General features: G+C 49.6%; 3 protein-coding genes across 3 annotated transcripts; 1 reads left to right on the forward strand and 2 right to left on the reverse strand.

Annotated features, from left to right (window-relative positions):
* Nucleotides 1-13,046: 13,046 nt before the first annotated feature.
* NEUROG3 (neurogenin 3) lies at nucleotides 13,047-13,598 on the reverse strand. The gene has a single exon (XM_074875707.1). It carries the CDS (start codon nucleotides 13,596-13,598, stop codon nucleotides 13,047-13,049), a length of 552 nt encoding a protein of 183 aa, XP_074731808.1.
* A 13,679-nt stretch (nucleotides 13,599-27,277) lies between these two features.
* TSPAN15 (tetraspanin 15) lies at nucleotides 27,278-45,741 on the reverse strand. The gene is made up of 8 exons (XM_074874245.1): nucleotides 45,646-45,741; nucleotides 40,096-40,281; nucleotides 37,859-37,933; nucleotides 35,382-35,477; nucleotides 33,727-33,843; nucleotides 30,189-30,236; nucleotides 28,690-28,806; nucleotides 27,278-28,209 (listed from the first exon to the last, which is right to left on the reverse strand). Exons 1-8 carry the CDS (start codon nucleotides 45,739-45,741, stop codon nucleotides 28,057-28,059), a joined length of 888 nt encoding a protein of 295 aa, XP_074730346.1. The 3' UTR covers nucleotides 27,278-28,056.
* Nucleotides 45,742-51,849: 6,108 nt separating this feature from the next.
* TACR2 (tachykinin receptor 2) lies at nucleotides 51,850-60,131 on the forward strand. Its single transcript, XM_074875708.1, has 4 exons — nucleotides 51,850-52,262; nucleotides 55,757-55,951; nucleotides 59,146-59,302; nucleotides 59,931-60,131. Exons 1-4 carry the CDS (start codon nucleotides 51,859-51,861, stop codon nucleotides 60,129-60,131), a joined length of 957 nt encoding a protein of 318 aa, XP_074731809.1. The 5' UTR covers nucleotides 51,850-51,858.
* The last annotated feature ends 1,380 nt before the right edge of the window (nucleotides 60,132-61,511 follow it).

The raw sequence follows: 61,511 nt of genomic DNA on the forward strand, positions 1-61,511 counted from the left end.
AGGAACAGAGGGATAAGCTGCTGAAAACCTCTCCTGGGTGTTTATGCAGATGGCAAAAAACACAAAAGGAAACCTGGAAGTCACTAGCCAAGCGGTGCCTTGGCAATACTGCTTCCCAGGGGGAACACCTGGGGTCCTACCCACTCTCCAGGAGAGCTTCCCCATCTCCACTGACCATGGTGGAAATGCAGTCGTACAGCAAGTCAGGTTGGAAAAGGGCTGCCCAGCCTGGGCGCCTGGCTCTTCGCCCCACAGAAGGCTCCCCAGGAACCTTCATCCATTTCAGGCTCAAGTTGCCGCAGCCAAACACACAACCTACACATGTTCCTTTGGGTGCAAGGGGCAGGTAGGCCCTTTGCCAAGCAGAGAGGAGGGACTCAAACCAGGGCTGGGGAGGAAATGGAAAAATGAGCATTTCCCCCCTCCCCACACTACATCCTTACTTGAGCAGGGCCAGCAGAGGCAAAGCCATCCTGCTTCAAGCCCAGACCTCACATCCTCACCCCAGAGGCTTGCCTGCACAGCCACAGTCAGGAGTAGGAAGAGGAAGAGCCAGCCAAAGCATCCCACCTGCCTGCTCCCCCACACCACAGGCCTCACATCAGGCATGGCTTGCTATTCCCAAAAATGCACTTGCTGGATGAAACCCTCTCCTCCACTGATCCACAATAGCTTTTCCCCACCCAGCCTCTTCCCACCAAAAAGCTGCTCCTCTATTAGGTGGCTGACAAGGACCTAGGAAGGGGCTTTAACCTTCAAAACAGCTGGGTTGTAGGAGACAGAGGGACCTCATGGAACAGTCCTTCAGCATGGCAGCTGACCTACCTCCATGGAGCAAGAGTGAGGGACTGCTCAGTTCTCTCCCCAAACTCACCTCCACACCAAGCCAGAGGCAGAAAAAGGGTAATAACCCCAGGCTAGGCTTAAATAGAGCCAGCCCAAGGGTGTGGTGAGGCTAATTAGTGCCCTCGGAGCTCAGCACAAGCAGATGCAACTAATAACTGATCTAGGGGTCTTGTCCCTGCTGGAGTTTGCCTTCAGGGGGCTCACAGTGCTGTCTGCCCCTGTACTGTGCATATTCATGGCACTATATGTCACTGTGCCCTGGTTAACCCTGCATCCAGCCCCACCAGGCAATTAAAACCAGTGCAGGATTGACGCACACAGCTTTTCTCTGCCTGTCCTCAAAACACAGACCAAAACTTATCTTTGCACCGCAGAGTATTCACTGGCAGGTTGAGTCTGTTGCGGTAACTGTAGGGCAGGGACTCAGGGTAAAAAGCCTCTTTATTTGCCCTGTCAGGCAAATAAAGCTCAGCTCGGGTACAAGCCGAGTCCTGAAGCGCAGGGAAAGCGGCTGCTCTGGCCGCTCTTCCTGCCACAGGAAGCCCTGGCACCACTGCGGGACCGTCGGCTCTTCCCTCGGCTGCTGCCAATTCAGCAGATCCAAAGCCTGGTCCCAGCCAGGTCCAGCACATCCCAGCATCACCAAAGCTGCCTCTCCACCCAGCCTGGGCTGCGGCACCTCCAACAAAGCCCAGCCTGTTCCTCGCCTTTCCACCAGTGCCGCATATATCACTGGGTTCCCCTCTCGGCTTTTCCGTAGAAGATGGCCCCGCGATGAATGGGTCCCTGTTTCGCCCTCGTTGTAGGACTAGCGGGAGGGTTTCAGTCTCCGTGGCACTTCGTAACTCGGGATTTTATTAGCCCCTAGCCACTCCGATTCCGAGAAGCTCTAAAAAGAAACTTTGATTTCCAGGGTCTGTTTTTTTCTTTGAGAATTAAAATACCTTTCATCATCACAAACAGCATGGCAGAGTTACAGAAAAAGGGTGGGGAGGGAAATTAAAGTAATTGGGGGGAATTACTGGAACGCATGGGGCCTCTCTGGGTGCATCCCCCCCACAGGAAAGGACATTCCATCCCATCTCAGCAGGGCAGAAAAAGTCTCTGTCTGGACGATAAGCATTTCTTGGCCTCTGGGGACATGACGAAACCCCTCTGCACGTACTCAAAGCAGAGGTGTAGTGGGGACCCCTTGGCAGAGGCTTGGTGCAGCCTGCCACGGGCTGCTCGGTCCTGAAACCCAGCCCACTGGCTTGTCGGAGCCTTTACAAGCCCCCAGACTCCCACAGAGCAGGAGCAGAGCCATTTAGTCCAGGTGAAAACACTTTTCTGCTGAAAAATCATGAAAAAAAAAAGCTACTTAGGAATGCTGACTGGAGTTAACAAAGTCAAGAAAGCCATATAAAGAGTAATGTGTTGAGGAAGGGTTCTTTAACTTCTATTTTAATACAAATACTAGATCAAAAGTGTCTTGCTGTGCATTATTGGCTGAAGTACCCCTGTCTTACCTATTTCTTCTTTCCAAACCATGAAGGCTTTAAAACCCTGCCTGGCGAGCTGAACGTGTTGGGAACCCATCCCCGGTTGCTCCGGTGGAGGCCACGTGGTTTGGCTCCGGAGAGCTGGGCTCCATCGTCAAAATTTTTTTTTAATCTTAATTTTTTAAAATATTTTTTTTTAATATGTAAAGATTTGGGAAAACAATCTGGCCTCTAGAAATATGAAAATGCTGGGCTAACCCTTACCTGGCAGATGCCCCTCCAAGATGTCCTACAGAGCAGGGCTGTGCTGGAGTATCCCAGAGGAGTGCAGGGATCCAAGGGTGGAAACAGTGCTCTATTCCAAAGTGCCCTATAGCAAAAACCCCTACAGATGCTGCTCTCTGACCCTTCTTCAGACCTTGCCAAACTCTCTTTCCACTGGTGAGATTTTCCTGCGAGGGGTTACACCAACAGTAATCAAGAAGCCACAGGGATCCCCCATCTGTGTTTTATGGGGTTGACCTCACCCGGGTGAAAAGTACAGGGGGAGCAGTGGGGAAGGCAGCGTAGCCCCCTCCCCTCCCGCCCACTTGTATTTTTAATTTGCTTTTTGCAAATCCCTGCTTCTACAGAAAAGCCAGGTCATCATCGTGGCCTTACCGGGGCCAGCGGTTTGGGTGCAACAATGAGAGGTGAGAGTTGGGGATGAGCAGCGAGCAGGAGAGATGCCGGCAACAGAGGGGCCAGACACACTGCCCTGCCATGGGAGTCCTTGTGCCAAAGCCAGGAGGGGTGGAAGGAGAGGTGACAGCATCATCAGGGGGCCAGCTAGGGTGAGTGGCCATGGGAGGCAAATTTGGCCTGTGCTATAAGAAATGCATATTTTTTCCCCCCTCAGATGCCTCCTCCAGGTTTTCCCCCCTCACCAGTAGCAAAGCTCATTTCTGCCTGAGACAGGCTGCTTGGGAATAGTGCAAGTTCAAAAACTGAGCAACTTGCCGAAATAATAAATAACTAGCAAATAACTAACTTCAGAAGTGTGCAAGGAACTGCAGATGGTCTGACTCGGCCCCTCCAGTGACAGGTACAGCCAGGACAGCCAGACCTTCAGGCCAGGAAACGGACTAAATCAGGCTTCTCCCCTGCAGTATTCCAGGCTACTTCCTGAGATATTATTGTTTTCCTTCACCCTCTTGATGTATTGTCCCGTAGCATATTCGGGGTTTCCCAGCATGTGCCAAGAAACCGCTGGCCGTGACGCACCAGCCTTTTTTTAGGCTGCCAGCAACAGCTCCTTCCTGCAGGGAGCCGGGAAGCATGGCCCCCCCTGGGCCTCCCCAGGGTTCCCCCACCTTCTGGTCTAGGGGAACCAGATGCATTCATTTTTAACGCCATCAGGGGATGTGAAAAAATAACAGTTTGGGGGAAAGAGGATGATGAGCAGCGTCTCTGTGGCCCTGTGAATTGGATGGAGACGTCTGCAGAGCAGAGCCCATCACGCTGCTCCAAAACATAAGCCATCCCCTGTGTTTTCCTGGATGCGGCCAAATAAAGGGGAGGGGAGGGAAGGAAAAAAAAGAGACCAGGCCACACCTTTCCTCAACCCGGTTCCCAGGCAATAAAAATATCTTGGAGCAGAAGCCCCGGCTTCACAGCTCAACCACTGACGGAATCGGGTTGTGGGCCAAGGCAGCGCGGAGCTCACCTGGGTCGCTTGGCTTTGCTTTCCCATAGGGTGGATTTTGAGGACCCCAGTTTCCAGGCAGCCTTGGCAGAAGCCATTCGAGTAAGGAATTTAATGGCCTTCCTTTCCTAATGCTCCCATGGATCCCCTCCTCCTCCACCTCCTCCCTGCCGTCGCCTGCTTGCAGCCCTGGTGAACCCCTGCAAACTCCAAAAGCTCCCCCAGGGACCCTATGCCCAGGGCCACATTTTTCCAAGCGTCTCTCCAAATATATATGTCAACAGCGGAGAGGGGAGGAGAGCAAGAAAAAACATTTTGAGAATATCCGTCTGTTTGCAGATCATTAATTTTCCCTGGGGAGCCCCAGAGCTCTTTCATCTGCTTTTTGCTAAGTTTAGGTTAGGGAGGTTTTCGGGTGCAAGCACGGTCAGGGAGAGGCAAAGCTGCCCTGGGCTTTAGCAGATCACTGAGGAGGAATTTGGGCAGGCAACAGGAAAGCTCTCTCCCCGGCTGGGAGGCATCCAGTCAGGACAGAAACAATCCTGGCCACTGAATGCTTTTATAAAAGTAAGAATAGATGTTTACTCGCAGGAAAGCGAAGAACGGAAAAAGTTATCAACGCCATTGTTTGCCGCAAATAAGTTCACCTTCTCTAGTCATATGGTGTATTCAAAAAAACCCTGCTCTTTCTTATTTAACAACACATGTTGGCAACTACGTAGCACCTACGTATGTGGGCTCACCCCTGGCCAGCCTGAGGGCTCGGCTCAGACCCACCCCATGGCAGAACCATTTCCCACCACCTCTATATCACTTTCTTGCTCCCAGTGCCTTGTGGCCAAGAAGACCTGACCCGAGCCCCGCTTTTATAGCTGAGCTGCCCCTCTGTGGCTGCATTTACAGGGCTGACAGGTCTTTAATTGCCATTTGTGAAACACCCTGTCACAGCCCAGAGCACAAAAGCTCACCTCTCTAACCTGTGCTAGCTGCAGCACAGTGTGCCCAGGGATTCCCCCGCTGCCCTGCCACCGCAGTTTGGGCATTCACGAGCAGGTGTAGGCCACATCAAAGCAGCAAGGGACCAAAAACCTCCCCAAAATATTGCTCTTCAGGCATAAGTTGTGGTCTGTCCTTTTCTGTGACTTCCCCGATATGCTGGTCCCGGCGAAGGGTCCTTTCCAGTCTGATCTGTGGCTCCCTGGTTTTCCATCGGGACCTTGCAGAGGGCTTCTGCCTTGCCAGCCATGACCCAGCATCACCTCCCCCCTCTCCTCACAGCCCCCCACAACCAATGGTTTCGTGGAAAAAGCGGCGTGCCTGAAGCCCAGCATCCTGGCCCATGTCCGGCCAAGGCCAAGGGCGCGGGATCCCAGCACCACCTCCTGGCAACGCACCGCCATGCACGACCCACACGCCGGCTGCGGCCAGAAATCCCCCAGCAAGGTATGGGGACCACCCAGAGAGAGAAACCGAGGGCTGCGTGGACCCCAGCCTTTCCTGTGTTTGTCCAAGCCTGGGTATTTTCCCCTTTCCCCAGCATCACAGCCGGCCCCAAAGTGGCTGCAGGCGCAGAACCCCCAGTTGCATCCCCCAGCAAGCGGCAGCTGCCTGCTGTGAGGTGAATAGCGGCGTGACTCGCCCGAGAAGCGACCGAATTTAATTCGAGATGAATGGGCACCTCCCTGCCACCCATGACATTTTCATTGCGGGCTAACAAGGGGAGAAAAATCCAATTAGGTGACAAAGGGGGTCCCTAATCGGCCGTGCAGCCTGGCGTGGGGCAGCCAGGATGGCGCAGCATCCCGCTGCAGAGCAGGGACAGACCATGGGAAAACAAAAAAACCCTCCAAAGAAGCCCTCTTGCGTTACTGCAAAGGCCAAACTGCAGGACAGTAACGCTGCTGAAGTGCATGCAAAAAATGTAGTTAGAAAGACAGTTGCTATTTGCACTGCCAGGGTCCCATCCATAAGTCTCCCACGTCACTGAGACAAAGCTAAAGTGGCCCAAAGTGAGCCGGGCAGGGCAGGGGCATCTCCCAGCTACAGAGTCTGAGGGCAGAGGGGATAAATAACCTGCAGCCAGGAGCATGCTGCTCCTGAAAGAAAATATTAATAACATTTGTCAGACTCCTTCCGGGGCATCCACCCACCACCAAGTATTCAACAAAACCCAGTTCCAGGAGCAGCTGAGGATGAAGTACATCAGGGTTTATTACTAGAGGAGCTTTTTCAAACCACAAAAGTGTTAGGCTAACCCTGGGTTGCGGTTTTTCCAGCAACAGGTGCCCTTTCACAGTTTTAACACGTGCAGCCAGTGGTACTGTTCATCTTCAAGCTCTGGTGCCTAAAGCAGGGAGGGGGGACCTGATGGTGGGACCCCCACATGTGCAAAACTCCCTCCTGCCCAAATGCAGGGAGGGACACTGGGGCTTCGCGGGATGCAGCGCACTGGGAAAGGCAGGGGGGGGCACACACATAAATAACAGCTGGGTTTTAAAGGAAGGGTGATAAATGGGAACGCCGCGCTCCCTTGGGAATTATTAATGGCGGGGGAGGCTGAAACCTTGGCTTTGCCCCGGGAGCCGGGCTGCACGGTGAAAGCTGATGGGCGGGAGCGGGCAGGGGGAGCAGATGGCCGGGGGGGAGGTTGGGGGTCCGGCCAGGAGCAGGGGGTCCCTGCCACCACAGAGCAAGGGGCTGCGGCAGGGTCTCCCATGGGACGCAGCTGGCCTGCGCCAAGCGAAGGACCCCCTGTGTCCTCTCCTCCCTGGAGCCCCTCAGGTGGCTCCAGCCACAGCTCCAGGTGGCCACCGCTGAGTATTGACCCAGCGCTATCTCAGCTCCCACCTTATCAGGGCAAGGACCAGCTCCAGGCACCAGCACCTGCCCCATTAATCTTCCTGCTGTCCTGCGAGCGTGAGGTCTCGGTGGCTGAAACAACCTGCCTGGGGAGGGAGTGGGAGGGATTGGGCCACTGGTGCCCAGGGTCTAGGGATGATGGATTGGTACCTGGGAGGTGACAGGGAAAGGGTTTTTCTTTTTCTCTTTAGCTCCTGCCATGGCCCCTGCCCTGGAGAGGGGACTGTGGGCAGACAGGTGCCTTTATACCTGGGTATATTGGTGGCAGCATTTTCCACTGAAATTTGGGTACTGAAGACTTGAGGATGTGGTGCTCTGAGGAACAGAGGAAGCAAGTTCCACTTGTGTACACACGTAGGAAGGGAAGATAATTTCCTTGCAATTGCTATCTGAAATAACAAGCTGAGCCTGGGCGAGGAGCCCACGTTTCACCCACAGACTTCAGGGTGAAGGTGGAGATGTGATTCCTCATGCCAGGGCTCGCTCCAGGCAGAGCTGCACAAAGTCCAGGCAAAGATCACATCTGAGGCCCCAGGAAAATGAAGTAAAGCCTCACAGCTCTGGCTGAAATGAAAACAAAAGGCAGCGATTCTTCATGACAGCAGCTGCGCAATTCCTGGCTGCAAGGGTTAAACACAATCAGAAATGTCTGTGGGGACCATTAGACACAAAACCTGTGTGTCCCTCTCAGGGAGGGAAGCCCCATGCTTTGACCAGGGCAGGAGCCCCAGTGATGATGGTGAGGGGGCTGAGGTGGTCCCAAATGGCTCATCCCCAGCATCCTGCCCTTGCCCGTGTCCCAGTGAACACCGCTATGAGGGTGCATGGAGCTGCAGAGGGGCCAGCAAGCACCTGGTGGAAAAACTCCCTCCTCCTGCTTGCCCCAGTATGGGTTTTCTAGGGACGTCCCAGGCCAGAGAACAACCAGGGAGGCAGGATGACCTGAGCAAAGCCAAAGCTGAGCTTTTGCTATAAAACACACCCAAGGACATGTCCAGAAATGAAGAAAGATGCCATGGGTGTTACCACACTCCTCCTCCTCCAGGGAGGGAGAGTGTCACTAAATAGTCTACGCTGAGAACTTGCCAGCCAGGGACTTGGATTCACAAGCAGATAGGACCTGCTCAGTTAGTCAGGGCAGTCTAGCCCAGTTCCAAATACACATACACATTGATTTATCCTTTTCTTCTGCACTAGGAAGCCCACAGCTCCAAAGGGACGATGCGCACCGGGCCGGTCTCATTAGAAAGCAGAGCTGCCACATCAGTCATGTGCTGCAAAGCTCTGAGCAGAGGAGAGGACACTGCAGGGAGAGAGGCCATGCCGGTGGCTGCTCCTTCAGGAGCTCACTGCTTGGTTGATGCTTTTGCCCTCTCCTTAAAAGCCCCTTAAAACCTCAGGTTACATCTCCTTTGATGCAGAAGGCCCAACTCTTTTGCTGAGGGCACAACATGAACCCCAGGCAGGGCTCAAAGGCAGCTTGGGGGCACTGGCACCCGACACTGTCCTCCCCTCCCACCCTCCCTGTCTGGGCTGTGCAGACGGGATGGAGTTTCCCCCTTCCTTACACAAACTTGGGATCTCCTTTCAGCTATTGCTTTTTTTGTATTGATTTTTAAAAGGGGGCACTGCAGCTTTAAAGAGCTTCCCAGACTTGCCTTTGTGACCGGAGGAGAGGGTGGGGTGGTGGCGGAGGTGGGGACCCAGAAGAATGAAATAAAGAGAAGTACAACAAAAAGAAGTTAAAAGTGTGAGTGACAAGTTTTCGGCAACAGGCTTCAGCCCCTGTGGGGTCGTTTGGGCGAAGAATGGCAACAAATGAACAAATGAGCTGGATTTTCATGCTTGGTGGACAGTGAATGAATAAGCATCTTTTAAAACCCTATCAGGAACTCTTTGGATTGTCATTATAGCTGGGAGGAGGGGGCGAAAGGCAGACTTTTGAGGGCTGACCATGTGAAAGAATCCCGATTCTTCGCCTTTTCTCTGCCGGCGAGCACGGCTACACTGAAACGTGCGGGCGGTGCGGGAGGACGGGCGTGCAGTCGCAGCCAAGCATCCTGCCACGGCCTGGCGCAGGAGCACCTCTGAGGAGCACCAGGGCACCCCAGTGCACGTTGGAAGAGGCGAGAGGGTCTGGTCTGCTTGCAGGAGCCCCCACTGATTCCCAGCAGCATGGAGGAGGCAGGCAGTGGTTTGCAGCCCCGGCTGCCTCCTCCACCAGGAAACCTGACTGCAATGTCAGAGGCAGACAATGTGAGAGGGCAGGAGGCAACTCACTTAAAGCTGTATTTAGAGCACAGAGCAGAGGCCTGAGGTCAAAGGAATTGCCCTGGGATTATGGGAATCACCTTCATTTTCTCGCCAGCCTTCAGACACGAGGGAGCCGGCCAGGAGCAAGGAGGAGGGGGGCGAGCCTGTCGCTGAGGAAGGACCCCGATGTTTCCCCTTCCCTGGCCCTGGCAATGAGCCTGACCTCTCTGAGCCCTGCAAATAATTTACAGGCTCCATTTTCAACTGTTTGTTATCCTCAATCCCCCATTTTAACCTTGAGCAGAGCAGAGCATTGGTGAGGCAGTTGCAGGAGACTCCACTTCAGAGGCATGGCCAGAGTTTGCTGAATATCCCTACAGCCAGAGTTCAGCAGTAAAATGCAGCTGTGGAGGAGAGGGAAGGTCCAGGAGGAGACAGATCTAAAGCCTCCTTATTTCTATAATAGAGGATAATATCACATCTTCAAACATCTTCTTGTCTAAACAGAAAGAAACCTAAAACTGAGTGTTGGGGGCATGAAAAATATCAGCTTGTAGCAAGGGGGTCTCCCTTGGCTGCAAAAATGAAAGTTGAGTCTGCTTTGCATGGGATTTCCACAACCAAACCAGGCAGTGCCCGGGCTAAGTTTGTTTTCAACCCACTGCCTGCAAGGACACAAGCCTGCGTCTCTGAAACGGTCACAGTCCCAGCGGCCACCTGTTTCTTCCACATCAAAAAGTCCGGAGGCCATTACAGCAGCCGTGGTTATAAAGGCCGGGCACTGGCTCTGGGACAGCCCCGTCAAGAGAAATGAGACCATCATGCACTAAACATAGAGAAAAGATAAATGGAAAAGGAGTCTTTCAGTCTTCATTATCAAGTTTCCATGGGTTTGCCAAAACCATAGCAACCAGTTCAAGCAATGATTAACCTAATAATGTGAAGGCAAAGAAAAAAAAAATGCATTCAAGCCCCTAAAGAAGTCACTAGTTCTCCAGAGGTAGTAAATCCGCCCGCCCTCCCCCCCCCCCCCCCCCCCCCAGCCCCACGGCTGGAAGACCAGAAGCATCCTAAACCTCCAGAGAAAAGAATCTGCAATGCTGTAAAACCCACTAAAGTGACCACTTTCTGAAAATACAGCTGTATAGACATCTTTGGAGACTTTTGTAATACCTGCTCTTCACAGGGCTCTCAGGCTCTTCTTGCCCCTTTTCTTGCCCATATAGACCCTGAACTCCCTTTGGTAATTTTTTGCAAAAATGCTCCTTTTGCAGAATAAGTGAGTGTGGTGTTGTCCTCCTCAGTCCCACAGTGCACGCAGATAGCTAGGGCAAGGTGGTATCTCCTCTAGGGAGATATCAGAGTGGAGCTGGACTAGCAGGGAAAATATTAAATGATTTTATCACTTAAATAATCATGGTGTTTTGCCTGTGGCCACACACGGAGGCCTTGGAGCACTTGCAGACTGTTAGAGTATGAAAACAATACGCAATTCAGCCAGAAAGGGGGGAAGGGGGAGGAATACTATTAGGTCTTTCATTCTGCCTATCTGATCTACGACGCAGATAGATCACGTTCAGGACTACAACGGTACACACAGAGATAGGCACACACTGCCTTTTCCTAGTCCTCAACCTTGCCCCACGGCCTGTGCTCCTCCAGCAGTGTGCATATTGCTTCTCAAAGCAATGAATAGGCGAAGTAGTGGGGCTCTGCATGGATGAGCGGGTCCCAGGAGGCAGCAGAAAGGGCAGATCTCCAATAAAGCTCAAGTAGAAAGTGAGACCTGCTCGCCTTGCCTGTCAGCACTGGCACCGTGGTGCTCTCGCTGCCTTCTCCCGGGTGCACTGGGCACCTCCCGCTCCTCTCTCCGGGACAGTTTGTTGACGGAGACTGGATCAAGCTCACAAGAACAGCTCACTGCTTCTCCAAAACCCACCAAACCTCACGCGTTTTCTGAGCTGCAGGGTGTCTGGTTAGCACCAGGGCCAAGCTGGCCTCTCCCGTCGCCACAAGACTGGGCGACGTTGCCCGCAGCCCACCGGAATGCGCAGCACCCCGCCGCTACCCTGCGCCCGGGTAGAGTCCAGCGAGACCGAAGAGAGACGCAGGGGGCGGGGGTCCGCACGGGGAGGGATCCCCCATAACCCCGTGCCCCGCCAGGACAGACCCCGAAGCCTGAGCGCCGGGAGTTGGGGGGTTGTGGGGAGGAGGCAGCGGCGCGGGGAGGCCCGGCCCGGGCCCGGCCGCCGCCTTCAGCACCATGGCCAGAGCCCGGGGACGGGGCGCAGGGAACGCTCCGCGCACCGCTCCGCGCACCGCGCACCGCCCCGCGCCCCGCGCAGCGCACCCACCATCCTCCATCCCCTCCCCACGCCCGTGGGTCTCCGCCACCCCAACCCGCCCCACGGCTCCCGGGCAGCGGGAGCAGCACGGAGGGGGGGGGGGGGGGGTGATGGAGGGGGCGCCCCCGCGGTTGCCCCCCCACCCCGTCGGGAGGGCTGGGGGGGGGAGTCAGGATAAGGCCCCCGCGATCGCGTACCCGGTCAGGTTTCACTCTCGCCTCTTTTGTTGCGGTGCGGGATGGGGGGTGTTGGGGGGGGTAAGTGGGGGTGTTTGTGCGTGCGTCTTTGTTTCGAGTAACCAAATTTCTTTTGTTCTACAAATTGCCTCAATAGCGTCTCTTTGCCGCGGGCAAACGGGCTCAGCTGAGAACAATTAGCATCACAATGGGCTTTTGGCCTCGCGGGCCGCTTTGTCTAGCGACTGCCGCCCCGCTGGGGCAGCGCGGAGCGGGGAGGCGGCCCGGCCGTAAATCTACCCGCTACAAATTGAGTCCCAGGGAGGAGAGGGCCGGGAAGGGCTCTCGGGATTCATGCGGCTTCTCCTCTCTCCTTGCTGTTGCGTAGGAGGTGTTGCGTTTCCCACCTCCTGCGTTTTTCACCGCCCCGACGCTCCCCCCACCCCGGGCTACAGGTTCCGACAGCGACCGCTGCCCCCTGAGCCCCGCGCCTGCCCCGGCTAAACCCTCCCCCGGGGAGGATGGGGTCGGCCTGGAGCAACGCTGCGCCGGGGACACCCCCTCCGCCCCGAGAGCTGGAGCGCTGTGCCCCGGGGACAAACCCAAAATAGCCCCAGCGCCGAGCCTGGCGTCGAAAATCCGCCTGCGTGGGGAGGGCTGCGGCCAGGAGCACCTTACCGGGACGCGGCGGGCGGAGCGGGACGGCTGCCCGGCGGGACAGGGTGTCACCCAGGCCGGCCCCAGCCCTGCGGGGAAAGGGCATCTGCAACGGGAGGCTGGTTTTAAATGCGCCAGTGGGCCCCGACGGGCGTGCGCACAGGCGCAGGACCCCGCTGCGCCGCTCCCCATCGCCGCTCCTCCCCACGCAGGGCAGCGCCCCGGGACCGGGTTCACCGCCCGGGGCCCCGCGCAAGTCTCCGCAGGGCCGGCGCTGCCCTCCCCGGCGCGGGCTGCGCGCGATTTTGAAAGCCCCAGGGAGCCCTCGGTGGAAAAAACACGGCGTTGCACAGGTCTGACCGCGACACACTTTATTCTCCTTCTTCAAAAAAAACCCAAAACCCAAACCCAAAATACAGCCGCGGCTCCCCTCCCCGGTACAAACAGCCAGACCACCGCTGCCAAAAATACTCTTATATACAAAATATATATTTGTTACGAAATATAATCAATAAATACCGATAGCGACAAATTAATATAATTTACCGTTTCCGAGTACAAAACCGTGATTTGTTTTTGTCCACCCGCTCCCGCTGCGCTTCAGCCAAGCGGGACGGGGCGGGGGGAGGTGGGGGGTGCAGCGGGGGCGCCCGCCACCCCCCGGCGCGCAGCGCGGGGACCCCCCCTCCGCCCCGCCGGTTATCTGAAGGCCAAAAGCGGGGGGAAGGCAAGCCGGGCGGCGGGCTCAGAGGAAGGCGGGGAAGGCGGCGGGGCCGCGGCGCAGGGCGGCGGGCGGCGGGACGGCGGGGCAGGGCGAGTCCCAGGGCCCGGGGGAGGCGGCGGCGGCGGCAGCAGCGGGGGGCGGCGGCGGGGGGGGCTCGGGCAGGCCCTGCTCGGCCAGGCGGAGGCTCTGGGTGAGCGCCCAGATGTAGTTGTGGGCGAAGCGGAGCGTCTCGATCTTGGTGAGCTTGGCGTCGTCGGGGAAGGTGGGCAGGACGCTGCGGAGCGCGTCCAGGGCGGAGTTGAGGTGGTGCATGCGGTTCCTCTCCCGGTCGTTGGCCTTCATCCGCCGGCTCCTCTTCTGCTTGCTGAGCAGCCCCTCGCTGCGCGCCTTGCCGCGGCCCCGCCGCGCCTTCCCCTTCCTGCGGGCCGCCGCCTCCCGCGGGGCCAGGGCGGTGCGGGCCGGCGAGGCGCCCCGGCTGCCCGCGGAGCCGCCGCCGGCCGCGGAGGGGGCGGCCTCGGCGCCGCCGAAATAGGGCTGCCCGTCGGCCGGCGAGCGGTCGCTCTGCGGGGCCATCCTGACGACCCGAGCCCGCGGTCGCCGGCGACGAGCGGCGGCGCCGCGGCCGGCCCGGGGGAAGCCCGGGGGTAGCCCTCTCTCCCGCGGCGGGACCTGCTGAGCCCCGACGAGGCTGCGGGGCGGGAGAGCGGCTCTCGCTCCTCGCCCCCCGCCGCTCCCCCCTCCCCGCTTTCCCTCGAGTGCGGGAAGGAAGGGTTGCGCGGCCGGCACACGACTGCCGTTAAGCCCCTATATATATAGGGCCGGCAGACAATGGGGATTTCCCGGCCGGGCGGCGTGTGCGCCCCCCCGCCCGCACCCACCCCTTGGCACGCTTTTATCTTATCAGCCCGGCGGGAGCGTGCCGGGCCCGGCACCGCCCGCTGCCCCGGCCCCGCCACGCGAGACCCCGCCGGCTCCCACGCCGCGCCGCCCCCGGGACCCCCCGCCCACCCCCTCTCCCCCCGGCCCGGCCCCCGCCCCCGGGACGGAACCCCCGTGCCGAGCTGCCGACCCCGAGCAGGGGCGGGGGGGTGGGGGGGGGGAGTGGGGACTGCACTTCGGCCGGGGCGGCCGCGCACGCCGGGGCTCCGCGGGGGGGCTGCGGCAGGGGTCGGGGCGGGCGGCCCCGCCGGTGACAGGGGGCTCCGAGGACCCAGCTGCGCAAAGCGGGGCAGCGCCAGGCCCCGGGGTGCCCGGAGACACACCGCCGGGCCAGACGGGGTCCCCCCCCCCCTTCCCGGTGCCAGCCCTGGGCGATCCCCCCGGCCCCGGCCCCGCTCCGGCTCCGCTCCCCTCGGCAGAGCCACAACCCCCTCCCGCCGCCCCGGCGCTGCGGAGCGCTCCTGAGACACCCAACCCCCCCGCTCCCGGAGGGGGGCAGCGAGGGGACTCCGCCGCCTCCCGCGGCCCCTTTCCTCGCCCCCACAGCGCCGGGGACAGCCCCGCGACCCGCCCTTCGGCCACCGAGTGGCGGAGCCGCGGGCGCTGCCCCGCGGACGGCGAGCGCCGGCACCGGGGGGGGACACGGGACACACTGTTCTCCTGCTGCCCCGCGCCGTGTCTTTGCTCCCCCCGGGATAAGGGGGGCTGGGTCCCGCGGGGGAAGGGCTCCCCCCCGCAGGCCCCGGCCGCCCCCGCCCCGCCAGCCCGGCCCTGGGCCCGGGGGAGACAGCTCCGCCGCCGGGGCTCGGTGCGCAAAACGTGCCGGGGACTTTTGCGCACCAGCTGCGGCGGGCGGCGGGGACCGGCCCGGGCCCGGGACACCTTTCCCCGGCGGAGGGCGGGGGGCCGCGGGCGGCGGGGCAGGCCCCCCCCGCACGGCCCGGCACCCCCCGGGGGTGCGGGCAGGGCCGCCGGGAGGGCGCAGCCCCGATGGGGCGGGAGCCCCCCGCTCCTTCACCAAAGCGGCGCGGCGGATCCCGGCCGGGAATCCCGGCGCCGGGAGCGGCCGGGCCGGGCCGGCGGGGCGGCGGCGGGGCGGGGGCAGCTCCCCCGGTCCTGCACGGTTCCCGGGCCGGCGGGGCGGCCGCGGTGCGGGGCGGTGCGGAGCGGTGCGCGCTGCCTCTCCAGGGGCGCGGCGCGGCGGGCAGGCAGCCCCGCTCCCCCGCGGCGGCGGCGCTCGGAGGGCGGGGGAGCGGGGCCGAGGGGGGCCGGCCACCGCGGCGGCTCGGGCGCCCCTTCTCGAGGGGCGGCTCGGAGGGCAGGGGAGGATGAATAGGAAGGGCCCGGCGGGGTTGGTTGGTTTTTTTTTTTTTTGTGCCTGTGCAATTGGATGACAAAAAAATCTGGCGAGCGAGTTTCCAAGCCTCAGACTGCCCACTTCAAACGTCCTTCAAACAAAAGCTGAAGAGCAAAAGAAAGCCCCACCTGGTACCGCTGTTTGCTAAAATAATAATAAATAGATTTCGTTTAATAAATAATTACAAGAGATTGTAAAGTGGAGTGCTTTGGGAAGCATTAATCACGGGGCTGGGGGCAGACATCACCTGCTGGCAAACAAGACAACTTTATTGTTAAATCACCTTCCCACTGCCACTTTCCGATAACTCCCTCCCGTCACCACAAAGCCCGGCCGGGTATGTTTACTCATAGTTAGCATAACAAGCACCATATTACCACAAACGTGATAAAAATCTCCGGGGGCACCGCGGCGGGCTCCCGCTCACACCTGGCCGGGCCGCCCCGGCACGGGGCTGGCACCCAACGGCCCTTCCAGGAGGGGCCCTTCTGCCGTTTACATTGGCCTAGTTTATGCTGCTTTATAACAGGTTTACTGCAACCCCTATCTCCCGGCCCTATTTGTCTTATTTTATTGAAAACATATGGTAACCAGCCCAGCCCCGGCGCATCTCTCGCCTGCCAGGCGTCGGGGACGTTTTGCGAGCCGGGGCTCGGCCGCAGCCCGCCCGCCCGCCGGGGGCTGTTTGCTCGGGAGCGGGGAGGGCAGATAAGGCCGAGGGCCCGCTCCCGACCCCGCTCCCCCAGGGCCGGGGGGCGCCCGCCGCCCGCTCCGCGCCCTCCGCCCTACCCGGGGGCCGCCGGTGCGCGCCCGCGCCTCCTCCCCACGGGGCCGCGGCGGTGGCGGCGAGCGCACGGCGGAGGCACCTGCGGCGGGGCCGCCCCTTCCTCCCTCCCCCCCCCCTCCGCCCCCCGGCCGGGGCTGCTCAGGAGGTACCGTGATTTGCGGTGCCATATGTCGAGCGGCTCGGCGGAGCGCAGCCCTTCAGAGCCGGAGCAGCTGCTGCCCCGGCCCTACCTACCCGGCGCATAATACCTGGGAGCCGCAGCCCCGCGTTCCCCCTTTGAGAGGGCAGCGCGGCTGGGCCGGCTCCGAGCCTCTGTTTTGTGACTTTATTGTGGCGCCCAACAGATGCACGCCTGCCCCTCCTGCCCCTCGCCCCGGTGCGAGCGCGCTGCTCGGGACACAAGGAGCACAGATGCCAGGCGCAAGGTGCACCAGATGCCCCCCTTTGTGAATTCAAACAATATTTCTCCCTTCCTCCCTCCCCCTCCCTTCTTCCTACAAGAGGGAGAGGAGAAGGGGCGCAAAAAGAAAAAAAAAATGTATTAAAAAAAAATAAATAGGAGAAGAAAGGAAAGCCCCGGCAAGCGGCGCCGGGAGCGCGGCCGCTGGAGCCGCCCGACGGGGCGCACGGCCGGGCGCAGCCCCGCGGCTCCGGGCAGGGAGCCGGCCCCGGGCGAGGGGAGCGCCGCGGTCCCGGGGACACCCCCGGGAGGCGGTCGGCCAGGACGGGCAGGGGCCGGGGGTCCCCGCCAGGGCGAAAGGAGCCTTCCCTGGGAAATCAGGAATGACCCAGCGAGCGCTGAGCGAGCGGTTCCCCGGGGCCGGGAACGGGCGGAGCGGCAAAGGCCGCTTGGGGAAAGGGCAGCAAAGCCCGTTCTGCCACCGTAAACCATCCCGCCTGTGAACCGTGCCTTCCGTGGACTCCTGTGACAGAGCAACCAGTACATGCCAAGGCCGGGGACACCAGAAAGGATGTCCCCCCCACCTTGGGTGTCCCTCTCTGCAGAGGCAAAGTGAGCTCTGCTCAAGGCAGAAGGGGCTGTGCAAGGAGAAAGCTCTGCCTAAGGTTAGAGCTGGCGCTGGCACAAATCCCACCAGCTGCAAATACCATTCCCCTCCATAACCATCCAGCAGCCTTTGCCCCCCCTGTGCTGCAGAATTCTGCCTCAAAGGCCTGATCCATGCCAGAGCTGACGGGTTTCCCTCCAGCCCCACTGGGAGCCAGGCTCCGCACCTCACACACTCCGACTTGCAAGAGCTGGGGGCTGAAGCTACTCAGGGGCAGGAACAGCCCAACCAAGCCCTGGGGTGAGGGATGCTGCCACTGTGCCAGAAGAGGAGAAAGCCCTGAGAGCGCACAGGGGAAAGCAAGCCCAAGAGTTTCCAGTGGGCAATCCTGCCCTGCAATAAACCTCTCTCCACGCTTATGTGCCCTCAAAACACAGCCTGACAGGAGATGGCTTCACAGGGCTGCAAGAGCAGACAGCTGTTCTGACGATGAAACATATTTTGGGTCAGAATGAAACAATTTCAAGCATAGCAAAAACCTGGATTATCTCTGGGTAGGAGAGAGGAAAGGAAAAGAAATAACACAGAAAGGAAAGACAAGGAACAGATACCAAGTACAAAAGGGTCAGTCAGATGGGCTGCGATGCCTACAGGTGGGTGCTGTGAAACCTGTTACCTTAAAGTATCTATCCAACCATCCAAGTATCTGTCTAGGTAAGGAAAGAGGGCCCTCACCTCCATGGGAGTCGGTCACCTCCAACCATTCCCAGCTCTGCCAGCCTTGCTCCCGCTGTCCCCTTCCTGGCAAGCAGCTCCTTGCCCCAGCCCATTTCCCCTGTCAGAAAGAAGCTTCTCCTCTACCCTGACGAGAGCCTGGCCAGATGGGATGGGTTACACATCCAGCACGTTCTCCCATTCGGGTTTTCCAAGTGCTTTAAACTTCACAAGCTTCTGGTGAGATCCTGCCAAAGCCATCACCACCACAACATTCCTCTGATGGTTGAATGAAACACGACGGGGGCTGAACAGGCATTCAAGCACTGTCAGGCAATGCAGACTTCAATAACCATTTGCATCAACCCTCCGTTGGCCATCAATAAATAGTCATGGACTGTAGATAGGCTGATCTCAGACTTTCATCTTCCTGATTGGCACTTCTCTCCTGTAAGGGCAAAAAGCTAACTCCTGGCATTTTGATCCATGATGAGGTTCTAAGTGGTGCAGACTGGCCACGTTGACTCCCTCTGAAACTCCTCACCCCCCCCCCAGCTGCCCATCAGACAGACGGTGCTTCCCAGCCTCCAAAAATAATTAAAGATATGCTTTCCTCTCTGATTTAGAAGCTCCACCAGTCAAACTTTGAACATACCAGAAAGCACCACAGCTGGCTTTTGACAAGTGAAAAAGTTGCTGAAAGTCAGGAGTCTGAAAGGAAATTTCCCACCTGGCCTGGAAACAAGGGCAGAGGTGCCCCGGTGGACACACACACCACTAACCCCTCTCCAGAACTTCATCGAAGCCCTCAACATGAGACAGAGCAAGATGCAGGGGCGTTGACCCTTCCTTTGCAAACTGACATTGCTGCCACATCGCTGTCACTGCTGGGCGATGTGCCCAGCACAGTGCTGGGTCACTGCCCAAGCCAAACCACTGCTGGCAGGAGGGATGCGACTCATAAAGGTGTGCTGTGGATATTCTGCTCGCTGGCCCCGAGACCAGCTCACGCTCCTCCCAGCACCATTCCCAGCTGTGCTGTATACATCTGGCAGCCTGCAGTGCTGCAATAACAGTTCTGGTACCAATTGGCCCAGGAGTTGCAGCCCCCACACCAACCCAAGCAACACAGGCTGCCATAGCTCACCTGCCCACACCCCCAGTGCGCGACCCCATCCCCTCCCCAACCCCCCTTCTAGCAGCCCGGTCTCTTCCCATCTCCTCCCTCCTTCCAGTCTCAGTCTCTCCCTCCTCACCCACCTTCCTCTGCCTCAGCCCCACCATCCCCTCACTCCCACCCCTGCACCTTTGTGCCCCTCTCCTGGCATGCCTTGCCCTGGTGTCCCTGCCAGACAGCCTCACTGCTCCGTCCCAGCTTTCCCCAGCTACCCCTGCACACACCCCACCCTGGCTCCCAGTGCTGGTACCCCTCTCCCAACCCTCCATCCAGCAGCGGGGTCCATCTGCTGAGTCCCCAACCTTTGAATGGGAGCCGCCTTCTGCTCTGCACTACTGCAGTGCTGAGAAGACAAGTTTATGGTCAGAAGGGATCCTTTTCTTCCCTGAGTTGAGGTGTATAACAAACCTGGGGGGCCCACGAGTGGTGCAGCCCCTCCTGCCAACCTGTGCCAGGATCTCTGGGAAGGTGAGCAGCCAGCCTGATTTCTGCATCTGAATGAGAAATGATGTATTTGCAACAAAAATGAAAAATAATCTGGATATTTCCACACAAAACACTGTGCAATTGTTACCCATAATTTTAGCTGCAGCCCAGCTCTGCAGGACAAGTTACCATCAGCCTGTATCAGCCCTTGGCAATGCGATTTTGGTGAGCCATGATCTAACCTCATGCCAAGAGGCAGTAACAGTGGGACAGAGGCAGTCGTCTCACAGCAGGGAAACCTCAAAGCACTCACCCACCTGGGTGCATCCAGAGCGTTTTAGCCATTTGTGTGGCTACGCCAGCCCCCAGCTGCAGGGAAGGGACCACCAGCTCAGCACCAGCCCTGCCCGCAACCGGGCTTGAGCCTGAGCTGGGGGGGGGGATGCTCCAGTCCACGGCCCAAAGGGCAGCCCACAGGGGACGGGGGTCTTGCCCACAAAACCCCTCGGGGATGGAGACCATCCCCAGCTGCCCTGTGAAGCACTGCCAAGTCCTTTGAAGCCATGCAAGGGTCTGAGCTGGGTCCCAGACCTTGCTGCAGGTTGGTGGCATGGCGCTGAAGACCTGGGGGGGCATGGGGCTGCCTCCCCCACATGCACACACTTGTCCCAGGATCTCAGCAGCTTCCCAGGTTTTAGCAGCACCCTTATCAGTTTCCTTCATTACTACATTTCTTCAAAGCTACTATGGCTCCCTTAGGCACCCTGCCGCAGCCACTCCCTGGTACCGGCACTTTTCGGGGGTCCCTGGCTCTGGCAAAGACCCCGTGCTCAGGGACACATCATCCAACATCCTCCCATCATCTGACGTCCACTCACACGGGGGGCTACACCTCCCTCCCCCAGCTCTTCACTGCAATCCCCACCATTTTCCACCATCATTTAAGTTTCTGAAGTAATTTCTTTTTTCTTTTTTGTCCTTTTTTTTTTTTTTTTAAAGCAAACCATCTACCATATGTTCTCCCCTGAAAGGGGTAATTGTTAACAGATCATTAAAACACCGTGGCGAGTGCTCTGAGATTCCTTCCCTCCATCTTACGCATTATCCTGTCTCTGTCACCCTTTCAATGCGGCTTTGAGGGCTCTGCTTTTCTAACTTCCTTCTCGGGGGAAAAAAAAAAAAAAAAAGAGCCACTAAAGTGACCCTCTTCACAGCTCTCCTCCTTGCTTTTCAATGTCTTTTTCGACACCCAACAATAATCAGGGCAGGGGGCTGGCATGCCGCTGCCGCTGCTGCTGGGCTGGGGGTGGCAGGGCCACATCCTGCCCCATTCTCGGGGCACCAGGGTTGGGAAGGCAGAATGAGGTGTGTGTGGCAGGGGTGCTCCAGCCACCCCACGGGCACCGACGGCCTCCCCTTCCACTGCTGGACAATGGGGCCGTTTGCCATGGGATGCTCAAAAGGCACATCCTGTCCATCCTGGTCCCTTCATCCCTGCTCCTGGGAGGGGGGCTGCAGGATGAGCCCTCAACACACACATTGAGGCCAAGAGTATTTCTTACACAGCTCATTTCCTCAGGTGGATTGGATGCTTTCAGTGGCACAAATAGACTTTATATGGAAATAAGCTAACAACTGGCTGGGAACAGAACTAATCCCAGAGATGGAGTTGTCTTGGGGAGCTGGGACATTTCACCTCCCTTTCCTGGAGAATAAACACTGGTTTAGGAAACACCAAATGCCAGGAAGCTGGGGACCATCAGGGCACAGACTGTTTTTGCCTGAGCCACAGTCTCAGCTGAGGTGAGCACGGGCACAGCACCAGCATCTGCCCCCTTTGCTGGGACAGGAACCTTCCCAGAGCTGTGCCTGTGTGTCTCCCGGCCTGAGCGCAGGGAGAGGGACACCAGGAGGGCTGTGAGCACCATTAGCAGCAGCAGTCCTGTTCAGTGCCATGTTTAGTGATGCCATTTTACAAGGAAAGTGAACCAGCAAAGCTACATTAAGCGTGGGATATGTCTGATGCTGTGGCAAGCCAGGGGACTGAAAATCATCACCATCATCTCAGATGCCCCAGGAGGGCTTGCAGCTGCACAGCCACTCACCACCGAGAGAAAAATCACAGAATCACACAGAATCATCTAGGCTGGAAAAGACCTCGAAGATCATCTAATCCAACCATTAACCTAACAATGACCATAAGGGTGAGAAGAACCAAGAGAGGCAAAGGCATGTCCCAACAGCAGCATTACACAATCCCATTTTCAGCATGATGGCTGTCAAAACTCACCATGAGCACCAGCAGCAAAGGTCTTGGGCTGAGGGACACCTCATTGCAGGCTCTCTACCCTTGTGATTGGAAAGGTCAAGGATTTCAGAGCTCACACTTGCATTCCTTACCTGCATCTTCTCCCCTTGTGCCATGGATTCGGCCATTCCCCCAGAGGACCATGTTCCCCAACTCACCGCAGCTGGCAGCCAAGCCTTGGGCACCATTTGCACTGCTCCTCCAGTGTAGGCACCTTTTCCAGCACCAGCATGAAGCCGTTTGAATTTGTACTTGCCCATCTGTGTGGTTTAACCCCAGCTGGCAACTAAGCCCCACACAGCCACTCACTCCCTCCCCCACCAGCTGGGATGGGGGAGAGAATCAGAAGGGTAAAAGTGAGAAAACACATGGGTTGATATAAAGACAGTTTAATCGCCAAAGCAAAAGCCACGCATGCAAGCAAGCAAAGCAAAACAAGGAATCCATTCACCGCTTCCCATCAGCAGGCAGGTGCTCAGCCATCCCCAGGAAAGCCGGGCTCCATCACACGTAACGGTCACTTGGGAAGACAAACGCCATCACTCCGAACATCCCCCCCTTCTTCCTTCTTCCCCCAGCTTTATATGCTGAGCATGATGTCATATGGTCTGGGACATCCCTTGGGTCAGTTGGGGTCAGCTGTCCCGGCTGTGCCCCCTCCCAGCTTGTGCACCCGCAGCCTCCTTGCTGGTGGGGTGGGGTGAGGAGCAGAAAAGGCCTTGGCTCTGTGTAAGCACTGCTCAGCAATAACGAAAACATCTCTGCATTATCAACACTGTTTTCAGCACAAATCCAAGACATAGCCCCATGCTAGCTACTATGAAGAAAATTAACTCTATCCCAGCCAAAACCAGCACATTCTCCACCCCTTATTCCATACCATTTACGTCCCGCTCAGGTCCCACACTGTCCCATGAACTCATTAACCACCACCCCCCTTCCCATCCTTTGACATAATACACAGATAACATTCCCTTAGTCTATGGACCACCCTTGTAAAATGTCCCTTGAGTTTATTCAGTCCATGACTTTGATCCAGAACCATCCCAGCAAAGGAGCGTTGTCGCATGGGACTGGAGAGCACCCAACACCCCCACTGGGAAAGATGGGAAGGGAGCAGTTGACCCAGTCAGCAAAACCCGGTTACATTTGAAAAAACCTGCAAACTTCTCCAAGATCCAATATTCTCCAGCAGTTCAACAGCTTTGCCAGTGCCTGCATGTAGTTCCAGGGGACCTACTTCCAGAGAGCTCCTTCCTCGGTCAGGCGCCTGCCAGCCCGACACCCCAGCCCATTCACCCCCTGGCTCTTGCCCTTCAGCCAGCATGTTTGCCCTCAGGGTGTTGTTATGCTTATTTTAGCCCAGCAAGCTGTACCCTCAAGTGGGAGGGGACAGTGCTGCTCTGCTCTGCTCCAGCCAAGGGATCAGCCCTGTATGGTTCCCACTGTGAGGTCACCAAGAAATGCTCAGCCGGTGCCAGCAGCAGCTTGTGCCTCCTCAGGCAAAGCCTCCCCCATCCCCAAAACCAGCTGCAGGCAGTAACACCCCCACCCCTGCTGCTGACCCACAAGATGTCTCCAGTAACGGTCGAGCACCATGACAAGGTGTGATCTATGAACTGGTACCCAACGCCCAGAAGCATGAGGTGGCTTTGCCCTGTTGTGCACATCCCAGGCAGATCAGCTCTTCTTCTCTCCTTTCCAGGACAGCAGCTTTCACCTGCCTCTACCTCTTCATCAAGGAAAAAACTTTCCATGGAAGAATAAGTATCTCCTTCAAGGGAGCATGCTGGAAACGGGCAGGACACCCACTTTCCTGAGGGGATTTAACAGTCACCCTTGTCGAGGGCTCTTATTGTTGCTGCGAGGCAAAATTTTAGCCCTTACAGCTGCAGAGACAGACTTCAGGCCCAGAGCTGAATCCAAACAAAAGCAGTACTCCCACCCCAAGTGTGAAAACAGACGAGGGCTGGGTCAGTTTTAAGCAGCACAACGGACTGAGTGTCATTTTGACAAGTTTAACAGCAGCGTTGTTCTCACCACTACAGATGAAGATGCCACCCTCTCTCCCCCCTCCCCAGAAGGGTGTAGACATCAGACAAGGATGCAAACCCAAAGCAACTTCACATGCCACCAATGTGCTTGGGGTTGAGTCGATCTCCCCAGCCCAGCAGAGCCCAATGAACACCCACCAGATTATTTCTTACCAAAAAGCAATTCCTGAACCCACGCAAGCACCTTTTAATAATCAGCTTGTACAGAAAAGTCGTGAGCACTGGGAAGTCCTAGTGAAGAAAAGAGCCTTAGCAATACAGATCTGCAAAACAACTTCTGACTAAATGGTTTTTAGATATTAAAACACCGATTTTTTTCCCATCAGTAGGAAATTAGCTCATCCCGCCTCCGAGGCTGGTTTTCCAGGTCAGGTTGTAACGAGCAGCCATATCCTGAGTGCCCTGCTCTGCCTCACAAACAGATGCTAATTGCTGCAGAGGTTCAGCTAAGAGGGATTTTCAGCTTTAGGGGGGGATGAAGCCCACGGGAGCTGTGCCCACACAAGGGGACTTCTTGAAGCAGGGCAGGGGACAGGGCCACCAGAGAAACCCCGGTGCCATACAGGCACGCCAAGCAGAGATTTGATTCAAGTCGAGCAGAGATTTAATTAGAGCCTTGCGATATGGCATAGCCACACCACCAGAGGGAGAGCTGCTCAGCATTTCTCCTCCAGAACTGTGCTAATTACAGATTTTTATCGCATAACATCATCGTACAGTGCATGATGCTCCAGCCAGGCCCTCAAGTCACCAGCATGTGTTGCTCAAGTGCCCTGCCAAGACTGTGCCTGGATGGCCTGTAATTATTTGAAATACAGAGGTCTGTATTTCTAGCTGAATGGTGCATAACTCCCAGTACAAAACTCCTCCACATTGCTGAAGCAGTGCAGTGACCCTGCTCCCTGAACCCACAGGGGAGGGAGAGCAGTTAAATTAGGTATCACTGCCCAGTAGCTCAGCAGGCAGCCAGCACTGAGGAGCTGTTGCAACCACTCGCTTTCCCAGTCATTGAACAGGCAGCTGCTCCACACAGCCGTCCCACACCAGGCAGGAAAGCTCTGGGATGCAGACAGGAGAGGGGCAACGCAGGGGTCACGCAGCAAGGAGCATCGGGGGTGGTTTTTGCAGGTAGGGAGCACAAACAGCTGCCCAACATCTGTGGAGGGCAGAGCATTCAGGGGCACAGGGAAAGCAGGAGCACGCAGAGGATGAATCATGGGAAGCTCACAGTTGTCAGAGCACTTTAAAATTACACACATATAAAAGAAATCCCGTAACAGTTCTGGGATTTTGCAGAGCTGCCTCAGTCTTTTAAACAGCAGGCAAGGAGCATTTTTAAGAGCAGGTTTAAGGATGCATCTCCAAGGAGTGGTCCAGCTGTGGCTGCTCCTGACAGGAAGGCAGGATTGAATTAGATCAGTGTTCTTTACCCATTTTAAAATCAACTTTCACATCAGCTATCTGAAAAAGCCCAGATGATCTTCACTAGTGTGACCACAGTGGTTTTCACTTACAGCCAAATGAAAAATCAGACCAGGACAACATTTTGAGTCTGGCCCTTCACATGCTTCCAGCTGATTTGCTTGTGGGCATGGAGATGTGCACATTTAAAATGAAAATGCTGGCAGCTGTGTCAGTGATGTGTGTAGAGCACCAGCCTGAGACGAGTCACAGGTTCACTGATGCCGCAGCACCTCCCCTCCAGAACTCGCTTGTGCAGATGAAGTGGGCAGGACAGAGCACACCCCTGCAGGCTCAGCAGCTCAGGATAAAACCTGCTAATTGTAAGCACACAAAACACCTTGTGCACAGTACAAACCCATCCAAAAATCAACCTGCTAACATAGCATGGCACACTGAGAGGAGCCAAGCCTCATGCTTAAGAACAAATTCTCCCCCACACCATGGTGTCCCCATCATCTCCCACAGCTCAGGTGCTTGGAGGCAGCTGAGCAGAGACCCACTGCATCCCTCTCCTCCCGTCACCTCCTGATTGGCATCATCCTTCCCTCCGGTCACCATGGGCCTGTGAAGCAAAGAGTTAATTTCCTCAGATCTGAGGGAATGGGAAGGGTCAACAGTATTTGAATCAATCATTTATTAAATAAAGTCACACATGTTTAGCTCATGATTGTCAGGTAATCCCCCCCCTCAAACACTGTGTGTGACAGTGAGCACTGAGGATGGTTGAAAATTCAGTACAGTCCACAAATTTCCTTGTTAAAGGGGACCTGCTCCCTGGTATCACCAAATACTCTCCCTGTTCTATTTAAACCACCCAAATTCTAACCATGCTTCTGTCATCTCCTGTTTTCCCACATATCTGGTAAAACTACCACAACATTTACAAGATGCTATTAGTAAAGAAAGAAAAATCACATTTGTCATTCCCTTCTTCACAATTCATTACAGCCTTCCTGCCATCTCAAATTCAACTGTTTGTCCCCTCTCGCTGAAGGCCAGGGCATAGCTCTGTCTCTGGCGATACCTCAGCTCCCGCCTTCCCAGCTCACTCTCCACATTAAACCAATTTCAGCCTCAATCTTCCTTTACCAGCAGTCAGCTCGGTCCTCTGAAGCTGCCCCCATCTTTTCACCTTCCTCTCTTTGTACGCAAATCTACCCCTAAAACTCACCTTCCTTCCTAACTTACCAAAATACATTATTCAGGACACAGACCAGGAAAATTTAGGTGACAACGATATGAAGCAATTAAATATGTAACCGTGTGTGGGACCCAACGCTAGAGTGTGCTGTGTAGGAAAAAACCTCGCACTGCAGATGATCAGCTTGATAACGCTGCAGGATCTCTCTCTAGACGCTGTCAGAAACACTGAAGAACCGGATGAGTCAGTTTTTGGCTCCTGGGAACACATGAGGCTTCCTCAGAAATCCTTGGTGAAGGCAGAGAGCTAAGCAGAAAACACTGGCTTTTGAAGAAAGGAGAAAACACATCCAGGCCAAGGAAATTAGAAAAAAAAAAAACAAAAAAAAAACCACCAAAAAACCCCCCCAAAAAGACAGAAGAAAAGCAGAAAGGAGAGAATAACATCCTCTGAGTGGCTTAGTGGAGTGTCAGAAAAGAAGAGATTCACAAAGACAGCATATAAGCCAAACCTGCTTTATTCTCATCCTGAATTTGTTTATTTGAAGCATCACGATAATTAGGTTTTGCATTTTGGCTGCAAGCCTGGCTGGGGCTGGAAAGACTGCAGAGAAATGCACAGGACAAAACAACAAGAAAATCCCCAGAGCTCTCAGTGACTTCCCAAGTATTGTCTCTGATTCACTAAGAGAAGCAAGCAAGGCACAGACCTCCAGTGACTCTGTCCAAAACCCCAGGCAAGTCAGCACCCAAGCCAGAATCATGGCTCAAGGTATTTCTACCTTTTGATTCAGCTTTTGAGGGACAGGCTTAACTTAGATAAGAAAATAAAAAGCATTTTAAACAAAATCTTTGTGTTTTTTAAAAAAAAAACAAAAACAAACTTACTGGTTTTATTCAGACAAGAATTTAGAAACATCTCAACGTACAGAACTCCAAACAAAGAAAATCATAAATCACCTAGTTAATTTACTAAAGAGGAAAAATACAGTATGTACAAGATTCAAACATCCTGTAAGTTTATACAAAAGCCAGACAGTAATAAATTGCATTAAAAATATATCAAACATTACCTGACTGATTCAACATTGGCATTTGCCCCATTATTAAAAGGCACAAACGACTGAGCAATGAAAGTGTTCAGCATCACATCCATTATTGTCAGTAAATTCACCAAGATTGGCATAAAAATTTTATTAAACACATGTTTGATATTCATCATGTAGATCAGTAAGAAATCTTTCTTGGAAGGAGTAAGAAAATAAAGTTGGAAAGGACAAACGTTTAAATGCGACATCCCAAGAGACAAAGGCTCTTCCTAGAAACCTACCTTCAAATCTTCCCCTAACAGTTTTCCCGGCTGCATGTCACTCAGCAATCATTCAAAAAAAGATTTAATGATCCACAAGCCCACCTTCCGGCAGCGTCGCGATACCGCAGCAGCATCGTCGGCAGCGCGGAGCCCTTCTGATGTGTCTTTGGTTGCAGACACACCGCGAGCAACGAGGCTACGGAGGTATCGGCACGCTGCCAACCCGCCGCCGGTCTGCTGGCTGATTCATTACACCCGCAGCCTGTAATAGCCTCAGAAGCCAGCACAAATCAGAACAGGTGGATTCGTTTCTTTTTTTTTTAGATTATATTTGAGGTTTCCGAAGTCACCCCGGGTAACACATGCAGCAGCCAGCTCCAGCAAACTCGGGGGCAGATCTCTGTTGCGCTTCTTCAAACAGTCTTTCGCTCAGCTTGTGCTCGGTGATGATATCTTCCACCCGAGTTATGTAAAGCAAGGACAACAACACTCCCAGGAACTGCGAAAGGAAGGGGGCATCTCTAGTCAGAGATCAAATACTGCTTATCTAACACTCTCACAGCAGTTTTTACAAATTATGTATACATATGTTGTCTATATGGGCAGGCATGCGGTACATATACAGACAGAAACTCACATTGTTATTCTTCTTTGCATAGAGGGGTATAAATGGATTGTCTTTGTGAAGAGCTAATACAGCAGAAGAATTACCACCCCTGTGCCTTGGAGCATTAGAAAAATCTCAGTGGACACAGCTATTGAGAGAAGAGGACTCAAAAAACCCAAGCACAATGAAATCAACCCACCAAATCCTGCAATATATCACAATAATGCTACTAAATTACTGGAATGCCACCTCTGCTTATCAGTTACATTAAGTTTAAGTAAAAAATGATAAATATAGTCAAATAGGATATCACATAACATAGCAACAAATCAGATACTCCCTTTAATGGATAACACACCAGCACCTTCTTACCTGGGGTAGCAAGATGCCGAGCAGCACACCAGCCATGATGCTGTAGTTGTCCAAAAACCAAATAAGCACTGCATTCGTGCACCCGCGGACATATATAACATGCTGAAGACTCAAGCGCTGCAAAACAACAGAACAAATGTTCAAACAGGCAGTTGCACTGGCATACGATACAGTAACACACGGTAATTCAAAATTCAGGGAGGCAGATCTGGTCCGCCTTCCCCTCTCTTTAAACCCACCAAATTGGACACAGACCTCATCACTACTTCTTCTTCCATCTGTGTTTAAGTTGTTCCACAACTGAACAAGTTCTTTAATTTTTTTTTTTACACTTTTTTTGCAACCCCTGTTCCAAAAGGAATGCATCCGACTGATTTTATACGACTTGGAAAGTAGGGAAGTCTCTCTTCAGCTTTTATCTCTGCCTCCAAGTTGAAAGTACAGCAGTGGAAAAATATAAATTGCGGACCAAGTGTTTTGCAACAGACTCTAAAAAGGGCAGGAACAAGAGGATTTCTGCCTCAGTTCCACAAGCTGCGCTGCACCGTGACCTCAACCCATAATATAGAAAACACTTGAGGCTGCAAAGGGTCCTAAGCAGATGAATGGGGTAAAGTTAAGCATATGCTTAAGTGCTCTGGGTGTTAGAGCCAGGCTGGACCATTTAGGTGATTAAGCCATAAATCAATGAATCTAAATGAAAACAGGTCATATGTAAAGGTAACTGGTAATCCCAAAAACCAACAACTGAAGCTGTCATTGTGCACCAAGTGCCTCAAATGAGCTGGGGAGAGGGGCTCTTTCAGACCAACCCCCCCGCACCAGCACTCCAAAGCTAGGAGTGGAGAACTCAGGGCAGATCCAATCACCGATTTCCCTTCTTAATCACTCCGCAATTAGTGCCCTGAGTCAGCAGTCTCTACTCTGGAGTCACTGGGGCTATTCCCAAGAGAGAAGACTGAAGGAGGAGGAGGCCCCATCCTACTCCTGGAGGGAGGAGAGGGCTGCCAGCACAACCCGGGAAGTCCCACTCCTCTTCCAGGAATAACTATTACAGGCTTAAAAATAAAACACCCACTACTGGGATATAAAAGTTAGAAACAGCTAAGTTGGCTTTACCGAAACCGATTTTACTCAGTGAGAAACTTTGGCTTATAAGTATTAACAGCTTTCCCCAACTCGAGTCACTACTTAAAAGGTATGAAATCAGCTTTCTTTGCATTAATTGTGCAATTAGCGTAAGGGGGATGAGCTCTGGGAAGACGTGCTTCACGCACGTCAAACAAGGAATCATGAAAGACAAAAAAGAAGGGAAGATAGCACAATGGAAAAGGTTAGGTTTTTTTAATATATGAAAGTTATTCCAGATAAAATAATTTCAATTGCTGATTTAACTGTCTGGTAGATTTAAGCATGCACAAGACAATTTTATAGCTGAACAAAAAAATGCAGAGAAGTGCCACCCTTTGCCACAACAGGGTGGACATTAGTTACGTTACCTCTTTGTCAATGGTTTTGTATCCGCACATAGTGTTGATAATGTCTGTCTGAAAAGAAAACAAAAAATATGAACTGTAGCAGAAAACAAAAAATCATTAAAAAATTATTTTTACTCTTCTTGTGTTCACCCAGCTCATATAAAAGCAACAACAGGGTTACTTCCCAGTCCAACACCAGTTTCTTCCAACAGCCCTGGGGTCAGATTTAGAGCGAGCTCTACATCATTTTAGAGAAATCAGTGCTGCCAGTGTGTCACAACACAAGACATTTGAACTGTATCTATCCAGAAAAAACAGCGTGGCATCAGAAACCAATGCTAGCTACAGCAGAGCTACATGTCACAGCTGTTTCAACAGAACAAACAGCTGGTTTTAATTTTAAGGCCTTAATAACTTTACACTTCTTATTAAGAAAACAAGGGGTTAACATGATGACATCATGATGACAAATTTGAACTCAGAAATATCTAAACCCCAAATAACGTCCAATACTATGAATGCTTACATGAACATTTTACAAGACCAAATTTATTATAATAGAATTTATTTTTATATATCATTATATATATGAATATAAAATTTGTATATTTAAAAAAAGACTGAGTGCTTGCATTCATCACAGATTACTAACACACATTCTGTAGCCATTTAATATTTTGCCTGAGTCCCAAAGCTCTACCTGGCCTGGCAAAGCTAACCTGAAAATACTGTCCTTCACTTACAAATCAGCCAATGCAAAGCCCACTGGCATCAAAGGAAGCAATGAACAAGCCAAAGACATGGAAGAAAATGAGAATACACAAATAAGGAAAATAAGGCAGAAAAAACTCTATGTATTGATATACCCTCCCTCAAAATTAAAACAAGATGTAGAAATGAGATTTCTAAATGCTGGTGGCCTCTGAGTGGTAGCCTGGGGTTCCCAGGTCACCCCCCCCTCCAAGAAGGAATAGGGACATTTGCAAAAGACGGAAGGATGACAGATGTTACAAAATGGCAGAAACACTAGCCAGGGTCAAGTTTTCTAAGCCCCCAAAAAGCCAGGCTCTCACCTTGAGCACACAACTGGCTGACAAACAAGGTTCAGTGTGTTCCTAAAAAAAAAAAAAGGCTCTGGCTATTTCACAGGTCTGTTGGGGAAATGTGAGGGGTACCCATCCGTCAGCCACAGGTAACGAATACTCTTGGAAGTCAAAGTTTGCAATACTAGGCATCGGTGTGTTGCTGTGTCTGCCAAGAGTGATTTTGCATTTACATCGGTCATCCCCAAAATACGTGACCACAACGAACATAGTCACGTCGTTTAATTTTAAACACAGCATTTGCTAACAGGACATCACGGCACAAGAAAATGTATGCAACAGAGATAAATGCATTAGAAACAGAGGTTTATAAGCATTTGGGGACTAATTTTTATCTGCTACACTAGTTTAAGTCTTCGATAAACAGTTTGACTTAAAAATAGTCCCTTCAGAGCCCCCCCAGTATGAGCCTGGCTCATGTTAGCACACGGCTTTTTCAGAGGATCAGAATCCAACCTCCGACACTAGCGGGAGTTTTCCATGACTACAAAGTGAATGAGTAATCACAAACCATATCTGTAGTTTTCCAGGACAGAAACCAGCCTGTATTTGGAAGCATTTGTCAAACATACAAGATTTATGCATCTTCTGGTTGTTTTGTTTTTTTTTTTTTTTTTTTTTTTTCCCCAAGGCAGCCAGCCATACAGCCACGGTGTTAGTGTCATCCTGCTGAGCACACGTGTGCACCGATTGGACTTCACAAGGCACACCAAAGGCATCCTGGTGTGGCAAAGCCACAAGCCCTAACGTACCACAGCATCTTGCTGAACAGCCTACCCTTAAATAAGAAGTTTGCTTGTTATTTTGGGGCTTCTCCCTGCCTTTTGATTGACTTCCCTGAGCTTAACACTTTGCAGGCTACTTTTAAGCTGCAAATAGTCTCACCGCCATCTCTCCAGTTGCTAGTGAGGATATATAGAGAGAATATATTCCCTGTTTTCCTCAAAGAAGTTTTTATTTTGGCGCTTTCCTGCCTGACAGGTTGCATTTGAAATCCACGTGTCTTATTATTTGTGCCACAGCTGAAAAGGCACCTGGCGTTATTAGTCACTGGTTATTGCAGAGCTTCACCTTCACAGTACTGCTTTATTTCCACACACATCAACAAACCTTTTAAAATAAGACTTCAACAGAGAAATGAGAGCTACAGAAAAATAAGTGGTATTTTGAATGACCTGTAAATAGCCAGATTGCCCTTTACTAGCCAGCTCTATCTTCCTTTGCCATCAACTGAGGACAAAATCCTGAGCTCTTCTGCTCAGTACCGCTGTGGATCAGCAGATTTTATTTTCATATACACAACTTTCTTATTCTCAAACACCCAAGACTTAAAGCATAACTGTTTAGCTTTGGTTTCTGAGAATAAATCAAAGCTCAGTGCAGATTTAAACAGAGTCTTTCTCACACACTAAAGATGTGTAAGCGTATGTGATAAACACCTTCATATTATACACATTTCTCAGGAACACCTAGCAGGATTACCGACACAGTTATTGTACTTATTTTCCCTTTTTTTAATTAAACAGCCATGCTCAAGGCAGACATTGAAAGGGCAGTGCATAGCAGGCACTGGTAGGCTATCCATCATGAACTCTACGGCATTTGCTCTTACACACACTCAATTTCTCTGTCTCATGTTCAGACCAAAGGCCAAAACCCAGTAAGGCAGGGATTGGCCACGCTGGTTTTAAGTTGAGGAATAGTTCTTTATCAAATTCAGCATTACATCCATCCCTCAAATGAAGAGTGATGAATTAAAACTGCTAAAAGTTATATAAAGCACATTTACCTAGAACTTAATACCTGCTCCTAGTGCTGCCAGTTAATACCAGTTCATCGTAGACTGAGAAACTGGTCCAGATTCCAGCCGACAGGGTGTTCTTCCAGGGAGGATTTTACAGGGTGGCAAGGTGGACAGTTTTCAAGGATGGGTTAGGACAGAGCAGCAGCTCCAGTCTAGACCTGCACCCGCAAGGACGCACTGACCCTGAAGTCATCTCCCCACATTTCCAGATTTTTCTGGATGATGGGGTCGTTCTGTTTGGTTTTTAATTCAGAGAGCAGCTGGTGCACATAGCTCCAACCCCCACCCATGGAAGCACTTGGGGCCCAGGCTTCCTGGCAAAACTGGAGTAACAAACCCTTGGGAAAACACCAGCAAAACTTAATTTTAAGCAGCACTGGTCCAGGCGAGCCATGAGGTCAGAGGAGCTCCCAAGATCCCTTCTGTGTTTCGAGGACTGTGTAGTGGGACAGTAAGATGGACCAGAGCCAACATGTCTAATTCATTATTTTCTCCGTTTCAAGCTGTCAAGACCCACGGGATCCATAGCTTCCACTTTCGGGGGACCCATTTTCCTTTGCTTCTTCCCCCAGGCTTTCTGAAGTAAGGTACCTTTTTAAGCAAACGCTGGCAACCCCGCAGAGAGCAGTGATGCCAAGATGCCACGACTGACCTTATTTGTGACACAGCAAGTGTAGGGCACCCCGCAGGCCAGCGGTCCCGGCGCCGCACAGTTGTGGTACACGTTTTGTGACCAATCTTTATAATCTTCCCCACCGCAGCACTTAAACTGGAAAAAATTACACAAAAGGGAAAGGAAAAAAAAAATTGTATCTCAACAGAAACTCTTCTAATAAGTAGAAAACAAAATAAGAATAAAACTATTTTAAGAATACTACCCAGAAATTCTGTCATTTTATCAGCAAGGCACATATGAATGTATATGATAGATACAACTGAAAAGAATTAAAGATATAGGTAGCATTCCTCTGTCACTCATCAAGCAGTTACCCGGGGTGCCAGAGCAAAGTACTCAGTGCTAAGTTCCACCTCCCATCTTTCCCGAGTTAAAAAAACCATCTTTTCAGGTCTGGACATCATTAAGAAATGTTTTCACGTTCACTCCATCTCAAGCTGTAATATATTTCTTCAATTTTTTTTAAGGATTGTGACTACATTTCTAAATGAGTCTACAAGACAGAAGTGCTGCTATAACGCATAAAAATAATCTCATCAAAACATTTTGGGTGTAATTTAGTAGAACTGAAATCTGGCAAACAAATACTGTAAGTTTACATTGACTTAATACAAATATTCACTTTATATTTTAAATGAAAGAGAACGGAGCAGTTTATTTAATCACCAAAATATACATTTGCTGTACGTATACATAATTTTGGGCAGTGCATGGAAACTTTAAAGCATTATGAAGTCTAATGACAAAATTTCCTCAGGATGGTTTGCTTTTGACAGACTTTCCATGCTAACTTTGTTTTTCAAAGCAGGCTGCCATCTCCATAACGATGTTATAAAACATACATATCACTTCCTAAGTTAACTTTTTTTTTTAAATCATTATTTGGCATGGTCACTGACATCACATGGGCCCTGACACTGCATTTCTGAACATTTTCTGCTTCTTCTATAGTCTCTGAACTGCATGGCAGAACTCTTCAATAATCCAATAAATGTTTCAACACACCAGCCTTAAAAAAAAAGGCTGTGAGTCAACCACACGTGCCATTAAGTAATGCTCAGCTGGGCTCAACACAATTTCTGAATTTTAATTGCAGGTATATACACTTCCACAGACATTTCCTTTGAATAACCACATTGTTAAAGAGCTTGCTGTGTGCCCTTGAGTGAAAATACAACAGTCCAGGTTCAAACAGCCTAACTGCCACCTAATTTCTCTTTATCCGGTGCCTCCTGTTAATGAGATGCCTTTGAATGTCTCGAACCAGCCAGCAGAAATGCTAAGCGCAAGAATTTGGGTGGAATTTCGGCTGGATTTGTCTGAATCCAGCTGTGGGGCCCTTATAAGCCTACAAGTTTGCAGGATCTGGCCTTGAGCATCCCAATCGCACCTACAAAGGCAAAAGCTGCGTTTTTCCCCACCCTCACAGTGATTTAGAGGGCTTCAAATGCCAGCTGGGATGCTGAAGGAGCCCCGACCGCAGCGACGCCGTAACAGATGACGCATGAGATCTCATCCCCCTCGTCAATAAGAATCTGATTATCACATCACTGGAAGAACTCAAAGCTGTCGCCAAGGACCTACCGCATCTCAGCACTGAATTAGTCCCAGGAAAAACAAAAAAAACAAACCTGCTTTTGAACAGAATCCATTATGTTCTTGAAGTCTAAATCATCGTAGTAATTCTCAATTCCCCTTCTAATATTATCGTTCAAAAAGTTGATTGTCTAGAAGGCAAAAGTAAAACAAGATTCATAGGTTACACACGTCAAAACAGAACTAAAAGAGCAGGTTAAAGTGACAAGTGTACTTGATGAGCACAAAAGGAAAGGCTCTTTTTTTTCAAGGAAAAAACAAGTATCAATTCAAAATAAATCATAGCACAGTCCTGCAGCGATTGACCACCCGTTCTCTTTTACGGAGGAGCCTCACTGCTGGTTTTGTGCTGATAAATAGTAACAGTGCGACACCTCTCCAGCAAGGGGCAGCTTCTCTGAGTCCCTCCAAGCATCTCCCAAGACTGTCCCATTATCCCTATGCAGGATCCCTCCCACCTGTTGAGACTGGGGATCCCCATTGTCTTTTGGGTGACAGAATGGCAGGTTTGGGTGGTGGGTCTTGGCACCATGCCCTGGGCAACAGAGCTGGCTGTGTTCCTGCTCACCATCTTCCATGAATTTTATTTTCCATAAATTTTATTTTCAACATTTCCCAAGAAGTCCATAACTGCCAGATAAAGAGCTTTATTCCACCTTAAGCAGAAAAAAGTGTATCTATGTTTCACAGTGGTTGTTTTGGGAAATATGGCAGTGAAGCAGTGGCAGATATAAAATGGTATCTCCTCAGCTTGGCATATTAGAAATTAAATCAACAAAACGTTTTTAAAGTTCAGAAGATGAGGAAACAAAAAAGAGTATTTAGTTTTCAACATCCAGCATAGCAAAAAATGGGACTAATCATAACCAGAACATAAAAACTTTCCTTTCAACCCAGCTTCTAAAATTATCAAAGTTAAATCCTTACAGATCAGAAAGAAACCTGAAATACACCTACTAATGTTCTCAGTGTTACAAACTGCAACACTTAAGAACAAAACAGAACAAAAGCAGTTATCACATTGGTGATTAGAAATAACACATGATGTTGCAGGACTATCCTAACTGGCCAAGAACAAATGGCAGCAAATACCAACAACTCTCACACTACCTGTATCACCTCATTCAGACTCGACAGATTTGAGAAGGAAATAGAGAAAGAAATGTGAAAAATCAGTAAGATATGTAAAACAACCAGTATTTAAATAGAGGCTATTACCGTAAGCTTTTATTAAATACTTCCTTCTCCTCCCCATACTAACCCCGAGTTCTCCCTTAACTTCGTAAAACAAGCAAAGAAACCTAACCCTGAGCGTAGCTGTCCTGCTCAGACAGCCAATACACGTGTTGGGAAAACGCTTACTGCACAAAACCCCCAACAATGCAGTTTCTTTGTCCAAAAGTCAACAGCAATTCTTACTCGCCCTCTCAGCAAATACCATCTTTGGCATTTACTTAATTTTCTGTTAACCAAATTTTCTGCATCCCATGATGCCCACGCTCCTACACTGGGGCAGGCTGATCTGCTCCCTTTGGATGAGCCTGGAGCTCCCACCACAACTCAGAATAAATCCTCACGTGGGGCCAAAGTAACTCCTACAACAACAGCTAACGACAGCTTCTAGAAATGAAGATAACTCATCCTCTGCTCTCACAGGTCAAGTTCATGACTCCAGTCCAGCATGCAGTAAGAAGAAAACACTAACTAGGGAGAACATAATACTACTTCAAAATAACAATGAGATGTTATTTTTAAAAAAATCTTTTTTTAAAGCTTTTTTTAAAAAAAATAACATATCTAACATAATATGTGTGATTTCTTTTTGTGGAAATAAGATCAGTAGGATTGGGGTGGGGAGGAAAGAGATCTTATTATTCAGCATCTCCTTTTAATGCTCGTATTTTGCCAGATTAGAACAAAAATCAAAGCATAAAAATCTAGCACTTGCCATAGCGAACACATTTATGCTTTAAAGCATTTCTAACAGAAAAAAAATAGTCTGCTACTTTCTGTTTAGAAAAATAAAGGGGTTTATATAATTATGGCATGCTTGTAAATAATGGGGTCTCCTATAGAAATTAGTTATGTTGCTTATGGAAGTGGGCAGGGAAGAGGTGTCCCTTATATATGGTAAAACATTTTAGCCACTAAAAAATAACAAAGTCTCCAAATCCACCTAGAAAATTCCCAAATCCGCCATCTGAGATCCAGAAAGCAAATGAGAAGAAAGCACTTTGTAATAGATGGAGAGCTGGAAACTCATTTTCCACGTATTGCACATTCCTAGTTACCAGATTTTCTCCAAATTCTTTAATCTAGAATTCACCTCCAGAACAGGTGGCCAATCCCACCCATCCCTGAACCTGAAAGGCCCTGAAGAGTCTTCAGACCTCCATCAATTAGTGCCCAGGTGACAATTTTAACACCTTTTATTTGCTTGGTAAAGTAGCTGAAAGGTCATGGATTGTCAGTAATGTTTTTGGTGATCAAAACCTAAATGCAAGTGGCTCACCTGGTTTCTGAAGATCAGGGCCACCACTCCACCAGTCAGCTCAATCAGCAAGCAGATACCAAGAATGTACATGAACTGCAGAAAAACAGTTTCAAGTGAGTCCTTGACCAGAACAAACCCCCATTACTCTTTCAATTAGTGTCCTTAAGTCTGTAACATTCAATTGTCAACATACTCGGCTTTCTGCATATGAGATGTCATTTTAAAGAAAGATATAAAATGGTTTTGTTCTTATAAAACTGTTCATGTCACAAGAAAGCCTTTCTTCCTCACTTGAGTCATTCTGGGTTTTGCCCAATTGGCAAACACAGTATTTTTCTGCTTTCAATGGACTCAAAACCAATAGATGCAGTTATCATGCCAAGATAATTCTCTCTATAACAGCGTCCCAGAGAAGCATGTTAACGGACTGCTACAAACCACACCGAACTTCATGTTTTTATGCTTCCTACAGAAACAGTACTCACCTGTCAGCTTTAATTTTGGGGTAAAACAGTGCTTTAAGATAATCCAAACCACCTTCTAGTAAATCGCCAGTGTTAAATCAAAGCAGAATTCTGGGCTTGGTACCTTTTAGTGTGTTTCTTCAGAAGAGGGAACGGAGCAGTACTGCATTACCGAGCCAGCTGAGCGCAGAGGCTGCATGGGGGGCATTAACAGGATTTACTGTGCTCAGTGGTAAGAAAAACTATACCTGCTAGTTCTCATTTTATTTATTATTCGCCTGTGTAGAATATATATATATGCTCACACACACACGACTACAACATATGCATCTGTGACTACTTATCAAAGCCCATGCAAAATATGAATAATACGAAGAAATCCATAGCAACACCACGAGATAGCTGTGACGTGCCAGTACTTGAAATGTTTTTCCAGCTCAAAGGATTCTTTAGGCATAAAAGATGGCTGTTACATGAATTTAGGTCTGCTTCTTAGCAATTAACTTCATCAGGAGTGAAGTTTTATGATCTCTCATCTGAAAATAATCTCTAATGCTCCACCCTGAAAGCTGGTTTAATTTCCGTGCTCTCCATACCCGGTATCAGTGTCACAAAATCACTGGACAGATATCTTTTCTCCTGCTAAATCTGGAATCAGCCCGAGAAGCAGACATCAGGGACTTTCTCCATTTAAATACCCTACTGAGTTTGCTACCACAATGGGAACAGAAAACGTCCTCGGCATCAGATGAGGACGCACCACCACACTCAGAGTGAAAGAAGGCACCACCGCCTAAGGACAGACTCTTAGTAAAACTCCAGTCTCATTTCAAAATCCACAGTTACATCTTGCTTTGGCCTGCGTAACATACCACGTATTTACCATTTCTTTACATTGACCTGACATGATGGTGAAAATTTTTTTCACGCTTTACTTTTAATTAGTCATATATGCAACTTCCATCTGCATTTAGGGAATTTCCCTAAAATTTCCCCTTTCAGAGGCACTGGAGAGAAAACCTGTGTCCCTGTCATTTCATTTTCTCTTGAAGCCCTGCAGCGCTATACAGCTAACATCACAACACACATCTCTCCACCACCCCCTGACACTCCACATCCCAACCAAGGGCAGACAGACCACAGCCACCGCAGCCTGACCTGGGGTTTCTTTCTCTAGCGGCTTCCTCAGGGTTGAAACAAGGAACATTTGGAGAATCGTAAGAGACCACAGCTCATCTCTGTGCTTAATGTCCCAGCAAACGGGTTCACAGTTGTAGGAAATCCCCTGGTACTGAGGGGGGAAGCTGCAGGCAGCGACAGGGCAGCACCATTTCCTCTTCTCCAACACAGTTCCCCTAAGCAGGGCACATGCCCATGGTATGGCCAGACTAGAGAAAAAGCAGGCACCGCAGTGCCAGGCTAGCATCAAATGGTATGCCAACAGCTGAGTTTGCACAAGATCCATGCCAGCTGATAATAACTCACATTCCTGGTTGTTTTCCATAAAGCCCTTAACTACTGGAAAGCTGGTTTTCTCAGCGCCGGGCTCTGACCCGTGCCTGTCCTGTCACCGGCAAGACGAAATACTGCTGCTCCCTGATGGAGGGACATCCACAGACCACAGTTAGGGGACCGCTGCCATAAAGCAGTTCCAGATTTAATTACAATCAAAAAAGCAACTTTATTAAAATATTTTTCAATGCAGACATAGTTCTGGGTTTGAATTCAGGTGACACTGAAAAGCAAAAGCAATGAGCCTTAAAAAATAAGAATAAAACCCCCAACACTTACTGCTTGAAGAAGGCATAAATTGTCTCTTAAAGAAGCCAGTACACCCACAAAAGATACCAGGAACATTATAATGCCCAAAAGTATTAAAATGATTGCTGGGGCTAGAAAGGCACTTTCTAGAGTTTTGTACTTCTGTCTTTCAACTTCTGCATAAATCCCAACCGCGAGGACAAGGGCTCCGATCACCTGAAACAGAAAAAGAGAAGAGCACAGATGTTACTTTTTCTCCCAGTAAACACAGAGATGACATTTTGTGAGTACACATAAACCTGAGACTACTCCCTTCAGAATTAATTATAAACAATGAAACACTAAAATCAGCAGTATGGATTAAAAAAACCCAACAAAACCTTAAAGACTAAAGCAGAAAAGAGCCAAGTTAGAGAAAACCCTAAGATTTGTTCACTTCAAAAATATATTTAATGATGTTTTAAATTCTGAAAGTTAAACAAATTGAAACATACATCACTGGTTGAAAAGTAATCTATTACTCATCTGAGATCACGTACACTACATACACTAGCAAATGCCACAGCATTAATGTTCCTCCTTTGCCTGTCTGTCCATCCTTCCCTCCGTGTGTGTATGAATATATATATGCCTCTAACATAACAGAATTTCTAAGCCGATCTGCAATCAACAGCTTGTATGTCCCTTCATATCAGCTCCTATTGTATTTAGGCTCAGTAAATACAGCCAGGTGTATCCTATACCTCCACTCCTGCCACCAGGGGAAATGCACTGGATTTAAAAACAAAAAACCAAACAAACCAACCCACACAAACCAAAAAATGCAAGTTTGAAATTACAGCACTTTCCTGAGCAACTACCAGATAAAGCTGACAAGTGAAGCAAGAAGTGATGCACTTCATTTAACAAGGCAAAGATATTTCAATCAAAATAATTACAGCTACATACATTTGGTATTAAACCTATGGTGTGCTGCAAGTTGCTTTGAATTATGCTGAATTTGGGGGGGATAAAAAAAAAAAAAAAGCCCGCAACGTTTAATCATGAAAATTGCAGTGGAAAAACTTTACTTTCAACTCCAACAGCCAGGCACATCCTCAGGGAAGAGCCGAGATTCAAATCAATCATTTTGGCAATCTGATAAACAGCATTCCCCTTTTCTGACCCAACATTTCAGCAGTAACCCTGAGTCTGCTCCCTGCACACCAACAGTGAGGAGAGCACGTTTCTTAAATATGAGAAGCTTTTTGATCTCATAGGGTATATCCCAGACAAAGGTCTAAACGGACAAATGACATACAGTTGCAAGACTGCGAGCCCAACAGTTAAAATATTTTTTTAATTATGGGATATCTTAAAATAAATAACAACTCCCTGGAAATTCTTGATTTTCTACAGGTAAGAATAAAAACCCCAAAGGGCGTTATGTGAGGAATGGCACCAAGTTCTCATTTCAAAAAGAAAAATCTCAGAAGGGTTCACCCATAAAAACAAATATACTGAAGCTGTTTAAAAAGCAACTTAAAAGTTTACATGACCAAATTCAGAGTAACCCTCCCTCTGACAAATTCAGTAATTGTATTGATTATGGAAGGCATAAGAGAAAACATGGTGGACAAATAATGGGTACCCAAATTGACCATTTATATACTTCTACTGTAAAACTGTGATTAGGGCTTTTTATTACTACATGGCAAATTTGTCGTGAGTGTTAGCTTTATTTAAAAAAAAAATAAATTATTTGAGTAATGAAGTATAAATCACTGTTCAAGCAGAAGACAAACAAATCAGTTTTAAATTTTTAAACACATAAGAATCAAGGAAAGAGTCTTAGAACCATACAAAATTACAGAATATAAAATTGGTGACTGTACGTGTATATGTGATTCAAAAGTTCTAGTATTATTTTTATTTTTTAAAAATAAAAAAATAAAATTTAAAAAAAATAAACGAAAACCTGATACCTTTGTGTCCTGACCGCATTTACCCTGCTCGGAAAGCAGCAGATAATACTATCCTACTAACGCTAAAGCACTGATAACAAGCTCAACATTTGCCTGGTGGAATCTTGGTTTAGAAAATTTTTTTTAAAAAAAACATTGGACATAAAACACGGGGATTAAATCTTGATGGGGATTATCTGGATTTCAAAAGCATGTCGTTTCAAGACTCGAATATTTACTGAAATGTCTTTCTTAGCCATAGTTTTCTCATCAAAACATTCAATTTGAGGTGGTCTTCAGTTTTAAAGATTCAAATGTGCCTGTGAGTAGAAATACAAGACACATTCCCACTTTAAGAGCTTAAGACACATAGACACAGAGATACTGATATACATATCTTCATCCTCTTCCATCTGCATTTTGCTCACACACCCTCCAAGACCACTTCTAGCATTTTAAGTGTACAAGAAACTTCAGTCCTGCCTTTTGTTTTCTGACACCAGCTTGGCCCCCAAATAACCCCAGAATTCCTCCCCTCAAATTCTCACCCATTACAGCTTTCACTGTCCCAAGGACCAGGGTGCCCAACACCACATCCCAGGCAAACAACAGGATTCAAACCATCTTGTGACCCACGGGAGATAAACAGGGAGCTTCTCACCACTCCTCTGCTCCCTCTAGACGTGCATCAAGCCGCTTGCTCTGGAAGGCTTCAGGATACCCGACATTAAAATGATGTTGCTCCCCAAGAAGAGGACTACAAAATACCCGTGTAATAAAACTTCCTCAAGCAATCCTACATTAACAGTTCTGCATACAGTGGCACGCAGAGGGCACGTGCCGCAGGGAGGCAGGAAGGCTTCACGCTGCACTTGGCAGCACCACTGCTACGCCGGGGAAAAGCATCAGCTAACAAAAAACTCAGATTGACCTATCATATAGTAGACACACACATGCATCCCAAGTTTTATACAGGTCTTGAAGCATAAAAAACTATTGAGCGGAAAAAAGCCCACCGAAGCACACTGTTAAAATCTTCATTCCTTACAAGCAGGATTTATGCTTTCTTTATCTTCTATTTTTTTAAGCATTTAATAAAAATCTTTTAAACCTTTAATATGGTCAAACCCATAGCAGCAATTATTTATGCCAAGCAGATGTGCTAATTTAGCAATCATCCCACCCGCATCTCTTCTGTGGGACTGTGCTCTCCCTTCCTGTGACCAGGGGTGGAAACACAACTTTTACGTAGGTAGCCCACAAATATACATACTGTTTACATCCTGCATCCTTCACAACAGCTCCCAGTTTGGCAATTCACGCTGTATCCGCAGGAAAAATTGACTGGTCTTGACTCACATTAATAAGTATCCACCAGCAAATACCAGGGACTTTCTCTGGGGCTTTTGCACACACAGAAGCTGCTTTCCCAAGAGAAAGGAAAAGCACTTATTTATAAGTTGTGGTTTTAACGCTGTATTTACAATACTTATTCTTAAATAAAGTGCCTGCTCAACAACAGCGCCTTCTCTTTAAAACGCTGGATGTTGTTTCAGCCAGGCAAGAAAAATTACATTACAGACTCATTTACCAGCAAAACAGTTGCCTGAAAAAGTTATAGTGAATACTAATTTTTAAAAAAGCCTCTGGTGACATGGGAAGACACAGCAGCGACAGGGCCTGTAGCAAACATCCCCTCCGGCACTCCCAGCAATGCTTTCATTTCCTTTCTGCTTTTGGATAAGGCTGATATTTAGTTCCCGGTGATTTTAAGCAATCCTGGGGACTCAAATCCAGTTGTTCATCACTCACAAATGTACCGGAGGAACAGCAACAGCAGGGAGGAAACCGAATGGTCTCAGCATCCCGTACGTCAAAGCCCCAAAAAGCAGCAAAAGGACACAAATTACCCAAAATTTAAGCAAGCCAATACTTCACAGCCAAACTGCACTCCCATTTACACCAATTCAAAAAAAAAAAAAAAAAAAAGTAAGACTAACACAGCTGAAAAAAGAACCACGTCACTGATATTTACGGCTAATGAGATATGCTTCACTAAGCTAGAATAAAAGAAAATTTCAAGAGAGGAACCCACGCGCCTTCCCTCACACAATACAGCGTGTGTTCAGCCGGATGGCCGGGAGCACGCTGCCCAGTGCCAGCCTTCCCCAGAGTAAACGCCGGCAGCCCCCATCCTTCCCCTTCCCGCAGTCCCCGTCTCGCCTGCCACCCTCTCTCCCTCCCGGAGCAAACCACCTCCCCGGCAGAGCCAACAAAGGGAAACTCTTGATTATAAACAAGGGCAGAGCGTTGAAAATCCAGAGCAAGCAAATACAAAGAGTAAATGAAATCCTCAGGCTGCTTGAAAGCGGCTTTGTCCTCCAGAGACACTCAGAGAAACGTTTCAGAAGGGCCCTTTTTCTGCTACCAGATTAATTTTTATATCCCACCAGCAAAGGCCCTTGCTGCCAACGGAAAACGCGGAGTAGACAACGTGCACGGTCCTTCATAAAGGACACGCTGAAAAAAAAAAGGGGTTGAAAAATAGCACAACAAATTTCCCTTTTCTGAAAATTGCACCTGCGGAATATCTGCTGCGGAGTAACGCAGGAAACTTCTCAGGGTCTGAACTCAAGGGTCTTCCTTGGTTGGTATGTCTGCTGAGAAAGGCAAAAGATATCCAGGATCCAAAAAAGTCTGAATTACACCCAAACACCGTGCATTTTAATTTTTGATCATCCTTAAATCATAGCTTTAATCAGACACCTACTGTCAAACCTGGTGGATCTAAACCCCCGCAAAGCGCCAAAAGCTTTACGTTCCCGCCTTGTAAATACCACGTCTACTGAGAGAAGAAACACAGACCAGCAAAACAAAAGCTTCAGCAGTGTTTAAACTGAAAGAGACAGAAAGAAACCCCGCCTAAGCATCTCATCCATCAGTACAGCCCCGAGCCAGCGCAGCCAGACAGCATCACCTCAGTATCCTGGAGCCTGAAAAACCACTTTTTACAATCACAGTCCTTACACTGAGCACTGACAGCTCCTTCCAGGCCGGGGGGTGCCTAGTCAGGACAAATGTGCCACGTTTGAGAAGTCGTTGGCAATAGACTGGACTCATCAGCTGGGACTTTATCACCTCCAGGAGACTGCACGTGGGTTTTATCGGACACCTGGCCGAGGACAGCAAGCGTGGCACGCCTGAAGTTTGAAAGCTTCAAGGTATCACCTAGCCGAGGCTTAGAAAAGGGAATTGTCCTATATACTGACGGCTGGCTTTGTAGGGCAAAGGCTTTATTTGCCCAGCTCACCTCGGGGAGAAAGGGATTATTTTAATAGACGCATAAATGATTTTACCTGGTGAACTTTCAACCCCTACGAGTCCCCATCTGCCAAAACCAGTTTGCCGGTCCCCAGGTTGCTACACCCACGGACACAGGTGCGCCAGCCGCCGGGTTCGCCGCGGAAGCCCCAACCATCGCTGCCAGCCCCCCCGTGCCTCGCCCGGGAGGGACCCCGAGTGCCGGCCGGGACCCCACGGACCCCCCCGGGACCGCACACTCGCGCACAGCCTCGGGCTGGGGGAGCGCTGCCGCTCTCCGCCCCCCCCCCCACGCGTGGGCAGCCGCCGCCCTCACCCAGAAGGTGGTGGAGTAGGTGATGAGGGTGATCTTGAGGCACAGGTAGGAGAGCCGCCCGCAGTACCGCACTTGCTCCGCGTCCCCCGCCGCCATCCTCCTCCTCCTCCTCCTCCTCCTCCTCCTCCTCCTCCTCCCGCCCCGCAGCACCTGCTGCCGCCGCCCGCCCTCCCCTCCGCGTCCCTCCCCTCCGCTTCCCGGCGGCCTGTGCCCGGGGGAGGGAGCGGCCGCCCCGCCGGGCGGGACCGGGGCCGCCGCCGCTTCCGGGAGCGGGACCGGCCCGGGGAGGGACGGGGGGTGTCACGCCAGGGGGTGCCCAGGGGTGGCACAGCGCCCGGCGGAGAAACAACACGGAGGGGGGAGGGACGTCGAAAGCGAAGGGAAAGCTCTGAATTGCTCCCGGCTGCGGCTTTTCCGCCTTTCCCCCCCCGCCTTTTTTTTTCGCCCCTTCCCCCCCCCCCCCTTTTTTTTTTTTTCCCTCCTTTGCAGATGCCGGGCTGCTCGTTCAGGACTAACCCCACAGCGGGAGACATCAGGAAAAAATACGTCGCTGCTCAAGCAGCCACCGAACGCTGGTGCAGGAGCCCAGAGCGACACACAGAGCCACAAACCTCTGCAAGTGCCATTTAATGTCGTGGGCAAAAATCCATAGAATCACTGACTGGTTTGGGTTAGAAGGGACCTTAGACATAATCCAGTCCCAACCCCCTGCCACGGGCAGGGACACCTTCCACTAGACCAGGCTGCCCAAAGCCCCGTCCAACCTGGCCTTGAACCCTTCCAGGGAGGGGGCAGCCACAGCTGCTCTGGGCAACCTGTGCCAGTGTCTCACCACCCTCACAGGGAAGAATTTCTTCCTCATATCTAATCTAAATCTGCCCTCTTTCAGTTTAAAACCTTTACCCCTCATCCTATCCCTACACCCCCTGATCAAGAGTCCCTCCCCAGCTTTCCTGTAGCCCCTTTAAGTACTGGGAGGCCACTATAAGGTCTCCCCAGAGCCTTCTCTTCTCCAGCTGAACACCCCCAACTCTCTCAGCCTGTCCTCACAGGGGAGGTGCTCCAGCCCCCCGAGCATCTTCATGGCCTCTTCTGGACCCACTCCAACAGGTCCATGTCTGTCTTGTTCTGGGTGCCCCAGAGCTGGACACAGCACTGCAGGGGGGGTCTCATGAGAGGGGAGTAGAGGGGGAGAATCCCCTTCCTCGCCCTGCTGGCCACACTGCTCTGGATGCAGCCCAGGACACCGCTGGCTTTCTGGGCTGCGAGCGCATGTTGCTGGCTCACAGTAAGTTTTCCATCCACTAATACCCCCAGGTCCTTCTCCTCGGGGCTGCTCTCAATCCACTCCTCACCCAGCCTGGATTTGTGCTTGGGATTGCCCTGACCCATGTGCAGGACCTTGCACTTGGCCTTGTGGAACTCCATGAGGTTTGCATAAATGCAAGGCTGCTACCTGGGTGCTGGGTTTTTCAGTTGGGTTAATAACATTGCAAAGCAGACTCCCTATGCCCTATAGCAGCACAATTAAGTAATACCAGAGCATTTACGTTTCATTACAACACCCAGGCAATTACCCGTGCAAAGAGGGTCCAGTCCTGCAAATAACACGGCTCAAGTGCAACAGTTAATGGGCATATTGCACTGGCCCCATTTTCTGCCTACGCCGATGTTTATCCACGTCCCGCTGCCATGACAGTGGGTCAGTGTTGCATCTTACAGAGCGATCATGAACTGCAAACACCATTCATGCCTACGAGATGAAATAAGCCCTTTCAAGCTGGCAGCGCTGCACTCCTCTCCCACAAAGGACTATTTTCCTCAGGGAAAAAAGTCTCATTCAAAGTGGCAGACAACTGTCACAGAGTCGGTTGTTGCATCCTGGCCCAGAGCAGAGACAGACGGCATTGAAAATCAGCGTCTGGTATCAGAGAAGATGAAGTGCAGCAGCATTTATTCTTAAGTTATCTAGTAAAGAGACTGTGGAAAAACTCCGAGCTGTGTATGTAAAACTGTAAGTGGTCGGTCGCACGTCATTTTGTTAGGTACATACAACATACCAGTAGTTGCTACCAAAACCTCTTTAATAAAGCCTAAAAATTTTTCCTGGATAATTCTGTTATAAAAAGTGTCATTGCTCCTTCATGCAGTGCTAAACTCTGCTTCTGGGAAACAAATAATCCAGTCCAGGTCCCTGCCAGCGACAGAACAGCTCATCACCTCTAACATTTCCGATATTAATACATAATACAATGTCCTAGAGCATTCATCTTTTAAAATATCAACAGCTTCAGTTTGGAGACAAATTTGCAAATATTTCTGACACTTACCAATGGTGTGCAGGCTGGAAATCTCATCACATATCATGTAAGAGCTGGGAATTAGAGTCTACCACATGTTCTTTGTGTCTCACAGGCGTCATTCACATCCAAACACATTCCTGCCACTTAATGTTTTTTCCTTTTTGGTGTATTTAACTAAATTAATAGTTTTAGCTTGAGTTCCCTAACACCTTACCTTGTCGTTCGTGCTCTGATTTTCTGCAAATAAAATTTCAGGGCACGACCAGCTGGATGGGGAAGCCGATTAAAAGGAGTGTCCATTTTCCTGTTGTTGTCGCTCTGAACTGAGCCAATACGTCAAAACCGGTTCCTATCATGAAACCGTATGAAAATAACTGAATAATCCTTTTCTTTTTCTGAATCCCAGACTGTCTAGACAATGAAATGGCAAGATTTCTGGACACAATTAGTATAGTTTATCAGCAAACAATGGTTTAAAGTAAGATGTTATGAATTGCCTGCGGGGCTGAGGGTCCTTCTGGCTTGCGTGCTCTCCACCTCAGCCCGATGCAGCGCAAAGCTGCAGTTTTCCAACTGGCATCTCTGCCAGCATTGAGGCAGATTGTGCCTTACAGCATCTGCTCCTGAGAGCATCCAGTGACTCAGCTAGTGGTGGTTTTGTTCACGTTAAGGATCAGCAACTTCCACATGTCTTCCCTCACCTCCGGGTCTGCCAAAGTTGTTGCAAGTGTGTAGAAGGCATAGTAGATCCCATGGACAGTCTTCAAAAGCCATGGTCTGCAGAGCATTTGACCCAGGGCTTTAGGAGATCTGCAGAAAAGGAAAGTGAACCCGCAGCTAGCCCTGCACCAAGGAGTGTCAGAAAGACCCGAAGCTTTTCAGAGCTACCAACAGCATTTCTGCTGCTTTCTTCCAGCCCAAGCCTGGCTGCTAAAGCTGCAGTCTGGCTGCATGTTGCCCCACCCAAGGTGGGTGTTCATGGTCCTCACGTCCTGCTCTCAGAGCTGTTCCCCTGGACAAAGGTTCTTCCTCCCAAAACAGAGTCCAAGGTGCCTTCTGATTAAAGCCTCTACTGCCTGTATTACCTTGTATCATTTTTCCAAAATACAAAATGCACCTTATTCACCCTTCCTGACCTGCATCTTTTGTTTGCATCTCTCACCCTTTGCTCAGACCTGGGATCGGTGACTCAGCACGGAAATGTTTGGCCTTGAACAATCTTGCCCATAATAAAAACAACAGTGAAACCAGCCAAACCCAAACCCCCTGCTCTCAGGTAGTTCCTTTCCCTGGTGTAACTCCAAAATCATTGGAGAGGTGGGTTTTGCCGGTAGTCCCAGGCAAGTGCAACTTTCCTGAGGAATTTGGAGCCTGCCTTTTTGTAAAGAATCACTCGTTTGCAAGTCAAAAGGCCGATAGCCCACACTACATCACTGGCTGGGCTCCAGGAAGATAACCCCGTCAATGCACAACCAGCAAATGAAGAAAAGGTGTGGGTGTGTATAAACAAAAGCAAGTCCCTGCTGACTGGTATGATGAAATGTTGACCAAAGGGTGGCTGCTCTCCGATTATCACCTGAGTAACAGATCAGGGACCAGGGCAGATGTTTCAGAAGGCAGCAATGGTGCTTCCAAGGAAACATGGGCAACCTGACCATCTTCAAAGTCAGCCAAGAGAGGTTATAGTTTCACCCCGGAAACATCAAAAAGTACAGTCCTTTTTCTAAGTGCTTGCTTATGTTCTATATGCTTTCTATAACAAAGACTGATAAAGCACTTTAGCTCTGCTCTCAGCTAAGCATATGGAGGTTTCTGCTCATATTCACCTTGGAATTTGAAATGATTTGAGAGGGATGAAGAAAAAAATATGAAGAACACTATTAGCTGTGGAATTCATATTGCGAATCATGAACAGCCCCCCTGGACTGTATACTGAAAGTGGAAGGTTCATAAGCTGTTTAATGAGGTGTCTGTGGAAGACTTTCAAAAAGAGCCTGGAGCAGCTTTGCAATGCACGTGTGAAGATACATACAAGTGTATTTTTGCAGTTTCTGGGTAGGGAAGTGAGTGGAATTGCCTGCAGAGAAAACCGTCAGGAGGACAAAGAGATATTGCATGTAGTACTACAGGTATTAATTTCTAAAAAACAACATTTGGGTAATACCGTATCAGAGAACACCTGCTTTAAAGAATGGTTAGTTTAAAGTTTAAAGTTAGTTTAAAGGTGGTTAGGTGGTGGGTTAACTGAAGGCTGCCTCCAGAATTAATGAAGCAAGGAAAGAGTTCAGGCTGAGCTGGTGGAAAGGATCCTGAAGCAGTAAATACTGCCCTGTTACAGGGGCGCCTGGCATGGCTGCAGCTCCAGCAGCTATGGGAGCTGGAAAACTACTGCCGTGCCAGTGCCACACGCACAGGGGGAGTTTTCTCTTTTATGTTACTTTCTGAATTCTGAAAACTGGTTTTAATGTCTGAAAACAGGTTTTAATACCTGAAATGCTTTCAGCTTCCAGCAGAGCAGGCACCAGCCAGTGCCAAGTACTCTTTGAAATCTCAGCCTCGACATGTTGCTTATGTTTATGTCCTTTACTGCAAAGCTGAGAGCGAGCAAGAGCAGCAGAGACGGCGGTCAGCAGGTCCCCTTTTCTGTGAAGAGCAGATATTCCTTCTTGCATGCGTGAAGTCAGTAAGTTTCTACAGCACATGTTGCGAAAGGGGATGCAGCGGTCCGAAGGGGGAGTGCCTCCCCCTTTCAGCCCCTCAGCATCACAGTGCGTGGAGGCTGGGAGCCGAGGCTCCTCTGGATGTTTCTGTGCTAGAGAGCAGCTGAAGAAGGATTTCTGGAGCTCCAGATGAGATCCTAGGTGCCAGCTTCCCACTGAAGCCTTATTAGAAGTCCCAGATCAGGTTTGGCCTCTCTCCCGGCATTATTTGCCGGCAACCCTTCAAGCACCAGCAGGATATGTTGCTATAATTAATAAATTAAATCATTAAATAAATTAAATCATACCGAATCTACTAAATACGGCTATTGCTAAAATTGTGCTGAATATATTTTGTTTCTTTCTTGCTATTGAGAGCTTGCCGGGAGGCAGGGAGGGTCCTGGAAATGCAAGGATTGCAGGACTGGTAAACCTGGCAAAGTAGCTACCCTTGCATTTAAGCCTGCAAAATCCTGATATAGCAGCATGTCCATTTCAGAGGTTATTTCAAAACAAATGGAGAGGGGGGGAAAAAAAAAAAAAAAAGAAGTTTCAAGTACCACTTTGCCATGTTTCATTTGATGTCAAATTGGTTGTTTAGTTTTTGCCTGCAAGAGACTCCACCTCCTTTCAAAGTCCCCTTAAACCCTGTAGAGAATTTATCCCAGTACAGCTCCTGCCTTGCACTTAACAGTTACACAGGCAAAGAAAACCAAATGCCCTCAGTCCCGCTGCAGAAGATTCAGACACCTGGTGCCTTGGAAAACCACTGCCCTGAAAAAGAAGGATTTCCACTTGGATTGAAGTGTTTTCTGGCATGATATTTCCATTTATATTTTCTTGACCCTAAAAATAATCTAAAGGAAGATATTGCTGGTCACTTCCTCCCCTTCCCTTTTTTTTCCTCTTCTTTTTTTCTTTCTTTTTTAGAGGAAAAAGAAACTCAAGGGGGAGAGGTGTTCTTTAGTTTTTGCTTTTCAGGCACAGGTTAAAATGCCAGGCAAGGAGGAGGCCCTCGATATCGCTCATCTCCTCCTGGAACTGCATTGCATCACTTGGAAAACAGGACGAACGGACATGAGACATGTCATCCCGATGTCTTTTTAACGGCACTTAGTCATATGCATGGGGATTCATAACACCAGCATCTACTGCAAGAAAATGAGCAGATGACAGAAGATTTTATTTTACACTTAGCCGAAGGAAAAACCATGAGCACATTTTCCATTTTAAATGCTAGCAACGTTTCGCAGGCTGACTCCCTTGAGGACAGTGGCAATTGGACGGCGGTAACCCAGTTTACCCAGCCGGGATGGCAAATTGCTTTGTGGGCTATCACCTATTCCTGCATCGTTATCACATCCATCGTTGGCAACGTCACCATCATCTGGATTATTCTTGCGCACAGGAGAATGAGGACTGCTACCAATTACTTTATCGTTAATTTGGCTCTTTCGGATTTGCTGATGTCCACTTTCAATACCATCTTCAATTTTATTTACGCCAGTCACAACGTCTGGTATTTTGGCGAGGAATTCTGCAGGTTTCAGAACTGGTTCCCCATCACCGCAATGTTTGTGAGCATTTACTCCATGACAGCTGTGGCTGCAGAGAGGTAAGAAGTGAATGGAGAAGATAAGGTCCGAAAAATCCACTGTAAGTGATGAAAAAATTATTGCAATACTTTGTGCAATTGGCTCCCACCTACCGTGTCAGGTGCCTTATCAGCAAAGTGGGAGGAGCACCCGGCAAATAGACTATGGGGTTAGATGCTAGTTATGGCATGAAAGGAAAGCTTCGCTGTTTTATCCCTCGTCTGAATCACACCCAAATCTGTAATGAGTGGAAGTGGCTGGTATTTTATTGTTTCCACGTTACTGGTCATAAATTGTTTCCCAGTCATCCTGCAAACTTATTTTTTTTTTAAACCACAAGAAGGACCCGTCATTTGGACAGAGCTGGAGCAATATGAATACGCTGCAGGCTGCTGAAAGTATCAGCATCCACAATCCCACTTATGAGTCCAGCAAACCACCAGAAATAGAGGGAAGCAGATCAGAAATGGCAGAGTGTGCTCCAATAGTTCACAAGAATGACTTATTCCAAGAGGGAGGAAAGTAATTACAGTGATTTTATTTTTACTTCTGAGGTAATTTGGTATTTTCATAATACTCTTTTCCATCTGCCAAGTCTCTTTTACTCAAGCTTAAATTTGTGGAGTCTGTATGTGTCTACAGCTCATTGTTTAGTAGTGTAACAGTGTTTTTCTTTTTACTAGAAAGTAGCCAAAAGTCCATGGGAATGTCCTCTCATAAAGGCAATGGCATGTAAAAGAGGTAGAGGAGCTTAAACTCCCTCCTAGGGTCTCTGCCCTCTTCCCTCCACCTTCCTGTCTTCCCTCCGTTTCTTCCAGTCGCTCCCTAGCGCTGGGAACATGCGTAACTTCTTCATCCTGTGTCCCTGCCGCAACCCCAGGGTGAAGGTCTTCCCCCGGGGAAGCCAGAACCTGTGTCCAGAAATACCTGGCGGCTCATTATGAAGCCCTCCTGTTGACTTTGCAGTTTCCTTCAGGTTTCCTCCATTCTTTATCGAGCACACATATCCATGAAGGGCCCTTCCAGCTCCCTCGGGAGCGGAGCCAGCATCCCTCGGGATCTATCCAAAAAGCATTGCTCCATGAGTCACCAGGTTTGCTCTCGTAACTCCCATCCCTGCTCACAGCTCAGGTCACCCCGGCACACCCAGGGAAGCAAGCGATAAGGACAAATCAAAGCAGCTAAAAAAACTAGCAGGAGAAAGGCGGCTTTGCCCGTGTGCATGTAACGCCCACTGAAACCCACACTGGAGCTGGGGATACGGCACAGTACAGGTCAGTGGCCCCTGTGGTCCCTGGAAGGCTCACCAGTAGGCACAGGGATGAGCGATGTGTTTATCAGCCTGCAGTTGTCCACATGAAAGCAAATCCCTATTTAGAAGCAATGGCAGCTCAGTTTTAGACTCGAATACTCTTTTCCTCTTCCTGGCTTTAAATCAAGGGTTGTTGGTAAATGCTATTTTATACGTGTGGTCTGCCAAAGAGTATTTTTTTTTTTTTAAATAAATCCATTTCGGTCTGTCCTCATGTCTCCCTACTCTCATTCTTTGGGAACTTCTGGTGAAAGCACCTATACAGCCAAAAATCTCTTTAGTCACATGGCACAGATCAGAAAGAAAACTTGGCATCTCATTGCTAACCATATTTAGCTATTCTTTGCTTAACCTTAAAATAGATCTTGACACTGTCTCCTGGAAACTCGCAGCTTCCATTTATTGTTATGAGAACTTGTGTCCACTCAGGCTCTGTTGTTTAACTTCGATAAAACAATGTCTTTTGAAGCAGGTTATTGTAAGGAAGGAGGCTAAAAAGTGACAGCTCTGTACGTCATCTTTGTCTGCCATGGAAAAGGCCCTGGCGATATTGCTCACCATTGGGTTCAGGACCATTCTGTTTCCCCATTTCAAGCTGCTGTGTGTGCCAGAGCAGCTGTTTCCACTGCACGCTTTCCTCAGCGCTCCAGGCAGAAATGTAGTATTATCAGCTCAGGTTTCATACTCCAGTTAGCAAAGTTGCCTAGGCCCTCTTCAGAAAGTGTACAAGAGTGTCTGAAATTCAGCTTGTTTTGTCTGTGTGGGACAAGGGCTGGAGGAAAGGTGCTGGGAGCATGGTCCCAGCATCCTAGGGCATCACAGGGAGTATGGCACGGCGAGAGGGCACCGGCAGCCCTGCCACACAGCATGAGCAGCCAGCAGATCTTAGCAGATTCGGTAAATCTCCCAACTTGCAGGAGCTTGTCTAGGAGCACGGCTCATCCCAGGGGTGCACCCCTGGCTGAGTGGGAAAGCCTCCACCCAGCAGCCCTGTAATACCTCCGGTATCTGCAACGCAGGCTGCTGTGGCAGCACAGCAGCTGGCATCAGTTATACCCGGGACTTGCTGTTCACCGAGACACAGATCGTCCGTTTGGGCACTTCTGCAGGCAAATATTCTGGAGAATATTCACCCCCTGATTCCTCCCTGGCCGGATTAGACCATTGTATAATACCGCCTACGGCGAGCTAAAGAAAAGCAAGGTGACATGAAAAATTTATAGCTAAATAAGGCTCTGCTGCCATGCAGCTCTGGCTTACTTACTGTGCCGTCTGTCCTGCAGCCGCGGCCAGGCAGCCTGGCCAAGAGACTGCACAGAGTTTGTCAGATTTTCGATATGAAAACTAGGAGGCAATTGGCACTTTCCACTCTTATTTTGCCTTCATAACAACCATGACAAAGAGTACGGAAAGCATGACAAGAAATGCATAATTGATTAGGTACTCATTACAATACCATGCATTTCTACACAGGGAATTTAAAACCAGAGTGCCCGGGCTTGTAAGTAATCTAATACTCAGATGTGCCGTGAGGGCTCCGAGCAGGTGTGGGACGGAAGGGTCAGCCTTTCCCTTCCACTGCAAACACAGTGCTCAAGCATTTACAGGCAGAGGTGGATGGCACAAGAGTTTTCCACAGCTGAGAATCAGCGGAGAAAAATTCAGGGTAAAGGATACTCATGACCCCAGTCTGCTGTTGTGCTAATACGGGTCATCAGAGGAGACTGACATAATTAGGGGGAAACAGAGTCTTTGGGGTTTTTTTGGTAGAGGAAGGAGAAAAGGGCATGGTATTAGACAGTGCATAACTCCAAACTCATATGAACAGTTCACAGCATGAAATTTCAGATCGAACATGTAAAGCATTAGAAAAATTAATTTTTTTAAAAAAGAGAAAAAAACAAAAGAAAAATTCAAAGTAAGTGGAATAATTGCAAAGACCATATGCAGAAGGCATAGATGACTGCTTCCACCTCACACCAGAAGCATCCATCCACATGGATTTAACATACTCTGCCCTAAGACTTGCAGTCGTTCTCTTCAGAAAGGATTTACTCCTTCTAATTATTTATAGCATGGAACCTATCAAAATGTCTCTATAAATAAAGCCCACTATACAGCCCTGGCGAGTTTTTACACTTGCTATATTTGTTGTATAGTTTACCAACACAACTGTAAAAGCATTACCTATTTTTCTTGCAGGTACGTGGCAATAATTCATCCCTTCAAGCCCAGGCTCTCTGCTGGAAGCACCAGAGTCATCATAGGGATAATCTGGCTGGTGGCATTTGGGCTCGCCTTCCCGCAGTGCTTCTACGCTGAGATCATGACGGACAACGGAACGACGAAATGCATCGTTGTCTGGCCTGATGACGTCGGATCCAAGCACCAGCTCACGTAAGAGAAACGAGAAAACTCCCAATTTGTGTAAAAGTTAATTAGGAAATTCACTTCATCTCTAAACTGTTGGCTACAGGCAGTACTGGGAGAGAGGGCAGGGGGGAACCACACAGCAGGGGAATACGGGCGTGGGGCAGCCCATCTAAGCTCAGTTTAAGCCAGCTGTGGAAAAAGCTACTGGGTGATCTCAGCTCAGGGTAAAGAAGGGTGGTGTGCCATCCTTCCCTGCTTTGAAAACTGGTTATAAGATCTAGAAACCCTAGATACAGGGCTCAGTGTATTTAAGAGAAACCAGTACAAAAAGTCTCTAAACAAGCAATAAATCCTGGTTCCAAAGATTTTGGATTCTCTCCCTCCATCAGGCAGGAAGAAACTGGGTATCTTTAATGCTGAGAAGCCACATAATTAACTAAAAATTATGCTGCTCTTTGGGGGGGGGCGGGGAAAAGGAGCATGTTTCAAACATCCTAAGGTTTTATAGTCTGACTTATCTGGGCACACATCTGCGTTCCCAAAAGCGCCTAACCCTCACAGCAATTTCCTCCTGCTTTAAAGCAAGATTGTTCAGACAGATGAAACAAGCCATACCCTGCATTTAGGGGATCTGCTGTGATTAATCATTATTCAAAGCACATGATACACAGAGCAGTCTGAGAAATTTATCAAGCAAAACATATTTATACAAAGTAGTAATGGAAGAACTGCGGAAAAGGAACAAATGGATTAACGAAATGGAAACAATTTTTCAAACCAAAACCAAGTGCTAAACTCCCCGCGTCCATTCTTCACTGTGAATCCTTTTGCCCAGCTCCATGCACCAGCGACATTTTTCCCTTCTCAGTCTTCATCTCTGGCAGACAGCTGGATGCCTCCTATGGTTAGTTATTACCAAACTAACTGGTTTTCACACTAATACATGCCAAGTTCCAGGAGCTTTATGTAAGTATGGCCAAGTTGCAGCATATTCAGCCACTGGCGGGGTCAGTGGTCCCCAGTCTCCAGGGTCACAGAAGAGCAAAGAGTAATGTCAGGCTCACATCATGTTGGGTGATCTTCCCCCCAGGGCCCCTTGGTTGGCCCCACGGCACATGCTGGGGAACACAGTGTGCCAGGCTCCTGTTGACTGAGAAGGAGGGATAGTAGATAATCACCTGTATACAAGTCACTGATGACTATTTCATTCAGATGAAAAGCGTGAGGTTTATTTCTCCCGCATCCACGGTTTGGGAAGGAATGAAACAAGAGTTTCCCAGCATGCTGACAAAACTTCTGTGGGCTGGAAAGGCTGGTCCTGAATGTGGCAAGTAATGGGGCAAGCTCCTCCTGGGATCCCCAGCTGAAGAGCAGCAGCTCCCAAACACAGTACATCACTTCACCAGCTCAATCTCCCTGGACAGCCTCAGATTTGCAGGTGTCAGTAGCTCTCCTAGAAAGGAAGTTGGAAGCAGTGCTCCCCAGAAATCATCTTGAGTGATGGATCTCTGTTGAGACAGATGCCTGCAGTACAGACCAGGGAGGAAAAGCCACGTGCGGCCATTCGTGTGCTGGTCCAAATACCAAGGAAAAGAAATATTAAGAAACTCAAAAAAAACCCCAAAGAAATGGAGAACTGGTTCCTCTGTTGACTGGGGGTCCTCCAAATCCTTCATAGTTGAGTAAAACCAGCCTTCAAGATTTCTAGACTTCAGAAAAAAGGAAATTCATTTTCAGCAGGAAAAATGTGTACAATTATGATAGAAACACATGGAAAAAAACCAAACTATGCACTACTGTGACTGCCAGTGCCTTGAGAAATACTGGATATGAAGGGGCTGAATTTGTAGAAGTTTAACCAAAATAAAGAACCCTAGCCACAGAGGATTTTTTTCTGGTGACAGGTTAACTTTGCAGCAAAGTAGCAAAACTACAAGACTAAAAGTTTCTTTTTGCCATGTGCTCAAGCTTAGGCTCTCACCCTCTCCTCTTCCTCCCAGGATGGGATCTCTAAAAGGGCTTTGCCGCGCTTCACACACAGTATTAGACCTTCAAAAGGGGCACCGCTCTGAGGACAATCGGGAAGGGTGGAAAACAGGCAGGGAAAAACTTGCCACATTTCACAAATACAATATTTTTCTATTGGCAGCCACTGCTTTGGTATTTGCAACCACCCCAAGGAGCAAACACCACTGAGCGCCCCAACACCCATTTCGACAGCGCTCTGCAAAGCAGTTGACCCCGCTCGCTAATGCGGCGAGTAACTCCAGCGCGTTGTCATCCTGAGAAAGATCATTTGTACCCAGCCTTTTGTGGTCATTGCCAGCAGCGTGTGCCAGAGCCCTCCTGCCTAATCCCAGTTTTTACACTGTTTATGTTAATTTGACAGCTGCTGTAACTGAGTGAGCAGGTTGCTCCCTCCCCATAAATGGTGGTTGCTTAAAATAATCAAACACCAGCATGGGGGAATCAGCAGAAACTTGTGGGGTAGCATGGAAAGCTAGGAAGGGCTGAGCTAAAATACAGCCAAAGGAGATGCTGGCGCTTTCAGCTGAAGCAGTAACAAGTAGCCTGTTGGTGATACAGAATTGTGCATGCACACACAAATAAAAACAGTCAGCAACACAAACACAGCAATGACTACCGCTCACTTGCTGCATGCTATAAGCAGGCAATATTCCTTCCTTGCTATCTGAGAAATCTTCCCTGATGACTTTGTGCACCCTGTTAGCAGCCAGCTATATTTTGCAGTCCATGATCCAGGTTTTTTCACTGTTGCCGAATTAAGCTGTTGGCACTATGACATTCATCAAGTCACACTGTGGTTTTTGGAATATTCTTTTCCCATACCTGTGATTTAAAGGTTTGTATTTTTACAGCCACGAGTCTCAGATGTCTCTCTTTCTTGACTGCAGTGTGATAGCAAAGTTCAGCGCACGTGGTCATGGACTGTAACTCTCTGATAAAAGATAAATGATATTACTCCATCTTGAAAGAGCAGTGAACCCAGTCCAAGGACTAATCATCACAACACAAGAGAGATGAGCTTTTGCTGTTTACAGACATCCCTGTAACGATGTTTGTAGGCAAAATTTCTGCTTCTTTACGCTTTGGGGTTGAAGTTAACGGGAGCCAGACATACATGTCCGAAAGAATTTCTGAAAGAGCCCTTCAAGAGACATACTGACTATGAAAATGTGCTTCTTGTTCTTTTTCAGGTATCACATTGCAGTGATCGTGTTGATTTATTTACTGCCTTTAATGGTGATGTTTGTTGCATACAGCATTATAGGAATTACTCTGTGGAGCAGTGCAGTTCCAGGCAACCACCTTAACAGAGTCCGCTATGAACACCAAGTTAATGCCAAAAAAAAGGTCAGAAGTGAAACTTAAAAATAATTACCCTCAGCACACCAGCCCTGCTGGCTCCAATTCCAAAACGGAGCTTGCATTTGATACAAAATCTTGTGGGATTGGGCATGAAAGATTGACAAAATATTTTGGGCCGGGGGTAAAGGACATCACCCAGCAAGTATGAAAAAAATGGTGAACTACATGCACCAGCCAGCCTCCAGGGAAGAAAGTCTCACATCGGTAGGCAGCGGGCCAGTTCCCAGCAGTCCTTAGAGAGTAAAGCCTGGTGTCCAGTGATCTGCACGTCACAGGATAGACCAGGGAAAAACTCTGGACAGGGTGGAGAGGTTTCAGCATAACAGCAGTTACCGCATTTCCTTACCACATCTCTCTGATGTAGCTGGAAGCAGTTCCTCTGCAGAAAGTCCACTCAGTGCACTGGGAAACGATTTGCTCTAACTCTCCCCTGTTCCCAGTTTCCATCATCAGGACTGGCTTCCTTGCCATAGCAGCCCAGGTCTACATACCATACAGAGCACTCAGGAGGGCAAAACATACCCCCCCAAAAAAGCAGCATTGCCCATTCCCCCAGCAAGCTCAGATGATCACATGGGAACCCAGGAATAACACACTGGTTTTGTCTTCCTAGTTTGTGAAGACCATGGTGGTAGTTGTGATAATTTTTGCTGTCTGCTGGCTGCCCTATCACATATACTTCATCCTGGGGAGCTTCAAGGAAGACATCTACCAGCAGAAGTACATTCAGCAGGTTTATCTTGCAATCTTTCTCCTCGCCATGAGTTCGACAATGTACAACCCCATCATATACTGCTGTCTTAACCAAAGGTGAGTAGCATGCACATGTGTGCACAGAGAAAACAAAAATCTCAGTCTGAAAACGCATAAATCTCTGGAGGTGAGAACAGCTCTGATTTTCAACTGCAGTCCATAGGCTGAGTAGGCAAGTTAATTTATACTCTGTTAATAATGTGAGATGAGCCATGCTCTGCGAGTGAGATTTTAACTCAGCCCTTAAGGTTTTCTGCCTCTGGGTAAAGCGCAAGCAGCAGGCATATGATCAGTGCAGCCACACTTGCACCCATTCCCACACGCAGACTACCTTATTTCCAAGGAAAGAGGGAGGAATCTGTAATCCCTGCAAAGCATCTGCTGACCTAATGCTGGGCTGGCTCGGCCAGCCACTCCTCCCAGGCCACCACCACCCACCCCAGCACAGCCCTGAGCCCCCCCGCCATGCAGACACTGGGCTCACCCCGCTGGGAAGTAGGAGCAGCCCACGGGTGACTACGGAGAGTCCCGCCTGGGCACGCTGCCATGAGTGAGCAGCTGGGAGAGCACAACCCCATCGTGCCAAGAGATGTCTCTCTTGCTCTGCGCTGAGAACGGGCTGCGCTCGGGATGCTGGTGTTGCGGGATGCTGAGTGTGGGGAGCTGTTCTGGCTGCCCTGCAGATCTCCATGCCAAATCCTGCCTGCACATCCCACTGCCAGACCTCTCCCTAACCGGCATCTCTCTTCAGCCTAGCTGCGTGCTGAGCTGAGCTTTAAGGGTATCAGCACACCTCCTCCAGCACCTCCAGTGACGTTTCACTGGGACTCCACCAGCAAAACGCCTAACCCCGGAGTGATGCTACGAGGCTCATCCCTTGAGAGCATTTCAAACAGCATCCTGCCCGTAAGACTGCAAAAGAAGGCAGGTTTGCAGCCCATTCAGCCAATCTGCATTTAATGTGAAACACCCAAACACATCCCCCTCTTCCTCTCTCAGAAAACAGAAAGCTTCCTCATTTAATTATTCATGGTTTTTTAAAAAGCTTCCAGTGAGTAAACACAATATTTTCCTCAGAAGCTCCACTTCTCACAAATGCTGTTATCAGCATGGTCAGCACCATCTACTGAGCACATCAAACATCCTGCCATTTCACTGATCTTAGATATTTACTTAAAATATAAGGAAATCTGATCATAAACTCCTATTGCTTTTCCCTTCATGGTTTTATATATTTAGCTCTTCAGCTCACTCCTTTCATTTCAACAGAAACTTTTTATTTCCATGGTCATTCAGAGGTAGAACCGAGTCATGCATCTGCTCTTTCTCTGTGCAATTAAAAAAGTCATTCCACCATTTGATTTTTCTTACATTTACAGGTTTCGTTCTGGCTTCAAATTAGCCTTCCGGTGGTGTCCGTGCATAAAAGCAACTGAGAAAG

The sequence above is a fragment of the Strix uralensis genome, chromosome 7, assembly GCF_047716275.1.
Source record: "Strix uralensis isolate ZFMK-TIS-50842 chromosome 7, bStrUra1, whole genome shotgun sequence".
Lineage (NCBI taxonomy): Eukaryota > Metazoa > Chordata > Aves > Strigiformes > Strigidae > Strix > Strix uralensis.

Excerpts from the sequence above, each read along its gene's own strand:
- NEUROG3 (XM_074875707.1), bottom strand. The coding sequence starts at position 13,598 with ATGGCCCCGCAGAGCGACCGCTCGCCGGCCGACGGGCAGCCCTATTTC.
- TSPAN15 (XM_074874245.1), bottom strand. The coding sequence starts at position 45,741 with ATGGCGGCGGGGGACGCGGAGCAAGTGCGGTACTGCGGGCGGCTCTCC. Across the intron at positions 37,934-40,095 it reads ATTTATGCCTTCTTCAAGCA|TTCATGTACATTCTTGGTAT; the intron begins GTAAGTGTTGGG and ends GTTTTTCTGCAG. Across the intron at positions 28,210-28,689 it reads TCGGCATCTTGCTACCCCAG|TTCCTGGGAGTGTTGTTGTC; the intron begins GTAAGAAGGTGC and ends TTCCTTTCGCAG.
- TACR2 (XM_074875708.1), top strand. The coding sequence starts at position 51,859 with ATGAGCACATTTTCCATTTTAAATGCTAGCAACGTTTCGCAGGCTGAC. Across the intron at positions 52,263-55,756 it reads ACAGCTGTGGCTGCAGAGAG|GTACGTGGCAATAATTCATC; the intron begins GTAAGAAGTGAA and ends TTTTTCTTGCAG. Across the intron at positions 59,303-59,930 it reads AAGTTAATGCCAAAAAAAAG|TTTGTGAAGACCATGGTGGT; the intron begins GTCAGAAGTGAA and ends TTGTCTTCCTAG.